The sequence below is a fragment of the Gekko japonicus genome, unplaced genomic scaffold (assembly GCF_001447785.1).
Source record: "Gekko japonicus isolate JY-2015 unplaced genomic scaffold, Gekko_japonicus_V1.1 scaffold306, whole genome shotgun sequence".
NCBI lineage: Eukaryota > Metazoa > Chordata > Lepidosauria > Squamata > Gekkonidae > Gekko > Gekko japonicus.
In genome coordinates this window covers 346,363-416,890 of record NW_015172013.1, presented here as the reverse complement: position 1 = coordinate 416,890, position 70,528 = coordinate 346,363, and the positions used below count along the sequence as shown (strand labels likewise).

Here is a 70,528-nt window from a genome sequence, read left to right as displayed (position 1 = left end):
AGGAAGGATGGCTCCAGAGCCAAATCGCTCGCTCACAACTTTAATGCCAGTAGCTCACAAAGTAGAATTTTTGCTCACCAGACTCCACAGCTTAGAGGGAGCATTGGTTGTGAGATGTTTTTACAAGGTATGCGTGCTCTGGAACGTTGCTAGTAGGTCAGACAAAAAGAATTGTAATGTACAGTCACATTGCTGTTGCCCTTTTGCCAGTGTTTGATCAGTGCGCATGCGTGCATTGATAATACAAACTGAAAGATGTGACGCACACATTTGCATGTCACTTTGTAGAAAATTCAGAAATAGCACATGGAGCATTCAAGTATACCTGATGCCTACTTTGGACTCAGGCCAGGTGTTTTGGAGCTCCAAAATGCAGGGAGAAAATCAGATGAGGACAATTTTGGAAGCATCCCTTGCTGTGGGCCTGTGCCTCCTCACACCTTCAGAAATTCCACAAAGGGGGCCATGAATTCAGACAACCCTCCCCTGCTGTTTCCCCCCATGTCTGGTATTCAGAGGTACACTGCCTCTAAACATGGAGGTTCCATTCAGCTGTCTCAGCTTACGGCCTTTGATCAGAAAACCCCTGAACACAGAGGAGTTTCTGCATGAGTTAAAGTTCTGAGTGGAAGCCAGCCCAGAGTGGCAACTTACCGTATGCAGAGGGCCGCTTCCGTGAACGGCAGGTAGCGCTACTTGCACTGGGATCCAGAACAGCCTAATGCAGGCATTGTGGCAGAAATAAAACATCTCCCCAGTTCAGAAGTCCTTCTGAGCTGCATGGAGGAATGTTGTTTTTTTTTTAAATTCAGAGGTGGAAAGACAAAAGAACATTTAGGCCGACTCCTCAAATGTTTCCCTCGATCACAGGAGACAGCGTGTTAATTATAGGAGATGGATCTTATCCAGGATACGTCCCTTTAAAAACGGCTGTCAAATCTGAAAGCCTGCATTTTAATCAAGCTACATTTCCTTCCCTGGGCCAGGCGATTAAGCCATTTAAGATTTTTTGGCCATGATCTAATTTTCTCTTCATCCTCCTTGCGTTTGTTTCCTGCTCGGAGGAACAGAAGAGGTTCACGTCCATTTCTGTCTCTTCTCTTCCCCCCCACCCCCCACCCGGGGCCTGGTTTCCTCATTGCCAGCCCCAACCTCAGCAGAGCTATACCCTTTGACTCGTGTGGGCTTAAAAAAGGGTGTGACTTTGCTTTAGTATACTGCTGTAAGTAGCATCGGGACAATGACAGGCTGTGGGTTGGGTGCTTGAAGTGAATATTCGAAGGGCTCTGCTGGATCAGGCCAAAAGTCCATTGGTCCAGCGTTCCAGCAGTCAGATCTCTCCCCAAATACTGGATCATCAATCGTATTTTTTCATAGAATAGAATCATAGAATCACATGGTTGGAAAGGGCCCTACAGGCCATCTAGTCCAACCCCCTGCTCAGTGCAGGATTGGCCTAGAGCATCCCTGACAAGTGTTTGTCCAGCCGCTGCTTCAAGACTGCCAGGGAGGGGGAGCTCACCACCTCCTCAGGCAGCCGATTCCACTCTTGCACAACTTGTAAACAAGTTCTTCCTAAGATCCAGCTGGTACCTTCCCACTCATTATTATGAATGTGAAGTTAAATGGGCCTTAGAAAGCATTACTAACAACAAAGCTAGTGGAGGTGATGGTATTCCAGCTGAGCTATTCAAAGTCTTAAAAGATGATGCTGTTGAAGTGCTGCACTCAATTTGCCAGCAAATTTGGAAAACGCAACAGTGGCCACAGGATTGGAAAAGGTCAGTATACCTTCCAATCCCAAAGAAGGGCAATGCCAAAGAATGTTCAAACTATCGCACAATTGTACACATATCACACGCTAGCAAGGTCATGCTCAAGATCCTACAAGCTAGGCTTCAACAGTACGTGGATAGAGAACTGCCAGAAGTACAAGCTGGGTTTCGAAGAGGTAGAGGAACTAGAGATCAAATTGCCAACATTCGCTGGATTATGGAGAAAGCAAGAAAGTACCAGAAAAACATCTACTTCTGCTTCATTGACTATGCTAAAGCTTTAGACTGTGTGGATCACAACAAACTATGGCAGGTCCTTAAAGAGATAGGAGTACCAGACCACCTCACATGTCTCTTGAGAAACCTGTATAAGGGTCAAGAAGCGACAGTTAGAACTGGATATGGAACAACTGATTGGTTTAGCATAGGAAAAGGAGTACGACAAGGATGTATATTGTCACCTTGCTTATTTAATATATATGCAGAGTACATCATGCGAAATGCTGGTGGCATCATGGCATCCGGCCCCATCACGGCAAATAGAAGGGGAAGTCGTGGAAGTAGTGACAGACTTCACGTTCCTGGGATCCCAGATCACCGCAGACTGTGACTGCAGCCATGAAATTAAGACGCCTGCTTCCTAGGAGGAAAGCGATGGCGAACCTAAACAGCATGATAAAAAGTAAAGACATTACCCTGCCAACAAAAGTCCGCATGGTCAAAGCAATGGTATTCCCAGTAGTCATGTATGACTGCGAGAGTTGGACTATAAGGAAGGCTGAGTGCCGAAGAATAGATTCTTTTGAACTATGGTGCTGGAGAAGACTCTTGAGACTGCAAGAAGAACAAATCAAATCAACCCTGTCTGTTCCCTGGAAGGCCAGATACTGAAACTGAAGCTCAAATACTTTGGCCACCAAATGAGAAGGGAGCACTCCCTGGAGAAGACCCTGATGCTGGGAAAGATTGAAGGTCAAAGAAGACGGGGACGGCAAAGGATGAGATGGTTAGACAGTGTCATAGATGCAACGAACATGAAATTGAGCAAACTTCAGAGGACGGCGGAAGACAGGAGGGCCTGGCGTGATCTGGTCCATGGGGTCGCGAAGAGTCGGACTCGACTGTGCGGCAACAAAACAACAGCAACATTACGAGTTCTATCCCCTGCTGCCAACAGGAACAGCTCCCTGCCTCCTCTAAGTGACAGCCCTTCAATTACTTCAAGAGAGCAATATTGTCCTCCCTCAACTTCCTCTTCTCCAGACTGAACATTCCCAAGTCCCTCAGCCTTTCCTCATTGGGCTTGGTCTCCAGGCCCCTGATCATCCTTGTCGCTCTCCTCTGCACCCGCTCCATTCTGTCCACACCCTTTTTGAAGTGAGGCCTCGAGAACTGCACACAATACTCCAGGTGTGGCCTGACCAATGCAGTGTACAGTGGGACTATACCGTCTTGCGATTTGGATGTTATGCCTCTGTTGATACACCCCCAAGATTGCATTGGCCTTTTTTTGCTGCCGCATCACACTGTCTGCTCATATTTAACTTTTGGTCCACCCATACCGCAAGCTCTTGTTCACACACACACTGCTACTCAGAAGTATATTCCTCATTTTTGTTACCCAGATGTAGAACTCTGGACTTATCCTTAAATTGCATATTTGTTATTTATACAGTGCTGCTTATGTCTTTCCCACCAACTCAGGAGACGCAAATCGGATCCTCCCCTCTTTCAGCCAAGATGAGGTTCTGAACTATGATACTTTCCTCCTGAGCCAAGACGGAGAGACCGTTTACGTGGGAGCCAGAGACACCATCCTTGCCCTCGATATCAGAAACGCTTCCTCCGTCAGACTGAAGGGTTTGGTGAGTGGGACTCGGTGGAATCTAGAGTAGCTGGGCACCGCAGAGACAGAGGGGTGTGCGTTAGAGGAAGTTCTGGAATCACATGATTTGAAGCCCTTTATGACCAGTGCAAAGGGACATACTTGAAGGACCGCCCCTCCCTGCATCTTCCGCAGTGCATCTCTGCTCTTCCCACAAAGGTCTGCTGTCAGGACCCTTTTTATTTAAGGCATGTTCTGCCGGCGTCCAGGTTTGCTTTTTCAGTGGCTGCCCCATGGTTCTGGAACAGCTTCCCTGAAGCGTTTGGGGGGGCTCCTGCCCTCTCGCACTTCCAGTGAGGATGCAAAAGAGCTGTGGGGGCAACCTGAGCACGGGCAAAGAGGGAATACCCTGCTGTTTGGGACATAAATGTAAAAGCAAAGGCAGCACAAAACCATGTAAAACCACATTTAAAAAAAAAATCAGACAGACCGAAAGCAGAAGAATATCATAAAAATCACACTGCTGGAACACAGAGCAACCAGCTACACAACGCAAACACACACATGCAGGGAAACCTTTGCCACCAGAAGCTCAGCACCTAAAAGATGACAGGGACAGCTCCCAGGTGAACATCCCCTAACCCCAGGCCACCCAGCTGAGCCACAAAAAAGACCCCCCCCCCCCCCCCCCCGGGCAGATGCCAGCCTGACTTCTGAAGGCCAGGGTATGGGGAGAACAGCCTCTGCTGCTGCTGATCTCACCAGATGGGTGGGTTTCTGTGGGGAGTAGCCTTAGACTTCCAAGCCCACCACCAGCGCTTTGAGGTGTGCCTAGAAAACAGTCTGGAAGCCTGTAAAGATCTCTAAGCAACGAGCTGGGGTAATCTAGCCTGGATGTTAAGTAAAGCATGAATAACTGTGCTTAAGAAGCGAGACCTATCATTCTAAGGAAAGAAAGAAAACTACGTAAGAGCTCTGCTGGATCAGATCCAACAGTCATGGGCCCCAGTCACACGGGAGGATTTGCCATGCGAGAGGGACGGATCGGGGGCGCATCAAGCGGGCACGATCACACCACAACATCTGGGAAGCGGAGCGCACCCGTCCCCGATCCGTCCCTTCCGGGCGAAACTGCGCATCAAAAAACCCCTAGAAAACACTACTACTTACCTGAAAATCCTCAGCAGGGGCGGCCGTGGATCGCCGGCGCGCCCGTCTCTGGCAGCATCCAAGGACCCCAGCCAAACTGCACAGGCACGCACATGCGCAGCGGGCTGCCTTGCTCACCGATCTGAGGCACCCCCCCCGGCATCTGATCATGCCGGGGAGCAACTGCACGGTGGCTCGGGGAATCTGTCTGATCCTGCCGCTGCGCGTCTCTTTTGATGCAGCTCAAAAAAGCCGCACTTCAGCCGCACCTTTCCCCCCAGTGTGGCCGGGACCATCCTTTCTCTTCCTCACAGTGGCTAACTGGATGCCCCAGAAAGGCCTACAACTAGGGCAGGGGGGAAGCCTCCCTGCTTTTGATGACCCCCAGCGACTGGCGTTGAGACGTAGACTGCCTCTGAATATGGAAGTTTTCCTTTTAGCCACCTTGGCTAACATTCACTGATTGACCTTGTCCTGCATGAATTTGTCCCATTCCATTTTACTGAGAGCACAGATATAAAGACAGAATGTAGAAATAAAGAAGTACCCCACCCTCCAAAACTGCCATTTGCTCCATGAGGGGAATAAATACAGGCATGGATGCAGGATATAATTTGGGGAGGGAAAGTGATAGAAATCAGAAGAACAGATTGGATTTATACCCTGCCCTTCACTACCTGAAGGAGTCTCAGAGCGGCTTACAATCTCCTTTCCCTTCCCCACCCCACAACAGACACACTGTGAGGTAGGTGGGGCTGAGAGAGCTCTTTCGAGAACTGCTCTTTCGAGAACTGCCCTTGAGAGAACAGCTCTGAGAGAACTTGTGACTGACCCAAAGTCACACCAGCAGCTGCATGTAGAGGAGTGGGGAATAAAATCCAGTTCTCCCAGATTAGAGTCCAAGCTCCTAACCACTACACCAGGCTGACTCTCAGGAGAACAGCACAGAGGAAAGGGTTGAACAATCAAACTCCCCATCCTGTTGTCACTGGTTAATTGGCTTCCTCCTGTTGCTACACTTGAGAAAGAGAAAAATTGTCTGATGAAGGGTATCTGACAAAGGAAGCTTTGACTCTCAAAAGCTTATTACAACCCCCCCCCCCCAATCTTGTTGGTCCCTAAGGTGCTACTTGGACTTAAATCTAATATTTGACTGGAGATCCAGTCACATTTCTTTATGTGCATCACCTGCAGCTTGGCCCTGAGACAGTTAATCCAATGTGCTTCCTCACCAGGCTGCAAAAATATGTCCCACGTGATGGCAACAGGGAGTGTGGTGGCAGCAAATGGGGACAACATCCACACCCCCACAACCATTGTCTTGAGCCATCCCTCTCCCCTCATATGCAATTAGTCCTGGTAGGTAAACAAAAACCAGGCAAAAATAGGGTTGATCTTCTTTCCTTACTAGGGCTAATTGCAGCTGGGGAGGAGAGGCTACTGAGAAAATGGACGAGGTAACTGAATGAAGTTAACCCCCCCCCACACACACTCCCAGTGCCCTGATCTATCCCCCTCCCCGCTGCTTTTTTAGAGTCAGCACATGTAAAGATCCAATCAATGACACAATGGGCTGTTCGGCCCACAGTTTACAAAGATATGAGCGGATTGGTCTTCCACAATTTTTTTCTCCACTGGCCATGGACAAGAACCCTTTAAAGGCATTCATTGTGGGGCTTTTAAAGGGAGTTTAAAGTGCAAAATCTTGCTAGTTTACAGGTATGACCACCGGGTTGCCAACAGCTGGAAGGAGTTGGGGTGTGTGTGCAAAAACAGAAGTGATGTCATCGTGTTGAGGTGACACTCTAGGATATGCTTAAAACTATGGTTAAACCATAGAATTTAAGGCAAATCATAGAGTGCCACCCTGATCTGATCATGTTACTTCTGGTTTTGTGCCAGAAGTGATGTTGTGTGCTGGCACAGACCCACATTTCCCCCCTGCCAGTCTGTGAAGTGGGGAGGGATTGCTAAGAGGTCTTTTGCTATAGGGCGACCAGTCCCCCACCAATGTAGGAGGAGCATCCCTGCTACCCCCCACCATTCCCCCAGCAGCAGCCAATTACTGATCCCATTGGAAAGGTAGATATTAGAATTTGGGGCCAGGTTCCAGGAAGTGTTTTACAGAACACCGTAGCTGTATCATGAGAGGCTGCCTCTGTTTGTCATGGTTTTGTGCATGTGTTCCTGAAGCCATTTCTCCTCATGACCTTCTCCCATTATTTTGCTGGCCCCAGACATCTAGGCAGCAACTTCTGCTGTGCTTTTCCATCTCTCCAAGAAGAAGATGGATTTCAGCTTCATCCGACAGCTCCTTTAGCTGAAGCCTGACCCAGCTGCTGCAAGCAGACAGGCTGCGGGAAGACCAGAGAACAGGGCCCCGGCCCAGCAAAGAGGAACAGGCTTGGCTCACATCCCCTTCCTAAATATAAACCGGAGGCCTGCTTAGGCCTGAGCAGTTTCACCCTTACCAAACCTCTTCTCTTTTTTAGCTTTCAGGAGGACCTTGCTGGATCAGGCCTGTGGTTTGTCTAGTCTAGCATCCTGTCTCACACAGTGGCCAACCAGTTGTCCTGAAGGGCCAACAGATAGGGCACAGAGGCCAAGGCCTTCCCCTGATGGTGCCTTCTCTAGTACTGATATTCAGAGGTTTGCAGCCTCTTAATATGGAGGTTCTCTTTAGTCACCATGGCAGCTGTTGATGGACCTGTTCTCCCTGAACGATAGTGTCTTCCAATACATCCACTGGTGGTGAATTCCATAATTTAACTACTGGTTGAGTAAAGAAATACTTCCTGTATTGTTCCTTTGGCTTTCTGCCATTGGTGGTGGGACGTGCCGTCAAGCTGCAGGAAACCTGTGGCGACCCCATAGGTTTTTCAAGGCAAAAGAGGGGTTCAGGGGTGTTTTGCCATTGCCTGCCTCTGCATTGTAACCCTGGGCTTCCTTGGTGGTCTCCCGTCCAAGTACTGACCAGGGCCGACCCTGCTTAGCTTCTGAGATCTGACGAAATGGGGTTAGCCTGGGCCATCCAGGTTAGGGTGTCTGTCATTACCTAACATGTATTTAATACAGATGCTTTCTGCTGTTGCTCTGCTGAACTTTTTATTTACTTTATTTATACCTTGCCTTTTCCCTCAGAGGACCCCAAAGTAGCTTACCTCATTCTCCTCTTCTCCGTGTTATCCCCACAACCATCCTGTGAAGGAGGTAGGCTGGCAGAGAGTGTGACTGGCTCATCGTTAGCCACCAAGCTTCCAGGGCAGAATGGGATTCGAATCTGGCTCTCGCAGATCCTAGTCCGACACTCTAACCACTGCACCCCAGTGGCTTTTTATGGCAGTGCCATTTATTGGATTGGATTGCCTCCAAGAATCCATTTGGTTTCTGATTGTTGAGCTGCAAATAAATAAATAATGGTAGTCATCTCCCAAGAGAGAGGCAGTATGTTATAGTGGTTAGAGTAGGACCAGGGAGATTCAGGCTCATGTTTCTTCCTTCCCCCCCCTCTCCTGCCCACCAGATGGCTCACTTTGGTGTTTAAGCCAGCCATGCTCTCAACCTGGCTTACCTTATAGGGTTGTGTGGTGCAAAGCCAGCATCGTGTAGTAGTTAAAAGCAGTGGACTGTAATCTGGGTTTGAGTTCTCCTCCACATGACTCCTGCTGGATGACCTTGGGCCAGTCACAGTTCTCTCAGAACTCTCTCTGCCCCACCTGCCTCACAAGGTGCCTGTTGTGGGGAGAGGAAGGGAAAGGTGATTGTAAACCGCTTGGCGACTCCTTAAGATATAGAAAAGCGGGATATAAAAACCAACTCTTTTTCTTCTAAAGTGGGGAGGGAAACATGCCCAAAGCTTACAGGAAGGAAGGATGGGATACAAGTGTAATATATACCTGTCTTCTCCATTTTCTGTAACAGATACCATGGAAGGCCACGCCTGAAAAAAAGCAAGAGTGTGTTTTTAAGCAGAAAAGCCTTGAGGTATGTTGGGGCAGAGGGGTGCAGGCAACAACAAAAAAAGTAGGTGGACCACCAAGATGTATAATAAATGATGTAAACTAATTGAAATGCACCCCATGTTGCTGGAGTTCTGCAGCTTTTTCTTCTGGCCTTGAACCTGCTGGACGCCCGTCCTTCATATTGGGCTGTTTCTCACGGAAGGGCCCGATTCACCATGATCACTCCACTTCCCTCACTGTTTTCTGAGTTCAAACAGAATTGCCCTTCCTTTAACCAGAGTGTTACCCAAAGTAGAACAATGCAAAGTAAAGGCTCCTCACCTTCTGAGTGGTTAAAGCCATAGCAGCATCACATGCACCTAGAGATGTAAAGGCCCAGGGAAAAAACGGAAAAATTCGAGAAAGAACGTTTTTTTCTGCTTTTTTCCCTGAAGCCTTTTTTTGTTTTTTTCTGAAAAATTGAAAAAAGGAGAAAAGGGGAAAAAACGATTATGGAACATTTTATTTTAACATGATGAATAAAATATTTTCCGACAAGGTGTTCAAATATTTTCCAAATCATTTCTAAAAAAATACGTATGTTATCAGATTGATCTAATTTCTGTGCACTGAGGACAAGCAAATCCTAGGTTACCAACTGAACTCTCCAATGCAAGAACAAGATGCATTTCTTCCTTTAGGAGGTGCTATTGTCACAAGAAAAGGAAAAGGTTTCAGTTTTGTTTTTGCATGTGGGTGGGTATTCTGTTTGTAATAATTGTTTGGATACACTATTTTTAATATGCTAGTTGTGATAATTTCATGCCAAGTAAAAATGTCCATAGTCATATTTTATGTTCCTAAAGTAACAGAATGACTTTCAATCTGGGGGAGGGGGAAGAAGTGCTAATGTAGCATTTTTTCCCATTTTTCCAAAAATGTCCGGTTTTCCCAGGAAAAAAAAAACGGGGGGAAACTGGAGGTTTTTCCGAGCTTCAAAATTTCCGGACATTTTACATCTCTACATGCACCTGAGGAACCGTGGTCCCCACCTGGCTTGCGGTGATTCAGGAAGTGCCACTTTCCTCTGCAAGGAGACGGAGCGGCAGGCTGGACTGTTCACGTTGGCTTTCTGCTTATAATGCAGCTCTCAAATGCCCTGGAAAAGTTTGCATGTTCCTCTTTAAATTTAATTTAAAAAATTAAAAATGCATTGAAAAAGGACGATGTAGCCCAACAAACAGAACACTGAAATCTTAGAAGCAGCCTGGGACCCAGGGATAGAATCACAGAGCTGGAAGGGGCCATATCTAGTCCATCTAGTCCCACCCCCTGCTCAATGCAGGATCAGCCTAGAGCATCCCTGACAAGTGTTTATTCAGCCGCTGCTTGAAGACTGCCAGTGAGGGGGAGCTCACCACCTCCCTAAGCAGCCAGTTCCACTGCTGAACTACTCTTACTGTAACAAACTCTAAGGAACTCTTCCCCCATATGAAACTGCCCCCTCTGTTGGAATGTATCTGTAACCTGGCCCACCAGCATGTTTTTTCTTCGTACAGCATCTGCAGGAGGCTCCAGTTTTGACTGGGGCCACAACATGCATAGAAGGGGGTTAATTCCTCTCCCCTTGTGGCATTTTTGTTGACCTTAAGCAGCCTCCAATGCTGATGTTTACCCATCGCGGGAAACCTCCAGCAGCCAATCTTCAGATTTTCCCCACTGAGGCATTTGAGGCCTCCTCCTCAAGGGAGTGTGTTTGAGTGCAGGAAAATGGATGAAGAGGGAGGATTAAACCTCCTCCCCCTCACACACGCTGTAGCTTCCTGCAGCTTTACAAAGGAAAAATGAGCCGGAGATCGGACCTAGCAAGGCTCTGAGATGCTGTTCCTGGTGCTCCATCTTCAAAGGTCAGTGGCAGCTGGTGGGCACAGGGCAGGGCCTTTTCTGTAGTGGCCCTGCAGTGATGGCTGACCTGTCCCTGAGACAACTGCCTGCCTGATGCTTATTTTATCCTTCAGACATCGTCTACCCCCACCCGTTATTGACAATTGGGACTATTACCTGGATTTTGTTCGCTGGCGCTGGTCCCTGTTTATGGGGTGTGGGTAGGGTTGCCAAACTCCAGGTAGGGCCTGGAGATTTCCAGAAATTACAACTGATCTCCAGATGACAGAGATCTTCAGTTCCCCAGTTTTGGAGGGTGGGCTCTATGGCATTATACCCTGCTGAGGTCCCTTCCCAAGCCCTCTCCTCCCCAAGTTCCACCCCCCAAAATCTCCAGGAATTTCCCAACCTGGAGGTGGCAGCCCTAGGTGTGGGATTTGTGTTAGATGGCTGTTTTTGATCTGCTTGTTGGGTTACACTGATGGATTTGTAACTAGAATATATACTGCCTTGAACACCTTAGAGTGGACAGAAGAAGAGAGCAAGAAAACGCCTTAAAACAAGTAGCATAAGGTTTTGCATCTGATACTGGGGGCCCAGAGAACATTGTGGGAGGGAGGAGGGATTAAAAACCATGGCTTCCTTGCTCTTACACTGCTGACTGGTGATGTTTGAGTGGGGCTGATGCGAGTAACACAGTGTGGGGAGGAGATCGAGAGATGCATCTGTTGTGATGTCTTGTTGACCTTCGCTGTTTATTCACACACATTGACGGCCTTGAGAGACCAGGTGCCTCCATTCCCTGCTTGGGTCTTAATGAGGCATTATGGGTGAAAGTGTGTGCGTGGTTCTCCTGAGGCATTTTTAATTGGGAGGCCAGCAGCCCTGGAGGAAAACGTCCTGTCCCTTTAATAGAGGCTTGATGTGTGGAATGGGCGGTGGAAGCTTTTCATGGCCTGGAGGTTGATAACATTACCTGATAAATTAAACCCACAACGGCTCTGCTAAAGGGGGAAAGGCTCCCCCCCCCCCCTTTCAGGCTCTTGGCAACTAGGGTTGCCAGCTCTGGGTTGGGAATTGTCTGGAGACTTTGGGGGTGGAACCTGGAGAAGGCAGGGTTTGGGGAGGGGAGAGACCCAGGGCTCTTTTTGTAGAAAAAGCCCAGCAGGAACTCATTAGCATAATAGGCCACACCCAACAGCAGGAACTCATTAGCATATTGGGCCACACCCCTGACAGCACAGCTCATTGGCACATTAGGCCGCACCCCCATGTTACCAGAAGTGTGCTCATCCAGCCACACCCACCTTTTGCTTGTTATTCTGTTTACCTTGTTTGTTGTCAAAACCCAGGGCTTTTTTTGAAGCAGGAACTCCTTTGCATGTTAGGCCACACACCCCTAATGTAGCCAATCCTAATGAGTTTCTGCTGTTGGGTGTGGCCTATTATGCTAATGAGTTCCTGCTGGGCGTGGCCAACTCGGGAGCCAGCCGGAACTCCGTTCCTGTGCGTTCCTGCCCCAAAATAGCCCTGAAGAGACCTCAGCATGACACAGTGCCACACAATCCACCCTCCAAAGCAGCCATTTTCTCCAGGAGAACTGATCTCTGTAGTCTGAAGATCAGTTGTAAAAGCGGGAGATCTCCAGGCCCCACCTGGATGGTGGCAACCATGATTTTTAATGTTTGAAAAGCACTGAAACTGAGTGTGTGGCACAGCACCCCCGATTCTTCTACTTGTGTGCATCAGCCGTGGGAACCCACAGGGTTCAGTCTTGAACTCCTTTACACCCAGGTTGCCGAGAAGGGATTTGGATTGGGGATGCATCACTGGGGAAAGGGAGATTTAAACCCTCCCACCTGATGCCATTTCCCCAATAGAAATAATTTCCCCTCAAATTGCTTTTTAGACCTGGTGGGACAGAAAACTGTCTTTTCCTCTCTACTGCTGCAGCCAGTAGCAGTTTGAGGGGGAACCTCTGTCTGGTAAATCGTGCAGGAGGGAAAGGTTAAACTCCCTTTTCCGCCTACGCTCTGGCAACATCTTTCTTCCTCTTCTGGAGGATGCTTTTTAAAGGGTAAAAAAACACCTCAGAAGATCAGAGATCTCCCTCATAACCTGTTGCTAAGCCGGTAGAATTTTAACTTTCAGAGACTCGGGAAGAAGCAGAACACTGAAGAATGCCAACCCCAACAATTAACTCCCTTAATCTCCTCAGAGGGACACACTTAGAGACTGTAGTTTCCTTTGGATATGAAACAGGAAATTGGGACTGCCCGTGGTAGATGGGGACAGTTGGAAAGCACGAAGTCACTTTATGATGTGAAGATGCTCTAAAGATGTCTATTCCAGATTTGTTTAGCAGGACTCCATTAATCCTATACAAATTTTACACATCTTGCATGGTGAAGGGGGAAAAACTTACTTTATGCATTATCGTGGAATAGATTTGCTCTTAAACAGCTCTTCAGTGGGAACCCTTTTCTCGAATACAAATGAAGAGGAAATTGAAATCTGGTTTTATCCTCCTCTTCCACAGACAGACTGTTTCAACTTTATTCGTGTCCTGGTACAGCTGAACAGCACACACCTCTACACCTGTGGGACGTATGCTTTCAGCCCCACCTGTGCTTACATTGTAAGTGTCTCGGGGGGAGAGAGGGGTGAAGTTTTGATGGGTCAAATGTCTACAGATGCAGTGCTTAATTCACTGAGCTGTTAAATTTGAGTAAAATGCATTCCCAGTTGTCTCACAGGAAAGAATGCCTCTTCTGAGAAGGTGCCTGCTGTGATTTATGTGGGCACTACCTAGGAAGAAATAATTCTCCCTTCTCACCCTCACAGCCTCTTCTGAGATGGTGTCTGCTGTAGTTACTGGGTCATTGTCTAAGGAGAGGCATTCTCCTTTCTCACTCTGAAGGGAATGCCTCTTTTGGGATGGTGCTTGCTGGGATTTGTGTGGCATTGTCTAAGAAGATGCATTCTCCCTTCTCACTCTGGAGGGGAATGCCTCTTCTGAGAAGGTCCCTGCAGTAGTTACTGGGTCATTGTCTAAGGAGAGGCATTCTCCTTTCTCACTCTGAAGGGAATGCCTCTTTTGGGATGGTGCTTGCTGGGATTTGTGTGGCATTGTCTAAGAAGATGCATTCTCCCTTCTCACTCTGGAGGGGAATGCCTATTCTGAGAAGGTCCCTGCAGTAGTTACTGGGTCATTGTCTAAGGAGAGGCATTCTCCTTTCTCACTCTGAAGGGAATGCCTCTTTTGGGATGGTGCTTGCTGGAATTGGTGTGGCATTGTCTAAGAAGATGCATTCTCCCTTCTCACCCTGGAGGGGAATGCCTCTTCTGAGATGGTGTCTGCTGTAGTTACTGGGTCATTGTCTAAGGAGAGGCATTCTCCTTTCTTACTCTGAAGGGAATGCCTCTTTTGGGATGGTGCTTGCTGGGATTTGTGTGGCATTGTCTAAGAAGATGCATTCTCCCTTCTCACTCTGGAGGGGAATGCCTCTTCTGAGATGGTGTCTGCTGTAGTTACTGGGTCATTGTCTAAGGAGAGGCATTCTCCTTTCTTACTCTGAAGGGAATGCCTCTTTTGGGATGGTGCTTGCTGGGATTTGTGTGGCATTGTCTAAGAAGATGCATTCGCCCTTCTCACTCTGGAGGGGAATGCCTCTTCTGAGATGGTGTCTGCTGTAGTTACTGGGTCATTGTCTAAGGAGAGGCATTCTCCTTTCTCACTCTGAAGGGAATGCCTCTTTTGGGATGGTGCTTGCTGGGATTTGTGTGGCATTGTCTAAGAAGATGCATTCTCCCTTCTCACTCTGGAGGGGAATGCCTCTTCTGAGAAGGTCCCTGCAGTAGTTTGTGTGGCATTGTCTAAGAAGAGCTCCTTGGAAGAAGGATGAGATGAAAAATGAAATGAATGAATGAATAAATTAAAAGACTTCTTAATAATGATAACTTGGTATTTGGGCTGAATTGTGTCAAGGATTTGGGACACTCCAGAGTTTGGAAGTGCTTAAGGACCAGTCTGGTGTAGTGGTTAACATCTTGGCCTTGGACCGGAGAGCCCCAGGTTCAAATCCCCAATCTGCTGTGGAAGCTTGCTGAGTGACCTTGGGCCAGTCACTTTCTCTTTGCCTCACCTATTTCACAGGGGTGGGGTGGTTGTGGAGATAAAATGGCAGAGGGAGGAACAATGTTGTAAGCAGCTTTAGCTTCCCATTAGGCAGGAAAGCGGGGTATAAATAAAGAAATAGCTTGGGTTTTGCAGGATAGGTGCCTATACACTCTGTTTCTCCTCGTTCTTTCTCTGTGTTTTTTTTTTTTTTTTAAGGAACTGGATAATTTCAGCTTGGCTACTGATGAATACAATCAGTCCCTCTTCCAGAAGGGGAAGGGCCTGTGCCCCTATGATCCTAACTATGACAATACAGCCATTGTTGTTGGTGAGTGTTCTCCCCCCCCCCCCCCCTTATTTTTAAAAAAGAACTTTTTTATTTCGGGGGGGGGTCCGCCCCCCCCCCCCCGCTTAATCTGAAAAGCGACTTTTGTACTTCCTCATGCTTCAGGGTAGCACAGTCGCAAAATGCTTAGAGCGATGCAGAATAAAATACCCAGGATGATATACCTGTAACATCCAGGTTCTTACTGCAAGGATCACTGATCAACCCCCCATATCCATCAGAGGTAGATCGGAAAGTTAAAACGGCCCCAGAGGAACCGGCTCGAGGCAGCTTACAAAGTAAAAAAAAAAGATGGAAACATAAAACACCATAAAATGGCTAAAATATTAACAAGCCCAGCATTGAAAATCCAGCCAAAGCATTTAAAAAGTATAAAACATTTATCTCGAGTTTCATAAAAACAGTTTTAAAAAATCAACCCCTCAGTTAAAAACCCTGGGTTGAAAGAAATGTTCTGGCCTGGCACCTCAATGAGAGCAGGGTACCCGCCGAGCCCTCAAGGGGGAGGGCAATGCACAGGGGAGAGGCCACCACTGAAAAAGCCCTGTCTCTGATTGCTACTCGCTTCATCATTGTTAGCTAGAGGTGAGCTGTGCAGCCCTATGGTGCAGCTCAGCTCAGCTCAGTTCAGCTCCCTCCTGGCTGCTAGTGGTCCTCCAGCAGAGCAGACCAGCGGCAATTCCCAGGTGAGTTAAAGAGCCGGTCATATTGCTGAAGGTCTGACTCTACCTGCTGTGTGCACCTGTTCTGCCATAGCCTGTTTTCTACTAATTGAAAAGCCCAGAAGGGTGTTGCCGCTTCTTGCAAAAGAGACGGCAGCAAAAAGAACCTAATTGCTCTGCGATCCTTATTAATTGTCCTGAGCACCTTGGAGGAAAGGCTGGATAAAACCGTACTACATAAAATAAATGAGAGTGTTCCATTCTGTAGCTGGAGGGTGTGAAATGACAGGCTGGTGCTGGGTGTGTGTTTGTGTTGTGTGCGGGTGCGTGTTGACACTTGGGGCCATAGATCCACTTACCGCTCCAAGATTAACTTCTAGATCAGGGGTGTCAAACATGTGGCCCAGGGGCCAGATCAGGCCCCCGGAGGGCTTCTATCAGGCCCGCAGTGAAACTGGCTGTCTTGTTCTTCTTCTTCCAGTTCTGCTGCTGCGTCATCGTAGGTTTGCAGCTTACAGATACACACCTGAACAGCATACTCAAGATTGCAACAGCACAGACATTTTGATGCAATAATTCAGAGCAAGAGTTGTCAGTTATCAGACACTGTTAAATAAACAAAGTATTGCAAGAGTGCTAATGTTTTAAGCATGTTTTATTTTAAGTTTTAAAAAATATTTAAATGTGTTTGTGTCCTTTGTATATTTCCACTACCTGGCATTACATTTTATGACACACATGGCTCGGCCCAACAAGGTCTCATTTATGTCAGATCCAGCCCTCATAACAAATGAGTTCGACACCCCTGTTCTAGATTGCCTAGCTGTGGAGCCGAAGCCCAGGAGGATAACAGCTTTCACAATTTGCACTAGAAATGTTAACGTTGCATCTTGGAGAGGGACTGGTGCCAAAATGTAGGGATTATCTCTGGGAATTAGAAACAGTTGGAGTTCATTAATTAACTGCCTTTGTAGGAGGCTGCCTCTGTCTCTGCATGAGTCACAATTCTGGGCACGGCATCCTGATTGGAAGGAGGCAAGGCCAGCGTAGTGGTTTGGGCTGAGTTGCAACAGGCAGGCTCTTTGGTATGTGGGACCGGCTGAACAATCGAGGAAAGGCACTTTCCCTGGTAAGTAAGGACAACTGGAGCACACAGAATAATCTTCTGTTTTCCCTCCATTCCACAGATGGCGAACTTTACACAGCTACTATGAACAACTTCCAAGGCAATGAGCCCATCATCACTCGCACCCTGGGCAACAGAGTGGTCCTGAAGTCTGATTTCTTCCTTACCTGGCTGAATGGTAAGGGCGCAGAGGGAACGGGGGCATTACGGGAAAAGGGAAGCCCCTCAGTCGCCCCAGACTAGCAGCCAGCAGCGTTCCACGGGCTGCTTTGGTCACCTAGGCAACCAGTGTGTCGGTACCCAGATAAGATAGATTGCCAAGGCAACCAGCAGTTCCCCTGAGGATCTGTGCCAAGTGGGTCGTGACCCGTGGGGCAAAGGGCATCCCGCGACACCTTCTGTTTTTTATGCGGCTCTCTCCTAGCTGACGCAGCTTTCGTGGCCTCTTTCAACATCCCAAGCCCCCCGGACGATGACAAGGTCTACTTCTTCTTTTCGGAAACGGGGGAGTATGACTTCTTTGACAAGATGAAGGTGTCCAGAGTGGCTCGTGTGTGCAAGGTGAGATGTGCCAGGAGGAAGGGCTCTGAGCGTTTTGCCAGGCCATGGCAGTGATCGTCATCCGAGGGAAGGGGCATTTGTGCTGCCTGTTTCGTTTCGGTTTGGGTGTGCTTCCGAGAGGGGAGTCTTTCTCATCCCTGGGCAGGGGTGTCCCATTGGTAGCCGCCCACATCTGAAAGGTGGAGGCGAGAGCAGCAAAGTAGCCTCTACAGTGTTCCCACCCACCATAATTTCCAGCAGCTTCCCAGCTTTCCGTCACGCCCTGACAAATGCTGGAGTGTCTGACAAATCTTTGTGGCTGCATCCCTGCGTCGCACGCACAAGCACACACACACACACTAAAATAAATATGCTTTAATTGCCATGGCGGCTTTAAGTAAACATTTTTAATTAGGTGGAGGTGGGGTAGCCTCTGACTCTGATTGGGTCCCTCCCCCCTCCTTCCAGAGAGGAGGAGGAGGAGAAGAGTGGCACATGACCAGTGTTCCCTCTAAGCTGAGTTAGTGTGAGCTAGCTCACAGTTTTTTAGCTTCCAGCTCACACATTATTGTCTTAACTCAGGAAGGATGGCTCCAGAGCAAACTAATTCATGCAGTAGCCAAATTGCTCGCTCACAACTTTAATGCCAGTTAGCTCACAAAGTGGAATTTTTGCTCACTCCACGGCTTAGAGGGAGCTCACAATTTTCTTTCTCCCAGCTGAGGCCAGGTGGGTGCAGTGAAGCAGATGTGGGGTACAGAAAATGTCTGGTGGATGAAGGAGCAGACTCAGGGCCTGATACCATCCCGTTTGGAGCTTTTTAGGTTGGGGGAAAAGGTGGAGGAAAGGGAGATGCAATTGTGTAAAATTTATTGAAGAAGAGACTGGATTTATACCCCACCCTTCACTCAAAGTCTCAAAGCAGCTTACAATCTCCTTATCTTCCTCTCCCCACAATGGACGCCCTATGAGGTAGGTGGGGCTGAGAGAGCTCTGAAAGAACTACTCTTGAGAGAACAGCTCTGAGAGAACTGTGACTGACCCAAGGTCACCCAGCAGCTGCATGTGGAGGAGTGGGGAATCAAACCCAGTTCTCCCAGGTTAGTGTCCTCTGCTCTTAACCACTACACCAAGCTGGAGCACAAGTGGACCCTCCCTCCCTCCCTCGGGTCAACCCAATGACGTAGATTCAGGAAAGACAACAGAAAGGACTTTTAAAAAATCCACTGCATAATTGACTTGGGGAACTCACTGCCGCAAGGTGATGGCCGCAGCTGGAACGGCTTTAAGAAAATAAGACTCAAATTCATGGAAGATAGGTTGAAGACCTGGTGATAAGTGGAACTTCTGGGTTTGGAGGCAGTCTGTCTCTGAATTCCAGAGCAACAGGAGAAGGCTGTGGTCCGCACCCATGTGTATAAGCAGCTGTCTTGAGTATTGGAGTGAGACTTTCTAGCCTTCCTTTTTAACGGGAGAGGCCCAAGACTGATCCAGGAGCCCGCAGCCACAGGGCGATTTGTAACAGATCCTTGCTTTATTGTCCTCTCCAGAACGATGTTGGAGGAGATAAAGTGCTTCAGAAGAAGTGGACCACCTTCCTGAAAGCTCAGCTCTCCTGCTCCCACAAGGGCGAGTTTCCATACAACGTCATCCAGCACATTGTTGCGGTCCCGCAGCAGGGAGGCGGTACCATGTTCTACGGCATCTTTGCTTCTCAGTGGTGAGCCAAGGGGGACCCATTGGGATGCAGGGCTTGACTTGGGTGGGCAGGGCTACTGAACGCGACTGTGCGGCCCCAGGCAAAGATTCCCTTTCAGTCTCCTCTTTGCGCTTCCCAGATCTGACCCAAACATCCTCTGAAAACAAGTTATACAACCCTATGAACAGGATAATCAGTTATTATGTTCATTGCACTGTTTTTTCTGTTCCATTCCTCAAACATTTTTGTGTGTGTCCTTCCTCTCTGGGGCTGGATGGGCAGCAACCCACAAGAGGGCTTCTTGGTGGTGGCTCCTAAATGATGGAACTCCCTTCCCAAGGGCATTTGTTTGCCCCCTCCTGCCAGAGGATGAAGGCTTCTTTGTCTTGTCTGGAATTCCTTCAACAATCTCTCCTCCCTTCCTTGTGTTTTAATTTGCTGCCCTCTGTTTTATGTATGCATTTTGGTTCTGTGTTTAATTTGTTTTATTAGTTGCCTAATAGTTGCCTTGGTGGCCCTGACTGGGCAGAAAGGTGGGATAAAAATTTTGTGAACAAATAATAATAGAACTATTTCTATCCCACCCTTCTTTCAGAGAGCTCAGGGCAATGCACGTGGTTCCCCCTCCGCCGCCTTTCCAACAGCCCTGTGAGGTGGGTCAGACAAAGTATGACTGGGCCAAAGATAATTTCTTTTTCTTTCCACCTTAAAGAATAACCCTTGAGTTTACTGCTGTACTCCGAAATAATAGTCCCTCTAAGCTGGGGATGTCAAAGATGTGGCCCGGGGGCTGGATCAGGCCCCCAGATGGCTGCTATCAGGTCCAAACTGGAACTGGCTGTCTTCTGCTTCTTCTTCCAGTTCTGCTGCTGCTGCTGTGTCATCGTAGGTTTGCAGCTTACAGATACACACCTGAACAGCGTACTCAAGAATGCAATAGCACAGACATTTTGATGAAATAATTCAGAGCAAGAGGTGTCAGTTATCAGACTCTGTTAAATAAACAAAATATTGCAAGAATGCTAATGTTTTAAGCATGTTTTTATTTTAAGTTAAAAAAAAACCCTTTTGTGTTCATGTCCTTTATAACGTTTATATCTCCGGCCCAACAAGGTCTCATTTATGTCAGATCCGGCCCTCATAACAAATGAGTTTGACACCCCTGCTCTAAGTTGTGGAGTCTTGGGAGCAAAAATTCTACTTTATGAGTTACTGGCATTAAAGTTGTGAGCAAGTGATTTGACTACTGCATAAATTAGTTTGCTCTGGAGCCCTCCTTCCTGAGCTAAGACACAAACATGTGAGCCGGAGGCTAAAGAACTGAGCTAGCTCACACTAACTCAGCTTAGAGAGAACACTGCTCCGAAGGAATCTTGCCCACCTCCCAGGGCAACCATCCAGGGCTCTACTGGTAGCAGGAGCTCCTTTGCATATTAGGCCACACACCCCTAGTGTAGCCAATCCTCCAAGAGCTTACAGTAGCCCCAGTAAGAAGAGCTCTGTAAGCTCTTGGAGGATTGGCTACACTAGGGGTGTGTGGCCTAATATGCAAAGGAGCTCCTGTTACCAGTAGAGCCGCAAACCTGTGTGCTGTGGAGGGGGGCTTCCCTGTGGCTGAGCTCCCAGAATCTGTTTTGGTGGTCTGGGTTGAAGTCCCAGAGGTTATGAAATATCTGGGCGCGTGCAGAGTTCCTTTCGGATCTAGCAATGCAGGTGCCCGTTGTACATCTGTTTGCAGGCGGAGGGGCAATCTGCGGAGCTCAGCGGTCTGTGTGTTCGACTTTGAGGCCATCAAGCAAGCCTTTGACGGGAAATTCAAGGAGTTCAACAAGGATTGTTCGCAGTGGATGACGTATAATGGGCCACCTGTTGATCCCCGCCCTGGCAGCGTGAGTACTCCTCCCAGTCCGAATGTCTGGGTAATACGAGAGAGTTGCCGCTTGAGTCCTTACCCAGAAAAAAAGTGCACAAGTTGTTTGTGTGCGTTCCTAGTGAGCTCAGGTTTCATTAAAAATAAAAGCGCAGTCATGAAGGCGAGTAACTAAAAGGAGGTTGGAGTCTGTGGCCACTCGTACCTTCTTCCCTTTTCCCAAGAAAAGGCAAGAAGTTGTTTTTCGAGATGTCACAGAGTTTGAACCAGGTCTTTCAAAGGCTCCACCCTGGCGCCTGTTACATGTATTTATTTTATTGAAGTATTTATATCCAACTGTGTCCCCATAGCTCAAGGTGACTTGTTTACCATCAAGTCCCAGCCATCGTCCGGCGACCCCGCAGGGTTTTCAAGGCAAGAGACGTTCAGAGGTGGTTTGCTATTGCCTGCCTCTGTGTAGTGACACTGGACTTCCTTGTTGGTCTCCCATCCAAATCCTGACCAAGGCCAACCCTGCTTAGCTTCCAAGATCTGACGAGACTGGACTAGCCTGGGCTATCCAGGTTAGGCCGAAGGTGACCTACTAGTCATCGTTAAAAGCATCGCAATTCATAACCCACAAAATAAAACCCTCAAATGATCCCAACCCCCAAAAGATACCTGCAAGCGGTGTATAACCCATTAAAAGACCTGGCAAAATGGTCTCCTGAAATGTTCCAGTTGGCCGTGCCTCCCTCTCTTCTTCAGAGTGGGAGCAGCAGGGGAGAAGACGTGGGCTCTGGTTAATGCCAGCCAGGCCATCTTCATTGGGGGAACAACCATACTGGTGGCAGCCTGAAGATCATAGTTGGCGCAGTTGGGATACATGGGAGGAGAATGCAGCCTCTAAGCTGTGGAGTCTTGTGAGCAAAAACTCTACTTTGTGAGCTCCCAGCATGAAAGTCGTGAGCGAGCAATTTGGCTGCTGCAAAAAGTAGTTTGCTCTGGAGCCATCCTTCCTGAGCTAAGGCAAAAAGGTGTGAGCTGGAGGCTAGAAAACTGTGAGCTAGCTCACACTAACTCAGCTTAGGGGCAACACTGAGTCGGTCCTATAGACATTTGGATCCTAAGCTGTGAAGGGTATAAAAACCAGGCCCTTGAATTGGACTTGGAAACAAACTGGTAGCCATTATAGCTGTTTTAAGATGGACAGGCTAGATTCCCACTAGTTATCCACTGACAATAATAGGGCTGTCACGCTGCAAACCAGCTGAAAGCTTAGCTGTGGACCATATGAACGTATGAAGCTGCCTTACACTGGATCAGACCATCTGTTCATCAAGATCAGTGGCTTTCCAGGGTCTCAGGAGAAGGTATTTCACATCACCTACTACCTGCTGGTCCTTTAACGGGAGATGCCAGCGATTGAACCTGGGACCTTCTGCATGCCAAGCAGACGCTCTGCCACTCCCTCTCCCATAGGAAATGGTAGCACAGTTACTTTACCTTCGCTTAAGGATTAAAATTTTGACTAAGGCGTGCTTGAAATGGTGTGGTTTTACAGTTGCAGTTACTGATTCTGATGAGACGGGATATTTAACGTTTGATTTAAACTGTTGTGTATGGCTGGTGTTTTAACTCCAGCTAGGTTGAATCTTATTTTTAAAAAATCAGCTGTCAGAACGGCTTTGCAAATCAATGATGCTCTCCCGCTTCCTCTACGTTCTCTATGGAAGTAATTATATTCCAAAATATGGGTTTTGAATTTTAGGGGGGGGGGGGGTCCATCTCTTAAATAATTCACGAGGCCCTGTCCGTTAAAACCATAAATCCGGCAGTGCGTAACGAGATGTCTTGCTTAGTCACTTAGAATAGCCGCCGAAGCATTAGAAGGCAGCTGCTGCTGAGGAATTAAGTTTTAGAGATGGCTGAAAGGGACAAACTCAGGAGGTAATGCATCTTAGAGAAATAGATGTCGGCCCACAAAGTGCACATTACACGGGGGCGGGGGGCTGGAGGCTCAGACGTGCCAGTGTGGGCTTTCACGTTGGGTTGGCCCCCGCAGCAGTGGGACCCCAGGAGGTGATACCCGCCACTCCCTTGCAGCTGGTGGCTGGGAGTCCCAGAGGTGCTTTGGTGCTGCCTTCATTTGTGCCTCCCTTGGTGGTTGTTTGGATGGTCTGGCTGGAATGAATGGGAGCCATGGAAGCTTTCTGGGTGACCTTGGGTCAGTCACACCCTCTTAGCCTAGGCCCTACCTCACAGGGTTGTTGTGAGGATAAAATGAAGGAGAAGAGAAAGATGTAAACCGCTGTGGGCCCCCATTGGGGAGAAAGGCGGGATAGGAATGAAGTGAGTAAATAAAAAATAAAGTCTTTTGCCACGCACTTGAGGATTGCTGCTGGGGCAGAAGCAGGGGCAGCGGGTGCTTCTTCTCATCAGGAGCACTGATTCGCTCCACTAAGCATCGTTTTGGGGAAAAACAGATATTTTTATTTTTTTTTGCCCCCCCCCCCCCAAGTGGCCACCCTCTAAACACGAATAGTCTCCTGGGTGGACTTTTAAAGATCACTGTTACCCTTCCTTAAATAATTCCAGTTTGGTGTAATGGTTAGGAGTGCAAACTCTAATCTGGGAGAACCGGGTTTGATTCCTCACTCCTCCACGTGCAGCTGCTGGTGTGACCTTGGGTCACCTACAAGTTCTTTTGGGGCTCTTCTCTCATGAGCATTTCTCAAAAGAGCTCTCACCCCCACCTACCTCACAGGGTGTCTGTTGTGGGGAGGGGAAGGGAAAGGAGGTTGTAAGCCGCTCTGAGACTCCTTTGGGTAGACAAGGGCGAGGTATAAATGCAGTCTCTTCCTCTCTTTACCAACTGTGACTGTGATGGATGAAAGGATTAAGGGGCATTTGAAGGAAGTTATTACTTGAGGGAAAAGCTTCCTTGAATATGGGGTAAAAAACTTCCAAATCTCAAAGTAGAGATGGGCCAAGACTGGAGGGATATGCTCTCTACCCATTTATACTGGCTCCCATTTTCTTTCTGAGCCCAGTTCCAGGCACTGGTGTTTAAAGCTTGATACGGATTGGCATACCTGGAGGTATACCTGAAGAACCACCTACTCCCACTCTAACCTACCTCACGGCTAAGGTCAACTTCCAAGGCCCTACTTCAGGTGTCCCTGCCTTCTGAGATTAGGTGGGCAGCAACCCAAGGGAGGGCCTTTTCGAGCGTGGCACTAAAACTATGGACTTCTCTCCACAGAGACATTCATCTGTCCCCTACTGTTACTGTCTTCCGCCAGAAGGTGAAGACTTTTTCTGTTTTGACTGACACTCCCTCGATGAGGCACTGTTTTAATTACTGCTTTATGTGTTTTTTATGTGCATTTTTAGCTTTGATTTTAACTGGACTTTATGATAGGTTTTTGTTCGCCACCTTGGCGATCCTGGTTGGCCAGAAAGGTGGCACACAAATTTTGTAAATAAATAAACAAAAACGGTTTTGCTCATTCGGGTCATTTGCTTCGGCAACTAACATTTCATGGACACTATAATGCACACAGATACTTGGGCCTGCGGAAGAGATTCTAGAAGTTTCTGTTGTTGAGGAAATTCCACTGTCATTCCATCCAGGTTTCTGAAACCCCAGATCAGTCTGTGGCAACCCCTCCTAAGCAAGGATGACTGACTACAATAATTCCACCTTGTCAACGAAGTACTTCTGCAGGTTTCCCGGTCATAAAATTTGGGTTACCTTTGCGTGGGAGTTGGACAGCTTTTTCAAGTGCGGACACAACACAATACCCTTGTCTTTTTGCTCCTGATCGCAGCATGGGCATCTTTTACAACATTATGTCTCTCCTTCCTGCAGTGTTCGGTTGGCCCATCCGCAGACAGAGCCCTGACGTTCATTAAAGAACACTTCCTGATGGATGAGAAGATTTTGCCCGACGGAAATCAACCTCTCTTGGTGAAGCAGAACGTCCAATACACTCGGATTACGGTCCACCAGACTTCAAATATTGTGGGGGATCTGTACAGTGTGATGTTCTTGGGGACAGGTACGACTTTTACTGTCATGCTAGAACTGTCTGTTTAATATTTCAATGTTTGCCTCAGTGGGTAGGAATCCAGAGATCCATCCTTTCACAGACGGTGCCTTCTGCAGTCACCAGGAGCCTTCCTCTGACACAAGAGGCTGTTTGAAGGAAGGCTCCTGGTGCCTGTGGGGGGGGCACTCTCGTTAGCAGGGTGGAGTTACTTACTCCAGTCTTATACTAGCAAGTAGCAAGAAGGAGGGCTGTAACATTTGGTTGGTTAATTTTCCAGATTCTTCCGTTTCAGACCCATGTGTTCAATGAAAAAGTACGGCTTCCAGCCAGCAGGAGAAATCTGGAGACCTAACTCCAGATGAGATACAGGGAAAAGCCATGACTGGATGTTTCTAGTGTGTCTTAAAGCAAACAGCAGCTGCATGGGGCTTTGATTCAGACCAGGGCATCTGATGCTGAGGTCGGAGCCTTCCACCCCCAACACAGTTTGGCCAGTTGGAACTGACTCCCGTGCACCCTGACCTGGATAGCCCAGCCAAGCCCGGTCTCGTCAGATCTCGGAAGTTAAGCGGGGCCGACCCTGGAAAGTACTTGGAAGGGAAACTTCCAAGGAATACCAGGGCTTGGGACGCAGAGGCAGGCTATCAAGCCACCTCTCTGAAAAATGTCCAGACCCCAGTAGGGGTCACCAGAAGTCAAACCACACGTACACACAAAAAAACCCCCAAAGTTTTAAAAAATGGACTCCCATGCATGCACAGATAACTCCTCTTTTGCCGAGTCAGACCTTTGGTCTTTTGAGGTCGGTCTTGTCTGCACTGGCCGGCAGCAGCTCTCCAGGGCTGTAGGGCAAAGTCTTCCACGTCACCTGCTGCCTGTGATCCTCTAGCTCTTCCACTGAGCTGCAGCCCTTTCCGGAGGCTCTGTCCGTTCTTCCCCATACCTGTACTGGTAAGAGCGCAGCCGTTTGCCGTTTCAGTTGGTGAAACTGTACGGAGCTTGGAAGGATTAACGCTCTACTTGCCTTGCAGCTGGCCTCGGTCTGAGCTGCTGTGTATCTTGAAAAATAAAATGCCAGTGAAACTCAGGGATCTCCCAGCATCGTCTCTAATCACAGTGTTAAGTTACAGAACTTTTTCTTGTTGTCAGGTCGCAGCTGACGTATGGCAGGCCTGTGGGGTTTTCAAGGCAAGAGACATTCCGAGGTGGTTTGCCATTGCCTGCCTCTGCGTAGTGACCTTGGACTTCTGTGGTGTTCTCCCAACCAAGTACATACCAGAGCCAAGTCTGCTTACCCTCTGAAATCTCACAGAATCAGGCCAGTCTGGGCTATCCGGGTCAGGGCTTGTTGCAAGTGCGAGGGGTCACGGGGCTTGCCTAAGATGGGCATCCCGTCCCAGGAGCTCTCTAGCCTCACGCACACCCCTCCTTGCTTTTCTCCCCCCCCCCTTAAACTTCTATTTATAACTTTTAACTTTAAAACATATAAACAGTGATACACTTTACATGGGTGAAACAGTTGCAATATACTTAACAAAAAACAAGTATTGAATCAAATCAGGATAGACGGATTAAACCATTAGCTGTAGTAATTATTAATAACCTTAATATATAGTGACCCTATTATTTTTGCACTTATGAAGTTAAAAGTTAGGGAGGTAGGCGAGTTCCAAGCCCTCCTTGCTTCCTGAGCCCTTCAGCCCTGGAGCAGGCAAGGGCCTCGCCGAGGTGCCGCCACTCTAGTCCGGGGTTCAAACCAGGGAGGGCTCAGAGTGCCTCCCCTCCCTTCACCCTCCCAAACAGTGCCCCTCCCACTGGTGAGGGTGTCACTAGGTGAACGGTTGAGCTTGAGGCCTGAGGTCCCAGCCAGGGGTCGTTTCGTAGAAAAAGAGCTAGGGGAACTCATTAGCATAACTCATTAGCATATGCCACACCCCCTGACATCACCGGACGTGTGTCATAAGGCCATACACCCCGCCCCCAACGGTCTCGGCCGCCGCCGGCCTTGCGGCTCCACTGCCGAGCCCCATGAGGGGCCCGGCGGTGGACCTGCAAGGCTGGCGGGAGTGCAAGGAAGCCCCGCGAAGGCCCTCCCTGGCCCCAGGCAGGCAGGGGTGGGGAGGGGCAGGGAGGAAGCAACTTACCCTCCCTCTTCTCCTGACTCCTCCTGGCTGAATGAGGGCCGGAAGCGGGGCGGCCGGAAGCAGGGGCGGGGCTTCGTCATGTGCCCCGCCCCCGTACCTCACCTGGGGGGACTGCGATCCCCCCCGAAATGACCTCTGGTCCCAGCACCTACTGGTGGTTCCCGGCCCCAAGCTGGCTGCAACCAGGGCCAGGGCTTTCTCGGCAGCTGCTCCTGTCTGGTGGAATGAGCTCCCAGAGCAGGCTCGGGCCCTGCGGGACCTGGCGCAGTTCCGCAGGGCCTGCAAGACGGAGCTCTTCTGCCAGGCCTTTGCATAGGAGCCGCCGCCGTCACTGTACCACCACCGAGTTGCCATCTTCGACGGTGGATTAGATCTGGAGGTGAGCTGGCCCTGGGCAGACGCCTAGTCAACCGAAGAATGTTTGTTGTCAGGTTAAGTTGATGAATGGAACTCATCTTGGATTGGAAAACTTTAACATCAAGAGCACCGCACTTTATTTAATGATGGTTTTATACTGTTTAATGATTGCTTTTATGTTGTTTTAACTGTTGTTATGGCAATTGCCTCTGTTGTAGCCGCCCTGAGCACGTTGGGGAGGGCGGGGTACAAATCTAATAAATAAATAATAAAATCAAAATCAACTGTTTGATTAAACAAAATGGGTCGTAACCAACAGATTGGGGGGGGGGACGACACTTGGGAGGAACAGCTTTAACAAGGATACATTTTCAGCCGGCAGGGCAAAATAAACACGTAAAGGAGCTGGCAAGAAAATAATGGCGCTTCCTAACGTGGCTTCCTCAGTGGTCCTTACCATACCTGGCCCTTCGCGGGTCCAACCCACCCTCCCTGAGTGAGGGATCCTCTCCTGCAGGCAGCAGCCTCACTGCCACTCAGCTCCAGGGAGCACACCTTCCTTCCTTCTTTGTGGCGGTGGGCGGGTTATAGTATCTGTCTCAAGGCCCAGCCTCCTTGGTGGTGACTGGCTTTCCCTTTCCCTCCAATTTCACCCCAGTCCAATCACAAGCCTCAGAGGGGTGGCCTGGGAAACGTAGGCCTGTTGCAAACTTTACATGAGGCTTCGGAGGCTTCCTTGAGGCCTTTAGGCCAGTTGTTCTTTAGCCTAATGCCTAGGATCATGACAGGGCTGCCAAGAAGAACATGCCATCAAGTCACAACTGACTCACTGGAAACCCCTTCTGGGTCCGTGTCACTCTTCCCCGGCCACTGTCCCGCAGATTTCCTTTTCCCTTCCAGCCAGGCTCAGATACTGGGAGCCGGATGGGGAGAAAAGTGTTGAAGAGTGTTGGGTTGGGGCCGCTGCCAGGGCCCAGGGCTTCTGCCCCCATGTGCCTTCCCTTGCCCATTTGCTTGCAAACCCCCCACCCCAGCTTCCCGCTTCCCAGAATGGATGGGGAAGTGAATTTGGGTGGTGTGCAGCACAGTCAGGGAAGGACATGTGGGAACCTGTGAGTACGGGCAGTGGAGGGGGGGGCGGCAATGATGCACAGACGGGTCAGGTAGGGGGGGCTGTGGGTGGGTGGAAGGAAAGGGAGGCATGAGGGGGGACTGGTGGTGGGCAGAAAGAGGGCCCACCGAAACCTGGAACCAGCACTGGGTTGGGAGAGGCTCCGTGTCTAAAACGGGGGGGGGGGGGGGTTTCAGCTTCCATGACTTTTCTGAGCTAGGGACTGTGAAGGAGGGACTGTGGCTCAGTGGTAGAGCAGCCACCTGGCATGCAAAAGTTCCCAGGTTCCATCCCCAGCATCTCCATTTGAGAAGCCCAGGTCATAGGTGATGTGAAATTTTTCCACCTGAGACCATGGTGAGCCTCTGCCCATCCTAGCAGATAATACTTAACCTTGATGGATCGATGGTGTGATTCAGTATGACAGCTTCATGTGTACACACACACCTTGGCTTTGCACAGGATTGGGTTTAAACATTTTTAAATGTCTCTCTGTCTTTTGTTTCCCTCAGATGATGGTTTCCTTCACAAAGCAGTGGTTACTGCCAGGGGAGCTCACATCATCGAAGCAATCCAGTTGTTCAGGGAGCCAGAACCTGTTTTGAACTTGCTGCTCTCCCCAGAAAAGGTAGGTTACCTGTTTCTGTCTATCAGACAAGGTCCCCCAAAGCCTGTGGGCACGTGTGGATTTCGACAACAGGAAGGTGGGTGCCACTGTGAAATGGCTGCCAAGGTGGGGTGGAAAAAGGTCTTCCTTTTGCCCAGACTGAACCAACTGCAAATCATCTTCATTAGAGGACCCAAGTAATAATAATTTCCTTTTTTTGCCCCATCCTATCATAGGGCATCCTCTATGTGGGCTATTCTAAAGGTGTCCTGCAAGTACCGCTGGCCAACTGCAGCATGTACAGAAGCTGTGCGGAGTGTGTGCTGGCGCGAGACCCCTACTGCGCCTGGGACCGACATCGCCACAAATGTACTGGATTCCTGAATGTGGAGGATCTGTGAGTATTTGCAGGACTGAGCCAACTCTGGGGGGCCTAGTCGACACATGCAGCAGAATGAGAGGGGGTAGAGTCCTGTCATAGCAGAACACATAGCAGATCACATTTTTAGTCCCCCCCCCCCAAAAAAAACCCCACAATTTAAAAAAGTTGTCTGAAAGCAGAAAACTAATGCACCAGGGAGTGGACTGGGATAGAACCTTGCTCCCCAGTGAACTGGAAGTTTTTATTTTGCAAAGGACTTTTGTTTGTTTTTATTCAGGGAGCATATAAATCATATCTTCCCCCCCCCCCCCCGGCAGCCTGAAGTGGTACAGTCCATCTAATGCTTCATGTGTGGTGGTGGAAAGTGCCATCGAGTCGTAGCTGACTTATGGCGACCCTGCAGAGTTTTCAAGGCAAGAGATGAACAGAGGTGGTTTGCTATTCCCTGCCTCTTGTGTAGCGATGCTGCGCTTCCTTGGTGGTCTCCCATCCAAGGACTAACCAGACCGGACCCTGCTTAGCTTCCAAGGTCCGACAAGCCTGGGCCAGCCTGAGTCATCCAGGTCAGGGTGCTTCATGCGTAGGCCAGGGAAATTACACCCGGAGTAGAAATAACAGCCAGCCTGTTTCAGTTTCCCACTCTGATCATTGTAACAGCCACTAGGGAAACCCCCAAAGGGAATAATTGTAGGAGATGAGACCGCTTGGTAGAATATGGGTCTGTCGAAGGGTGTTAGCCACAGTTTCCAGAATTGTAGCCACGTGAGTCTGTTGGCAGCAGAAACAGCAACAAGTAGCACCTAACAGATTTACCATGGCGTCCACTTTTGTGGACTAGCAGCCACTTGTCCTCTGTTGGCAGAGACACACAAGAACAGAGGAAAACAGGTTTTTAAGCGGCGGCGTTAACACAATAGGCCTGCTGAGCCCAAAAGTATTAGGGAGGGGCTGCGGCTTAGTGGGTAGAGCATGTGTTTTGTATAGAGAAGGCCTCTGCTTCAATCCCTGACAGGTCCCCAGTAAGACGATCCTTTAACAGAGAGGTGCTTCCAATAGGGCTAAATGGGGATAAATGGTCTGACTCAGAATAAGTCAGCATCGTATGTCCATATAGGTGATTAGAACAGCGTCTGATTCACAACATCAATTATGTGCCAACAGTACTGCCTTATTGGTTGCGCCGTGCTAATAATAGGGCAGAAGAAAGCCATCAGCCCTGATAGCTTAAATGGAACCGCCATAGAACCATAGAGGTGGAGGCGACGCCCAGGATCATCCAGTCCGGCCCCCTGCACAATGCAGGGAATTCACAACTACCTCCCTCTCCCTGTGACTCCTGCTCTGTGCCCAGAGGAAGGCAAAAAAAACCCCATCCAGGATCCCTGGGCCATTCTGGCTTGGAGGAAAATTCCTTCCTGATCCCAAAGTGGTGAACGGGATAACCCCATGTTCAGAGCTAGTCTACCGCTTCCTGGACGTATGGAGCTGCCTTATATTGAATCAGACCATTGGTCCATCAAGGTCAGCCGTTTTCACCGAGACTGGCAGCAGCTCTCCAGGGTCTAATGGGCAGCAATTTCATACCATCCTTTTAAAAATACCTGGAATTGCTGGGGATTAAACGGGGGGCTTCATGGATGCAAAACAGCTGCTCTGCCACTGAGCCACGGACCTACCACTTCCAGGCCACATTTCCTGGAGTTTTCCTGGAGAGGCCTGCCATTGGAAACAGAACGCAATATATCTGCTGCGATCCTGCAAGTCAATTCTTATGTCCTCTCCACTTCCAGGAGTAACTGGCTGCAGGACGTTGAGTACGGGAACCCCAGCCTTGGATGCCAAGACAAAAGCAAACGCCCCAGAATTTTGCTGAGGTCTTCAAATGATGCCAACGACGGAGTCGTAAAAAGTTCAGTGCAAGTCTTTCAGGATTTCGTCGCTTGTCAAAAGGGTCCCCTCCCCTTTGAAATGGTTGGGCTGGATCCATTTTGTTATCGACAGTCACTTTCCTCCCTTCTCTCCCCCCACCCCCTACTTAAAATAAGTCCTTCACTCCCTAAAGCCATGCTTAAGATTTCTTGGGAAGTGGATTTAGGAAAATGGTGACGGGGGGCCTACAAGACTCGGTGGAACCCACAAAGAGGAGAACTGAATGTGTGACCACCTTCCGGATCCTCCTGGTCACTCCCTCAGGCTTCCTGAGAACTCCTAAAATCTCCTTTGAGCAAGGGCAGGATATTTATTTATTTTGTTTTATTTACGTTATTCATAGCCTGCCTTTCTCACAGGGATTGGGGGTGGATTACACAGAGTGGGTCAGTACAGTCAACAAAATGGGACATTCGATAACCAATGCCTTAGGATTTTAGAAGTCTGGAACCAGCCAGAAAGAACTGAAGCGTAGCACAAGTATTCACATGACACATTTACAGAAGTTACAGAATAGGATCCTACTTACAATACAATGCCAACCTAGCAGTTCAAAAGCAAGAAATTGCAAGTAGATAAATAGGTACCACCTTGGTGGGAAGGTAACAGCGCTCCGTGCGCCTTGGTGTTTAGTCATGCCGGCCACATGACCACGGAAACGTCTTCGGACAGTGCTGGCTCTTCAGCTTTGAAACGGAGATGAGCACCGCAGCCCTAGAGTCGGACCCGACTGGCTTTCAAGCAAGGGAACCTTTACCTTTTTTACAATACACTACATATAGCAGTAAAGGCCACAAGTACCAACAGTTAATCCAAGTCAGTTTGTGAACCGTTTTGTACTGTGCAGCCTTATTACCTGCACAGAAAAGCCCCCTTGAATCCCTCAGTAAAAAAATTCTACTGTGAAAAATGACAGTTCTGGCAAACTGGACTTTGGAAACTGTGACGAAACTGACAATTGAAAAGAAAGCAGAGCAGCAATAGGATTCGGTTGCTTCCACATGGGACGATTCCCTGCTCGGCTCTGACTGCGGCTGCAAATGCAGAGAGGCTTCCACATGGGGGTATTCTACCCCTGCGGTGTCTCAATGTACCGGCCATTGGTGAGCTTTTTGCCTTTTTTTTTTTTTTTACAAAAATCAGTCAGAGGTCATTGCTCTTGGTATTGGAACACTGCAGTGATCTATCAGCTACTGATTTTTTTTTAAAGCTACTAAAAAGGCAGTGAAATGGTGCAGCACGCCAGGTTTGCCTGCGTATGCAGAAATCTACCCCTTCCTGCCCAAACTTGGATATGATCTTTCAAGAAAGATAGTACTAAAGTAGGTTTGAGCAGACTTGCAGTGGATCCAGGGTGAACCTGGAAGGTGGAGGATACACGTGACAATGTTGTGCAGAAGAGCCCCCAAAGAACCAGTTCAGATAGAAATGCAAAGCAAGAGCTCTGTGTGGCAGCTCTTGTGCCCAGCTCCCACTTCAGAAGGTAGTCCAGGTCATTAGCAGTGTCATAATAATTAATTAATAATTATCTTATGGCATTGTGTGTAGTATAGCTAGCAGATTCTAAGATTGTCTGGCCGCCTGAAGTTCTAGCTCTCTTTTAGTGTTACGCATCACTAGGTGGCAAGCAAGACTTGTATTTTTTTGGTCCGAGAGAGCTCTGAAAGAGCTGTGGCTGACCCAAGGTCACCCAGCTGGCTTCATGTGGAGGAGTAGGGAATCGAACCTGGCTCTCCAGATTAGAGTTTGTCACTCTTAACCACTACTAATGTATACAAAAACAAATATGGTCACAGTTCATAGGTAAAGTAAAGGTAAAGGTTCCCTTGCTCGAAAGCCAGTCGAGTCCAACTCTAGGGTTGCGGTGCTCATATCCGTTTCAAAGCCGAAGAGCCAGCGCTGTCCGAAGACGTCTCCGTGGTCATGTGGCCGGCATGACTAAACACCAAGGCGCACGGAACGCTGTTACTTTCCCACCGAAGTGGTCCCTATTTATCTACTTGCAATTTCTTGTTTTCGAACTGCTAGGTTGGCCATAGACATGCAAAAATAGAACCACAAAAACTGTACACAGTGCGCTCAATATTTCTTTAACGAAAACCGTAAAGTTATAAATATGAAATGTATAAAAGTGATAATAATACATTCAAATGTGTAAGTTTCGACAAACGTCTTCTTCTAACCAAGAGTCTATAAGTTGAGGATGTATAAAAAATTGCACTTCAATGGAAAAGCTGCCCAATTCACATGGAGTTCAATAGTTTCACCTATTTCATTGCATAAGTAATGGAGAAGTGCACATAAGCTTTATTCTGTTTGAGAGACGTTTGTCGAAACGGCATCGCATTCCGGAGACCAGCGTCCCGTCGTTGTCATCTTCTATCTTTATGTATCTGAACTTACACATTTGAATGTATTATTATCACTTTTGTACATTTCATATTTATAACTTTACGGTTTTCGTTAAAGAAATATTGAACGCACTGTGTACAGTTCTTGTGGTTCTATTTTTGCTCTTAACCACTACACCACGCTGGCTCTCAGCAGTGCCGTAATCCAGGGGGAGATCTGATGGAGACTTTGGCATGTCGCTCCCTCCGTGAAATTACAGCTCTTTGCGATTCCTTTCAGCTTTGACCTCTTCGTTGAACTCCATGGTACGGCTGACCTGCCCTCGCGCTTCCGCCCTGGCCAACTACACGTGGAAGTATCCGATGGAGAAGGCGGAAGGGCTGGTCATAGAAGACGAGAAAGCCCTGGTCGTCATTGTCCAGAAGGCCTCCCTGGGCACGTACGAGTGCTTGTCCAACGAGAACGGGTACCAGCAGGTGGTGGCCAGCTACCGCGTCCTCACCCCGAAGTACCCCGACATCCTGGGCAGCAGCGACAAAGACGGCATTGCCGAGGAGGGCCTGCCGCACCAGGCCATGCCGGCGGGCAAGCGGCGTTCTTACTGGGTCCAGTTCGTGACCGTGACTGTGCTGCTGTCCATGACCTTAGCGGTCGCGGTGGCTTTCGCGTTCTTCACTTACCACGACCGGCTGAAAACCAAGAACAAAGTTCAGGGGTCCAGCGCCCCCGAAGGCGGCAGAGCGCCCGGGCAGCAGAAGGGCCCCTCGAACAGCAACCCGAGCGGCCCACAAAGCAACGAATACCAGATGCAGGGCCCTCAGCCAGAAGCGGCCACCGGCGGCTCCAAACCGTGCTGCGTGCAGCCGGAGGGGGCTTTCCAGGTGATTGACCTCGACAACAACCGCTTGAACTCTGCCTTGGCGAACGGGGACGACTCCAAAGGGGCTGTGGCAGTGGGCGGGAGCCTGGCTTGATCTAGCGTTGCCCCCCTGGCTGGCTGTTGCTGGGAGCGACCCGTCAAGATACCATCTCGGGCTCACGGGCAACCTGAAAAAGAATCCTTGGCCTAGCCATTTCTGTGGCAGCATTCAAAAGATACCACCAGAAAACAAGACGTTACCTCTGAATTCAGTTTTTCTGGTCTCGTCTGTATGATGCCACGCGGACCTGGAAAACTGGCGCCAAGGGGCTGGCAGAATCCCTTCATATCCACGGGTCTTTGGGGTCCCTCCCTGCATCTACACTCCCTCCATAAATACGGTACCGGAGCCCAGCATTTTCGCCGCGACGTCTCCACGCAGTCGCTCGTAGCCGAATTAATAAATCTCCACATGAAATGTTTACGGAGATCAGGGACAGACTGACCCCATCCCCGCCTCTTAGTCTCCTGGGCCCCATCGGGTTTGGAGGGGCTTGGGAATCGGGGGGGTCAAGGCCTGGCTGCTTCGTTGGCTCTGCCGATGCCTTTTGAGGTTTTGTGACAAACAAGGCCGGGGCGTTCTGCTGCCAAAAAAAAAACAAGGAAAGGGGGGAAGTCACAAAGCCATGGGTTCAAAGGAGGAGGTGGTAACAGGAAGAGACAAGTACAGCCTTCCTGTATAAGAGATCAGTGTAGGCAGGGGTGGGTGTGTCAGAGGCAGTTCTGTCCCGAGGCACTGGCAGAGTGGGAAACAGGCCAACAACTGACCCAGGGAGTGTACTCAGATGGTACGCCATGGATGACAGTGTCCTCGGTGGATCCAGGTCCAGGAGGGAGCCTGGAGCTCGGCAAATATGATCTTGGGCCCTCTTTTTTTGTGGTATTGGGGTATTGTGAATGGGTGAGGTTCCAGACAGCAGTACGGTATTATGAATGGTTGAGGTTCCAGACAGCAGTACGGCATAATGAATGGGTGAGGTTCCAGACAGCAGTGTCTGTACTTATTGGCCCTGCTGTAAAGGAAAATGGGGAGGGAAGATCGAGACGTGTCCACAAGCCTCTGTGAGCATCTGACTTCCTCGTTTAAGAACACCCTGAAGGTCTGTCTGACCCAAAGACTGGTTTTACAACTGGTTTGTGTGTATTTCATGCAAAAAAATGAAAAACTTCTGTAGTCCAAATTCAGCGCCAAGGAACAAAAAGTGGATTCTTCTACAGTAGCCTATTTTTTTCTGTTTATTTTTGCACAATTTATTCTGACGTTTTTACTATTTTTGCATAAATTATTGTGACTTTGCTACTTTCAGAGCGGGGTGGGAAGGAGCGAAGCAGGGTCCAGAAAGCTCTCACTGCCCCCGAACCACTGGAAATCTTGTTCGGCCACCTTCCTTTTGGCTTCTGGGATTTGACATCCCATCACTGCCGTAAGGACTAGAAAGCAGAGTTGTGCTTTGAAACAACAGTTAAGATTGTCGGGAAGGAAGTGCTGTAATCTACGCCTTTCTTTCCCCTGCACTGTGAATCGTTCTTTTAAAAGAAGAAGTCTGTGCTGCCTCTCTGGAAACATGCTTGTGGGCGACGTTCAGTATTATCTTTCCTGTGTAGATATACAGGGCGCTCAGATGGGATTTGGACCAAAGCTGCGGTGACCATGACATAAATTGGATTTGGACCCATCTCTGCAGAGCAGAATGTTCTGTTTGTTCGGTTTGCTCACCCCTGCCCCCTTACATGGGACCAAAGAAGTGTGTGGGAAGGAATTTGTACCGCCAGAGAGTGAAGGACATTCTGAGTGTCTGATAACAGCTGAGACGGCAGCCTTATCTTTTTACCCAGCATGCCCTTCTCCTGGCTCGTCTGCACTTTCTGTACAAACACTGGACCTGCTCAGAGGGGATGTTGTTCCACCTGGCTGGGGGCTACCCCCTTCTCATCTCGCTCCGAGTCAGGAGACAGCTGAGAGTTTGGAAATTGTTTCTTCCGTCCCACCCCCTTCTCCCAACGAACAGACGCATTTCTTCAAGGCGGAAAGCTATTCTGTTCCCGTGTAGCACGGCTGACCTCTAGTGAGGGAAACGGCAAACCGCAACTTTTGACAACTTCATTAAGCGCTCCAGTTTGTTCCTCTTGGCACTTTCCCCCGATTTGGGGACCTTGACTGTTAGAAAAAAACAACCACCACAAGTTTGACTTCTTTGGGCTTGCTCTGGCCATGGAAACTGCTTGGGAGGTGGTGACGTCAAGACAGTATTTATTCTTAAAACTGCTTATTTTTTTAATGGGTTCTAAGGACATGTTGATTTGGATCCAAGACTCTGAAAGCCCAGAAAAGTCATCAAGCACGCAAATGCTCTGGACTCAATAACCTGGGTGTGGCTCAGTAGCAGAGCTTGAGCCCGTTTCATGAGGCACTGAATTGGGGGGGGGGGGGATTCAAGTTTGCGTTTGTGTGTCTTGCCTGACAGACAGGGCTAGCCTCAGGGACTGGCATCACTGGGCCCAGAGCCTACCACACGGCGGGGGGTGGGGGATGGGACAGGGTCCACTGAAGAGCATCTTCCCAAGGTCCCCGGAAGGAGCTGCAGCAGCTGATTCTGGGTCCTTGACTAGCAAAGCCTACTGCTACCATTGAAAGCACATTTGTCACGTCTGTATGTTAACCTTTGTAGGTGTGTACTCAAAACAACGTTGCACCCGGGATTTTGTGTGAAAACAAACGTAAGGGTGAGGAAAAAAAACCCCACTGCTGGGTCAAAGGAAGCAGCAGCCATCGGTATCTGTTGCCGTCCGTGTGGCTTTGTGTGCATGCATGTTTGTTCGTATGAGAGAAATGTTCTTAAACTGTGATTTAAGATTGCTGAGTTGGTGTGTCTGTTGTTGGCGGGGGGGGGCGGGGGGGGGGGGGGACCAACCATCCCAGTTGGGTTATCGTTTGTGTCAACTGATTCTATCACGGATTCAGTGAGTTGCAAAAAAGAAAAAGAAAGAATACAAATCCTAGGAAAATGGTTTCACTGGAATCAAACAGGCAATGATCCATGACGTTACTTAGGTTCATGGCTTTGTTTTGGGAAGGCGGGATGGGAGTAAACCGTGTTCCAGGGGGAACAGCTCGATTCAAGACCAGTCGCACCTTAAGAGACCAACAAGGTTTTTGGGAGTATGAGCTCAACACTATCTTTGTCAGATACTTTGAAGCTCTTCTTTGTCTAAGCTGTACTATGAAAATCTAATCTGGCTGTTGTACTGTAGATCATTGGGAAATCTTCTGTACTGTACTTTTCACCCACATGTTCTCCCATGCCACTATTGGGGGGGGGGGAGACACTCCCCTCTTACCCAGAAGGCGCATTGTCTCCCTACTGAAATAGGTACGGATGTTTGGGTAATCCAGTTTAAGCTTTAGTATTTGGCAAACCCTTATCAAATGGCCATTTCCCTTGAGTTGATAAAAGGTTTCAGGCACCTCCCTGTTTGCAGATTTCAGGGGGAGGGGGGTGTCATGGGATTTCTGTCTGCAGTCAAGCTGATTTGAAACAAAATGGTTGTCCCCAACAGGAGACAAGGAATAGTTTGAGCAAGTTGACAGTTACTTGGGAGAGGTTTTATTTCCTATAGCGTATCCACGCCCACACTTATACAAAAGAAATCTGCCCCGTCTTGGACTAGAGACAGCAACAAAACCACCTTCAGCTCGCTTGGGAGGTGGAATGTCTCCAGCTTCATTTCCCCCTTATCAGAGGTAGATACTTTAAACCAGTTGGGTGTTTTGACCTTTTCACTTCACGTTGTGTTTATAGGGTTTTTTTATTAAAAAAAAGATGTAAATCTTTGTGTTGCATTTATACATGCTATTTTTATTAAAAAACTATGATGTCATTACAATAATCTGATTATTGCACTTGACTTTGAGCAGGTGACTCTTGAGTTAGGGGTTTTTCAACTTTCCCTTCCTTCCGTTCCATAAGGGGTAGGAAACAGTTGGGAGGCCGTTCCCATAATCCATCTTTTCCACAAGCCAGGTGTGTATACCTGTTTCAAGCTTCCAGGTCTCAGGATGTGGTGTGAAGATTCAGAGTCAGCCATCTTCCCAGTGAAGGGCTATAACCAGAGTTGGGCCAGTCAGCAAATCACCTAGGTTTTTTTTTTCAAAAAGAGATCTATGACCACACCTTCCATTAAAAAAAAATTAGAGCTTGTTTTTAGAATGTGAAATTAAACAATAGTGGTTGCACGTGCCCTTCTTTCCCACGGGATTAGGGCCCCACTCCCCCAGCTCTGCTTCCCCTTGGATTTCCCCCGTAGCTCAGAGCGGATACTTGACAAGATTACTGCCACACAGGGTGTGTCAGGTGCTCTGCATAACATATGCTAGAACAGGGCCTGGATATACTCGCACCAAATAGCAGAAATAATGGTCAGTGCTTCCATATACCACTGGGAACCGTGTCACATCATCTCAGTGTGTGCAATGCAAATTCAATCATCTGACAAAATGAACTATTCAGTTTGGTGTAGTGGTTAAGAGCACGGACTCTAATCTGGGAGAACCGGGTTTGATTCCCTACTCCACATGCAACTGCTGGTGTAACCTTAGGTAAATTAGGAATTCTTTCAGAGCTGTTCTCTCAGGAGCAGTTCTAGAAAAAGCTCATCTCCACCTACCTCACAGGATGTCTGTTGTGGGGAGGGGAGGGGAAGGGAAAGGAGATTGTAAGCCCCTCTGAGACTCTCTGGTAGTGAAGGGCGGGGTATAAATCCAATTTCTTCTTCCTCTTCTTCTTGACTTATAACTGTATAAACTATATCTGAGCTGTCCTGTAGATACGATGGTCCCAGACCATTTAGGGCTTTAAAGAGAAGAGATTGGATGTTATACCCCACCCTTCACTCAGAGTGGCTTAAAATCCCTTTCCCCTCCCCACAACAGACACCCTGTGAAGTAGCTGGGGCTGAGACAGCTCTTTCGAGAACTGCTCTGAAAGTACCAGAATATTCCCTGAAAGTACCGGAACAACTCCTTTGAACATACCCACACCTCTCCCCCCCATCAAGTCACACCTGACTTATGGTGTCCCTGTGTAGTTTTCAAGGCAAGAGGCACAGAGGTGGTTTGCCATTGCCTGCCTCAGTGTTACTTGGTATTTCTGACCTAGCTTAGCTTCCAAGCTCTGACAAGATCAGGGCACAGCTCATCTTAGAAGTGGTTTAATCATCACTCCCTGGCGGCGAGGTGCTGTAGTTTTGAGACAAGGTGGGGCTTGGGATCTTTAACAGAGACTTCTTAGCAGCCTCACCAAGCTGCAGTTCCCAAGGCTGCGGGGGTGGGGGGCAGTGTTCCCTCTAAGCTGAGTTAGGGTGAGCTAGCTCAGTTTTTTAGACTTTAGCTCACACATTTTTGCCTTAGCTCAGGAAAGATGGCTCCAGAGCAAACTAATTTATACAGCAGCAGACAAATCGCTCGCTCACAACTTTAATGCCAGTAGCTCACAAAAGTAGGATTTTTGCTCACAAGATTGCACAGCTTAGAGGGAGCATTGGTGGGGGCGGGGCTATAACAGTTAAGGGGATCTAAAACTGCAGTGCCAGGATCTCCTGAGCCTCAGTGGGCAGAGTTAGAACTAGGGTAGGACGGGGATGAAGCTTGGTGGCCGTGGAGTGGCGAGAAAGAGTTTATTCATCGGGATTCTGACCCTTCACCCCAAGTCCTTCCAGTGAAGACCCTAAAAAGGAGGCTAAAACCCTCCAACTGCAGACCCAGCAGCCTGTCCTCTGTGTGAACTTTTTCAAAGTGACCCCCCCCGGGTCTAATTGAAGCACCATCCACCTCCTGTAACCTTCAGGTCCTGTAGCCATTCCCTTCTGCACTGATTTCTTTGTATCTTAGACCACACATCTAACATTTTGAACTTTTATGTTTAAAAGAAAATAATGAGCCAAAACCTGAATCAGATTCTGCAAAACACCTGTACTTTAAACCTTTGTTTCCATTTCACATAAAGGAAAGAAGTATGTGCATTTCCTACTCTCCCACCCACATTGTATCTATTGAGGGTAAACTGGATGATCTCTAAGTACCCCTTGACAACCTTGCTATTCTTGGACTGCCCAATTAAGAAAAGGAACTTTCCACTGGAGCGAAGGACAGGCTTGCAGCTGCCTCAACTGGGCTGCGGAGTCAAATTGGGGTCACATTAGAGCTTCACTCCATAAATACTTAAGATTACTGTGGGGATTCACGATTTTGTTGAACCTGTAGGCATTTTTGAAATTTTGAGACAGGGTCCTAGGTGCCACTGCAAAATGGCTGCCATGGGTGGGGAAGCAGGGCCAATCCAAACTACATGTGAAACCATTCCACAAAACCAAACGCACCTCACCAAACTGGTGTGATGCTCGACGCAGCTCATTATCTACAACGGGAACCCAACCTTCTCGAGCCTGTGGGCGCCTTTGGAATTCTCACAGGATGATGGGCGCGCAACCACAAAATGGCTGCCACAAGAGGCGGACCCGAGTGTCAGGGAGTGGGGTTACGTGTAACTCTAACAGTAACTTCAACCTTTCAGGCAGAAGCTCAGCTTAACAAGCATAAGAACATAAGAACATAAGAGACGCCAATGTTGGATCAGGCCAAAGACCCATCCAGTCCAACACTCTGTGTCACACAGTGGCCAGAAATACCAGTGCCATCAGGAGGTCCAGCAGTGGGGCCAGGACATTAGAAGCCCTCCCACTGTTGACCCCCCCGAGCACCAAGAAGACAGAGCATCACTTGCCCCAGAGCCCCTAGCTATACCTTGTGGCTAATAGCCACTGATGGACCTCTGCTCCATATGCTTATCTAATTCCCTTTTGAAGCCGTCCATGCTTGTAGCCCCCACCACTTCCTGTGGCAGTGAATTCCATGTGCTAATCACTCTTTGGGTGAAGAAGTACTTCCTTTTATCCGTTCTAACCCGACCGCTCTGCAGTTTCATGGAGTGCCCACGAGTTCTTGTATTGTGAGAAAGGGAGAAAAGTACCTCTTTCTTTACCTGCTCTTTCCCATGCATAATCTTATAAACCTCGATCATGTCACCCCTCAGTCGTCTTTTCTCCAAGCTAAAGAGCCCTAAGCGCTTTAACCTTTCCTCATAGGGAAAGTGTTCCAACCCTTTTATCATTCGAGTTGCCCTTTTCTGCACTTTTTCCAAAGCTATAATATCCTTTTTAAGGTGTGGTGCCCAGAACTGCACACAGTATTCCAAATGAGGTCTCACCATTGATTTATATAGGGGCATTATTATATTGGCTGATCTGTTTTCAATACCCTTCCTAATAATCCCCAGCATAGCATTGGCCTTCTTTATTGCAGTCACACACTGTCTCGACATTTTCAGTGAGTTATCCACTACAACTCCAAGATCTCTCTCTTGCTCAGTCTCTGCCAGTTCAGACCCCATCAATGTGTATTTATATTTAGGATTTTTGGCTCCAATGTGCATCACCTTGCACTTGGCCACATTGAACCCCATTTGCCATGTTGACGCCCACTCGCCCATCCTTGACAGATCCCCTTGGAGTGCCTCACAATCCTCACTGGTTTTCACCGCCCTGAACAACTTTGTATCATCCGCAAATTTAGCCACTTCACTGCTTACTCCCATCTCCAAATCATTTATGAACAAGTTAAAAAGCAGTGGACCAAGTACTGATCCCTGCGGGACCCCACTGCTTACCACCCTCCACTGAGAAAATTGCCCACCTACACTCACTCTCTGTTTTCTATGAACTAGCCAGTTTTTGATCCATAAAAGGACTTGTCCTTCTATCCCATGATTTTTGAGCTTACTTAGGAGCCTTTGATGAGGAACTTTATCAAAAGCTTTCTGGAAGTCAAGGTAAATAATATCTATTGGATCCCCCTTGTCCACATGTTTGTTCACCCCCTCAAAGAGCACTAACAGGTTAGTGAGACAAGATCTTCCCTTACGGAAACCGTGCTGAGTCTGCCTCAATAGGTTTTGTTCATCTATGTGCCTACTAATATATTTCCTTGTGCATACACACAGCTTGCTTTTATTCGCTCAGGGAAGGTCCTCGTGCTGTGGTGTCAGCTGCTCCCAAAGCAACGTTTAAAAAAAATCTGCTCAGCCAGTCAGAAGCTGGCCCCACCTGCTTTCTAAAAACCTTGATGGGTGCCAGGAAAAGGGTCAGCAGGCACCACAAGCACCCACGGCCACCACCTCGGGGACCTGTGCTCTACAAACCTGCCGAGATCGAGGGTGTGCAATGAAACCACAACTTTCGCTTTTAAACCCGAGTCGTTCTGGAGGCTTCTGATCTCCCTACTTTAGCTCTTCTGCTCTCACCGGAGACGCTGCCTCAGTGGACAGTGTCCTTAATGACACATCAAGTGGGGCTAAATGACCTGTGGGGAAAGGATGCAGCTGGTTCAGTGCAATGCTCTAAGCCAGTGATGGCGAACCTTTTAGAGACCCAGTGCCCAAACTGCGACCCAAAACCCCCTTATTTATCACAAAGTGCCAACACGGCAATTTAACCTGAATACTGAGGTTTTACTTTAGAAAAAACAACTCGCACATTAACTTAAGATGATCCAAACAAAGTAAAGAAAGCAATCCCAAATGCTTTCATTTACTTAAAATTATTTGGCAGAGAATTCGACACTTTAATGATGGTCTGGGGCGATGGCACGTGTGCCCACAGAGAGGGCTCTGAGTGCCACCTCTGGCACCCGTGCCATAGGTTCGCCACCACTGCTCTAAGCTGTGGAGCCTTGTGAGCTCCTGGCATTAAAGTTGTGAGGGAGTGATTTGGCTGCTGCATAAATTAGTTTGCTCCGAGCCATCCTTCCTGAGCGAAGACAAAAATGTGTGAGCCGGAGGCTAAAAAATTGTGAGCTAGCTCACACTCACTCAGCTTAGAGGGAACACTGGTTCAGTGTCTGTTAACTGTGGGGAATCTGGCACGGCATTGTTCCTCCAGAGTCTGGAGGTGGCCAGCAAATAGTTTCAGGTCGCCCTCGCCCTCCCCAACAACTTTCTTCACCGAAGGGAAACAAATGAGGGCACTCCTTACAATCTGAAATTCCCATATCTGCAGCTTGCATTTGAAAGTGTTCACCGCAGAGATCATCTCATCAATGTGTCTATCCTTCCCCTGAAGCTCAGCATTCAAGCCGCTTACTTCCTCCCCTAGGCCAGCAATGAACCCCAAATCCAGCAACCAAATGGGGGGGGGGGGTCATGGAGCTGCTCAGCTTCCTGATCTCGAGTCTTCAAGAATTCCTTTGTTTCTTCAATCAGGCTGAAAAACCAGAGTGGAAGTTTCCCTTCTTGACAGAAACTTGGCTTCAGTTTTTAAGAGGACATCGCTGTACCGTGCTCCATCACTGTCATCCAAAGGAGCCTGTGTTGGCAGGAGACAGCCCGTATGAACTGATTATTCTGGTGACAATATAAAGGATGGCTTTAAATGCGAGTATTTCCACACACAAAGCTTCCAGATGAATTGCACAGTGGTAAGAAACAGAATCCGGGAAAGATCCATCCTTGCAGGGAGCGGCGAACCTGTTGATGTGGTCTGCCATCACCAGTACCCAACTGTGGTAACAGAGGACCGTTTGTGAAGTAGCAGATTAGTTTGTACAATATAACTTTTGAAAGTCTGAAATGTATCCTCCCCTGTTGTTTGTTGTTGCAGAGGTAGTATTTGGAGTAGCTCTTCTTTCATAGAAAGATTACAGATAACCGTCCTCACGAGGACTGCCAGCTGGGGAGTAACTGCTACACCTACAGACTCAACAGACTGAAGCGAAAACCAAACACATTCCTGTAAATCGCACTGCAGCTGTTGCTCCAAGTTGCTCAAGATGGCCTCAATTCTCCTTGCAACCACATCTCTAGGCAGATGCAACGTCTGACCGGCTGACACAATTTCCTGCTGTTTGGGAAACCCCTCAAAAATATAGCCAGCAGCTAAGAATACTTCTTTGACCTGCTCCCCATGCTCATAAGATGTTCTGCTTTTAGCAACCTACGTTTGCATTGACAAAAGTTGCTGTTGTATCAGTCTTGCATTCCACAAGTGGCCTTGTGACCGTTGTGACACACAGTCAGATTTCAGTCTGCTGATCTTCCATGTCCAAGCCTCGGGATCAAGTTGAAATTTCTCAGCAAAAGCACCATGACACATCTGGAAGTCTCTCTCAATACTGAGTTTCTTCCAGTTTACAACAGCTGACCGCAGTAAACGCAAGTATTTCCCTTTCCAGTCCACAATGCAGTACTTCCCATTCGGCACTATAAACGTCAGTCCTTTTCCCCGAATGCCCACTCATTTTTGGCAACTGTAGAAAACATAAAAGATGGGATTGGAAAATGTACCGGACCTGGACGACACACAAAACGGGGTGGGTGGGGGGTGGGCTATGCTCCTGCAGAGTGCAGGGGGTTGGACTAGATGACCTGCAAGGTCCCTTGTAACGCTAACATTCTATGATTCTGTGATGGGTACAGCACACTATGTGGATTTCAGTCCACTCCTTGTCCTCATTGTGGCTGAACTTTGGGACAGAAAGTCTGGGGTGCCACCTCCAGCAACTCCGCATTGTGCCAGGGGTCTCCACCTTTTGGGAAAGTATCACATGTGCTCCAGCCACTTTTGAAGGGCTGCTTCCTTTGAGGTATGTTCCAGACATGTCCCTTCCTTCTAAAGGCCCTTCATCAAGAAGATAAGTACTGCCTCAACCACACCTGGTCTGAACAAGCACATGGGATACTCACTCATGTTTCACCCTGCCCATTTCCTACACTAGATTTGCCTGTCTCTCTGCAGTTGAGAGTGGTCCTCACCCACCCTGAGTGGATCAAATACTCTTCTGCCTGGATCATCTTTTCAACAGGCTTCTGTAACGCTTCTCCTCTCCTGCCTTTCTGTTTGCAGCTTTTAGTAAATCATGTATATGCCTAATGGAAAAACACCACACACATCTGATGAAGTAAGCTCTGACTGACAATAATGAATGCCTAAACATTAGGAAGAACTTCCTAACAGAGCGGTTCCTCAGCGGAACAGGTTTCCTCGAGAGGTAATGGGCTCCCCTTTGGATGTTTTTAAACAGAGGCTAGATGGCCATCTGACAGCAATGCTGATTGTGTGAACTTAGGCAGATCATGAGGGAGGACAGGAAGGGTTGTATCAGTGCTTAGTTCTTGTGGCCCTTTCTTACACGCCCAGGGAAATGCTGATTGCCAATTTGGGGGCAGGAAGCATTTTTTCTCCAGGCCAGTTTGGCCAGGGATCCTGGAGCTGGCCAGTGGTGGGCAAAAGCCTGAAAAATTGGAGGAAGCCCCACCCAGACCAGGCATCTGGCAACCCTATTGGCCAAGAATCATGGAGGGTTTTGAGTTTTTTTGCCATCTTCTAGGCATGGAGCAGGGGTCACTGGGTGTGTGTGTGGGGAGGAGCTGTTTGTGAATTTCCTGCACTGTGCAGGAGGTCGGACTAGATGACTCTGGAGGTCCCTTCCAACTCTATGATTCTATGTTATCTTTTCAGAATTACCCCCAAAGTTTCTTTCACATGCTGCATGAAGTTGCCTTATAATGAACCATAGCATCAGTCCCTCAAGGTCAGTGTTCTCTCCTCTGACTGGCAGTGGCTCTCTAGCATCCCAGTCAGAGGTCTCTGACATCATCTGTATCTTATCCTTTTAAACTGGAGATGCCAGGGAGTGAATTGGGGACTTTCTGCATGCTAAGCAACCACTTTACCACTGATCCACAGCCTCTCTAAAAGTTGAGTCCTTCCCAGTAGTCATATTCTCTCATACCTTAGTTTATCCAAGAAGTCTCACTTCACAGAAGTTTTACAAAATTGCAAAGGCAGATAATCAGTCAGTGATCTCACTACAGGCAGAAAACTCCTGCCACAGTCAAAAAAATGACCTTTTCTTCCCAACTGCAAGCGGCAAAGTTTATCATGAACCCTCCCTTTCCAGCTGACTTTCCTCATTTTGCCCACCTTGCTTTCCTTCTGACCAAGGGACCTTTGGCTCTTGAAAGTTTATGCCCTCAAAGTCTTGTCGGCCTCTAAAGTGCTACTGGACTTGAATCTAGTTCTACTGCTGTTCAAGGCAGAGCCAGTTTGGTGTAGTGGTTAAGTGCGCGAACTCTAATCTGGGAGAACCGGGTTTGATTCCCCACTCCTCCACTTGCACCTGCTGATGTGACCTTGGGTCAGTCACAAGCTCTGGCACAGCTGTCCTTGAAAAAGAGCGTTTGTGTCAGAGCTCTCTCAGCCCCACCCACCTCACAGGGTGTCTGTTGTGGGGAGGGGAAGGGAAAGGAGTTTGTAAGCCGCTCTGAGACACCTTTGGGTAGTGAGGGGCGGGATATAAATCCAATCTCTTCTTCTTCTACCCTCTGAAACCTGCTTTCCTGTATTTGGCCTCCCTCAGTTGTTACCCCTCCCAACTGGCTTATTGCCCAGACCCGTTCATCTGCCAAATCTTCTGGAAGTCTTCAAGCCTCCAAGAACGCTACACTCTTCTTAGAAATGGAGAAACAAATGGTAGCAAGACAAGACAAGTCAAACAAGCAAGCTTGATTCTGGCATTTCTGTCCAAACTATCCACTCTCTTTCCTTTACTACAGACTTTGATTTCTAATTTCAACTTTTATTTTTTCGACTTCTCATATGACAAGCATCAAAACACAGATGCTAAGCTAGCAGAGGGTATGGATGTTTAAAGTCCACTCTTAAATGCTGGGTATAATGAGACTTTTGCTTCTAGAAAACGAACCTTACGTCTTGATGCTGGGTTAGCAAACAAAGAAGTTGCGGCCAACAGTAAAATTTCCAAAGCCCTTTGCTGGAACGCTGTGATTTAATTTTGGTAGCATTTAAAGTACCACAAGATTCCTGCTTTAGTTAACACTTATTCGTGTCCCCCCGCCCCCCCCCCCCCGAATTAAGGCAGATAACATAATGGAACCTCCCTATCCAGATGCAATGCACCTTAATAGCAAACAGTAGGAGGGGACCCCCCACACACACACATACCGGAGGACCGGGTGGGGGTGGGGTCATGGAAAGGACGAGACCCCCGATGGCAAAAAAAGAGCACGTCTTACACGTCTTTTCCAAGCGGACCCACTTGGCGCCGGGGGGGTGGGGGTGGCTCTGAATGTAAGCGAAGGCCCAGGCCGCAGCGAGAGAGAAAAAACATTCACACAGCCGGCCCTCAAACGACAAGCAAAACCGTCAATAAACGGGAGTACAGCGCCGCAGAAACTGGAACTTAACTTTTTAAAAATTGAGAGACACCCTAGGCGGCGGTTCTCTATGGGTACAAACTGGGGGCCCTCTAGGCCCGTACTATCTCTATGATGCACCCGCTCTCTAACTTTCCATTGGTAGCGACAGAGGGGAAACCCGGATGTCAGACCGGAAAAGGGGTTGCGTGGGCATCTTAATTCCGCCTCTAGTTCCCAAAGCTCGCCTCCCCCCCCCCCACTGTGCGCACGCAGCTTTGCCCGTTCCACCCCCTTTCGCTCCTTCCCCCGCCGGCCTCCATCTTAGCTCTTGTCCAGGAAGCGCGCGCAGTGAATCGAATAGAAGCCGATGTGGGCCTGCGTTGCCAGCACGTAAGATGGAGACGCTGAATTGCGGGCGGCGATTGGCTCGGGCAGGTGGCCAAAAGGCTCCGCCCCTTGGCCGTGGTCTCCGGTCGGACCGTGTGAGAGGACGCGGGAGAGAGGAGGAGAGCCGGGCCTGGCTGGGGGCGCCCTGGGGCAGAGGCCCCCGCCTGGGGCCAGAAGGAGAGAGCGGAGCCGCAGGGAGGGAAGAAAAGGGGAGGCGCCCAACGGCCACTTGCAGGTCAGTGAGGGGGAGGGGGGGATTTGAAAAGGGGCGGAGGCTCCATGCTGGGGAGGGAATACCCCAAGTAGTTGAGCAAGGGGGGCTGTTCTGGGGAATGGCGGGTTAATGGAGGGGGGTTTCACTTAAAATTGGGGAAGAACCCACTGAAAAGGGAGTTGTCAGCTTTTTAAGAGAGGGGGCGTGCTGTGAAAGCGGGATAGAGTCCAAGGGTAAAATGTGGGTTAGGGGAAAGTTCACACTACAAACCCCACTGTAGGGAGAGGTTATGGGTGGAGGACTGAAATAGGGAGCATATGAGAAGCTTAATATAGGGTAAGGTTGAGTGTGTAGACGGTTTGGGGCTGCCTAGGGCAAAGCAGGGATGGATAGTCAGTGGCAGGTAAATGTGGAAAGGTTTGTATGACTACCCCACGTTAATAAAATCCCAAAGACTGGAGCCTGTTGAGTGGAGGAACTTGTATTGGGAGAAGATGAGTTTGCTTTTAAAAAAAATGAGAGGAGGAAGAGGAGTGGTGTTAGGGTGCACAGTATGGGGAGCTGACATAAATTGGTTTCTTCACCTTGGGGATTGGAGAGAAGAGAGATTTGGTGAGTTTATCAGAGGGTGGGAGTGGAATTGGCAGGAGGCAGGTATCAGGGAACCTTACTGGGGATTGCTAGGATGATAGGCAGGTTAAAGAGATTTTCTGGGGAACAGTGTGGTGGTGGTGGTTTCAGCTTTGAGGGAGGCAATGTGTAGTTTGAAATTACACTTTTGAGAGTTGATTTCTAATGAAGGTTTATTAGAAAGGTCATTAGGGGCTAGACTTTGGGGCAAAATGTCTATTGCTATGTTAGCTGCCAGTAGCAAACTTTTATGTGTCTTTTAGCCATGAACTTTCCACTGTTCTTTTTTTGAACTCTGCAGTTTAAACTTGTTACTCATTTGCACTTCATGCAACCATGTGCCTGGCCTCTAGTTTACTGCATGATTACATATCCTGGTGTTTGTCCTCGTAGGACTCCAAATTTTGTTGAAGAGACAGGCCTTCTGGTTAATGGAAAGACGAAGATGTTGTCTCTTCAAAACAGGGCCAGGTCTGTCTGCCTAACTTGTCGCCCGTCAGAAGCACAGTCTGGGATTGCAAAAATGGGTTTCTATAAAGTTCACTTGGCAGGCCACTTAAAAACATTTATGGGCTGCATAGATTCTGGGCAGGAGGTGACATGTTGGACAGGCCTGCATAAGTGAATCTGGGGTGAAGAACTTCTTGTGTTGTGTTGCTGTAGATCGTCTTTGATATGGTTCAGGTTGTTGCTCACGGGGTGCCTTTGCTTAAGTTTTTGACTCTCAGCCTCCCCTCCCCCTTTATTTATTTTATTTATTTATTTTTGGATTTATATCCCGCCCTCCCCAAAGTCTCAGGGCAGCTAACAACAAGGCATGAATGCCAAAGTTAAAACAGTAAAAACAGAATAAAACAATGCAATACGATACACTAAAGTGTCGGTGCTCTAAATGTTACAATGGCCCCTGCCACATGTGTGTGGGGGGGGGAGAGCACGGCCAAAGTGCAGCTTTTTAAAGCTGCACCAAAAGAGACAGGCGGCGGCGGGATCACATAGATCCCCTGAGCCGCCGCACAATTCCTCCCCAGCACGATCAGATGCGGGGGAGGGGGGAGCTACTGAAGGGAGAGCGAGGCTGCCGAACTGCGCATGTGTGCGCGTGCGCAATTCGGCCGGGAGCTTGGATTGCTCCGGACGACGGGCGCAGCGGCGATCCCACAGCCACGCTTGCTGCTGTGCTTCAGGTAAGTCCTCCTCTGTAGGAGGTTCTTTTTCGCAGCGGCTTTTCCGGGTTTAGGGACGGATCGGGGATGGGTGCGCGCTGCTTCCCAGATGTTGCGATGAGATCGCGCCCGTTTGCTGCGCCCCCGATCCGTCCCTTTCCCGGGCCAAAGTCTTCCGTGTGACCGGGGCCATAGATCATTAATTGCAAGATGGGGTTCTGGAGTTATTAATACCATACCAACAACATACATCCCAGCAGCACTGTCATCCCATCTTCATCCAGGAACGTCTCGCACCCCAATGATGCCCACACAAGTAGTGGTAGAGGTGGGGTGATGGAAGATAACAGTGATGGAATAGTGGTGGTGGTGGCTCCTACTCAAAAGCCTGGTGGAAGAGCTCCGTCTTACAGGCCCTTGAGATGGTCCATGTGATCAAAAAGTCAGAATCCCCTGTACAGTGTCAACAGGTGTAGAATCTGTTTCCTGCCTCTCTTGAGTTTAAACAGTATGTGGCAGCTTCTTGCTTCTTCCTGTTTCCTTCTTTCTCGGTGGGGCTGTTGAAGAAACGGATTAAATTTTGTGTTATGCAAGGGCATGCTTCTGCTTGAGGATTCTTGTCCTGGGGACCTTTTTGCAAAGTGCTCCGCTGATCGTCCTTGTGGAGTTTTTGGTTTGTGATCTGACAGTAATCCAGTGTCCTCGACTGTACGATCCTACAGCTAAGTTGGGAGTAGAATTGCACTGGCTTTGTTTTCCTTCCGATTTTCCCCACGTGATAATTATGTTTTGCACCTTTCAGGTTATGACCTTGTTATTTGATGGTACTCTGCTTTCCCTGTTGCAAACTAGGGGAGTACAGTGTATGACCACACAGCAGATGGCCTGCACTTATGCATAACACTGGATTTATGTTGGCAGTTGGGCAAAAACTTTTGAAAGTCCAGCTAACTTGGCTACCCTGATCCCCTGTGAGCAGCCCAGAGATGAGTTCAGAATTATAATTAGAAGCGGGGGGGGTTGTGTTCCAGCTTGTTTAACCTCCTCTCCCTTTTGAGATCTGGGCAGAGTGGGGTAAGACCCTTGCTGTTCCCCGCTCTGGATGCGACCCAACCCCTCATTCTTGGACTTTTTCATCCAGAGCACAAAAGGCACAGCTTCATTAGCCAAAGAAGCACGTTCAGCCAGAGCTGCAACTCCTTGTAAACACAAGCTTCGTGAATGTGCTAAATGGGGACGAAACACGTCTATCTTTCTGCATTTCTTTGACTGTTTTTTTTAATACACAGAATGCCGTATAGTAAATAAACTATCCTAAACCATTGCAAACAAAAGTTCAAAATATATGAAACAGAACTGAAAATCAACAGATGCTAAGTGATATAAACGAGTAAAAGTGACAGTGGATACAGGGAAACTTTTATTCCTTAGACGAGCAAGCTTCGAGTCCAGTAGCACCTTAAAGGCGAGCAGGACTTCCAGGGTATACGTTTTCAGGGGTCAAAAGCTCCCTCTGTCAGGTGTGACGAAGGGCTCTTTGACTCTAGAAATCTTGTTGGTCTTTAAAGCGCTTGCTCTTCTTCCGCAAACCAACACAGCTTAACCACATAAAACATTTATTCCTTAGGATAGTAGAACTTTGGCCAGCCGATTAAACTGGTGAAGAATGATTCAGAGCAGACTAAATGGTATATTAATTAATTAATTAATTTTCACTTCATTTACACCCCACTTTTCTCTGCAACGGGGACTCAGAGTGGCTTACAACCTCTTCCTCTCTTTCATTTTATCCTCACAACAACCCTGTAAGGTAGTTTAGGCTGAAGAGTGTATGACCAGCCTACACTGTTGAGAATGCTTTTTGTTTGCTTGCTTGTTGGATGTCTTAGGTGACTAATGACCCAGGATGTGTATAATGGCAGCGGTCAAGCCAGTAAAACTGGTTGTGTGCCTAATCGCTTTTACACCCTTACTTGCAGGCCCATCACAAAGCAGTTTTGTGTTACTCTCAAATCGAACAAATCTGTAGCATAAAGGTTTTACTACTTCAGGAGCGCAAAGCGCCTTTCCAGTTGACAGAAGGATATACATAGATAGAGCAGAAGAAGAGAAGGCCAAAAAACCCAGCGGTCCAGGAGCTGAAATGTTACTGTGCAGAGAACACATGGAGCCAAGGCAAAGTCAGTGGAGTAAACAATCCTATCAAATGCAAGATAAGTAGCTTGCGTTGATCTAGCCACTCCCAGTTTCTGGAGTTCCAGTCTGATAGTGTGCAATCTGCAAATGCATTCCAGCTTTAGAGGCTTCACATTGGAGTTCCTTTTTGAAACTTCTTTCCTGGGGTATGGCAGCTTGAATTTTTTTCCAGGGAGGCTGCACTGCTGCCCCTTGTTGCCATTTGTACTGTACATCTGATTTGGATTCCTCATTTCTCTTGTGTATGATCCGGTGCTTTGGCCCTGGAAGGCCAGATAATGAAACTGAAGCTCAAATACTTTGGCCACCAAATGAGAAGGGAGCACTCACTGGAGAAGGTCAAAGAAGACGGGGACGGCAAAGGATGAGATGGTTAGACAGTTTCATAGATGCAACGAACATGAAATTGAGCCAACTTCAGAGGATGGCGGAAGACAGGAGGGCCTGGCGTGATCTGGTCCATGGGGTCGCAAAGAGTCGGACTCGACTGTGCGACTGAACAACAACAAAAATGGCACCAGGGTTAGTTACAGCAGCCAGATCCAGTCTTGTTGGCATGTGGGAGCAGATTTTTATTTATTCATTCATTTATTTACATTCATTGATCTGAGCAAGGTCTTCTGCAGGTGCCAACCTGCAAATGGGCAAAATCGACAACTTCCTGTACGTGTGCCTTCACAGTTGTCGTCCCTGCCTTATGGAAAGGCCTGCCAGAGGAAGTCAGGAAGGCTCCCACTCTCTTGGCTTTCCTCAACCTTCGCAAAACTGAATGACGCAAGAAGGCTTTCCTATGCAGGCAGTAGAGTTGCACTGTGCTAAACACTAATTCACAGAGTTACTTGGCTAAATCATTAGGGACTGTGGTCTATACTGCTGTGTTCAGCTTGTTGGAACTAGGAGCCTACTAGGTAATTTTTGCATCATTTAATTTGTCATATTAATACTAATGCTTTGCTTCAGTTCTGTTTTTAGGTTTCTGATAGGTTCTGCAACCATAATCCTATTGTACTGTTTATTGAATGTCCCATCCTGTTGATTGTATTGACTCACTCTGTATAATCCACCTTGAGTCCAACTGAGAAAGGTGAACTTTAAGTCCACCTTTCTCACTGAGACGCAAGGCAGACTCCATAATGTAAGTCAGTGCAATCAATAAGATGAGGAGCCATCTAGTAAACAATGTAATAGGACTGGGATTGCAGAAATCTGGAAGAAGGCATAGATGTTAAACATGATACATTAAACGGTGCAAGAAATGGTATTACATAAGTAGAAATATAATGCAGTGAAAGCAAGATAAGAACATAACAACATAAGAGACGCCAATGTTGGATCAGGCCAAAGGCCCATCCACTCCAACACACTGTCACACAGTGGCCAGAGATACCAGGTGCCATCAGGAGGTCCAGCTGTGGGGCCAGGCCACTAAAAGCCCTCCCACTGTTGCCCCCTCTAAGCACCAAGAATACAGACCGTCACTTGCCCCAGACTGAGAGTTCCTCTCTATACCTTGTGGCTAATAGCCACAGCTGGACCTCTGCTCCATAGGTTTATTCAATTCTCTTTTGAAGTTGTCCATACTTGTAGCCGCCGCCACCTCCTGTGGCAGTGAATTCCATGTTAATCACTCTTTGGGTGACGAAGTACTTCCTTTTATCCATTCTAACCCGACTGCTCAGCAATTTCATGGGGTGTCCACGAGTTCTTGTGTTGTGAGTAAGGGAGAAAAGTACTTCTTTCTCGACCTGCTGTATCCCATGCATAATCTTATAAACCTCGATCATGTCACCCCTCAGCCGTCATTTCTCCAAGCTAAAGAGCCCCAAGCGCTTTAAAATCGTACAGCAACAGGTAATGCATTTTAGTAGTATCATCCACAGTTCTATCTACCGAAACATCTTCCTAGATCATTCTGACATAATTCAGCCCTATGTGCTTTATAAAAATATCGTCCTGAACCATGCATTGTTTGCGGAAAGCTAAAAGAGCTCCTCAGGCAGTCCGTTCCACACATCATATCAGAGGAACTGCAAGGCTTCACAGCATGGCTGCAGGTGCTGGGTCTTATTATTTACTTATTTATTAAATTTAATTTATCAACCACCTTCCCTGGTGAAACCAGGCTCAGGGCAGTGTATAGTACAGTTGTATAAAACATCAATAAAACAAATTGAAATTTGCATAAGGCAATAAAAACATAATCTGATTAATTGCTTACAGATGATGCTAAAATCCTAGCCGTGCTATCTTGTGGGAAATGGGGGGGATGGAAAGTGGGTGTGCAAAGACTAAACCGCTGGCCGTCCTCCACTAAACGCCTGCCAGAACATTTCTGCCTTGCACACCCTGCGGAACTGTAAAATGTCCCACACGGCCCGGATGTTATTCGACAGAGAGTTCCACTGGGTTGGAGCCAGGGCAGAGAAGGCCCTGGCTCTGGTCAAGGACAGCCAGATGTCTGTCAGGCTGGGGACCACCAATAAGTTCAGATTTTCTGAGTGTAACGCTCTTCTGGAGTTACTTAGGTCCCTGACCGTTAAGGACCTTAAAGGTCAACACCATAACCTTGAATCTGATCCGGTACTCCACCAGAAGCCAGTGCAGCTCACGCAGCACCGGGACTTACTGTGCCAATGTCATTCAAATAGCTCTGGGAACAGAGTAGAACTGGCACACTCTGTTTTGTTGCAGAGGTTAGTTCTGGCAAACACACCACGGCCGCTGCCAGTCCCCTCCATAATCTTCAAATTTCTTTCTCTCAGTCTCTCCCCCATTTCCCAACAAATCGCTAGTAATTTCTCATACGCTTGTTAGTCTTTCTCCAGGGCTGGAGGCCTGAGTGACTGTCAGTCCCTGTCTAATCATTCTTAGCCCCCTACCCGTGCCCGAGGTGTCATAGAGAGCTGCTGTCAGTCAGAACAGATAATTTAAAAAGACAGAAGTGCCTCAAAGTGGACTGATAACCTGACTCTGTAAGGAAGCTTCATATGTTGTTGTGGTGCAGTGCATGCTTGCATGCGGGAGGGTCCCAGGTTCAGTCTCCGGCCGAGGCCTTGGAGAACAGCTGCCAATCAGAATAAACAATAGTGCCAATGGGCTGCTTCTGATGTTAATGGCTCAGGTGTGGCACACATTCTCCCTTTGAGGAGAAGCGCAGCATGCAGTGGAGCCAAGAGCTGGGTGTGGTGATGGCCATGTGGGATGCAGGGGGATCAAGGAGTATGGCTCGAGGAATTTGCCCATCCTCCAGAAGCTGTGTCTGCTGGGCAGGTGTGTGCGTGGGTGGGGCTGACCTTCTCACTGAAAGAGCACTGGGAATTCTGGGACGTGGCACTGAATGGGAAGGACTGCCTTCCCTTGTGCGTATTTGCCCAGTAATTAAGGTAACACAGCAGTCTGAACAGCCCAGACTGGCCTGGCTCATAAGAGCTTGGAAGCTAAGCAAAATTGGCCCTGGTTAGTACTTGGGTGGGAGACCACCAAGGAAGACTTGGGGTTGCCCTGCAGAGGCAGGCAATGGTAAACCACCTCTATAACATCTCTTGTCCTGAAAACTCCAAAAGTCGGTTGTGACTTGACAGCACTTAATTATTATATGATAATTTCCTTTTAAAAAACATGCATATTTTTATTAAAATGTTGCATCTTTTAAAATACCTAACCAAGCAAAGAAACAGCTGATAACAGACATTTTCTACCCCATTCACATCAATTTGGCAGCTAATGTATCAAGACACCAGTAGTTCCATAGGAAGGATTCGACCAAAGGCTAAAATCCCACTGAACGCCCGGGGGCTGAAATTTAGCTTCCTTTTGCTTTGAAGCCCTAATGCAGATTAGTCACTCCTTGATTTTTATTAACTTTTTAATGTATTAAAATGTTAATTATCTATTAAAATGTTTATGTTCTGCCAACCACTGAGGCTCAAGATGTCATATACAGAGGTCCATGCGTGGCTCTTAGCCACAAGGTCTAGATGGAACACTCTCTCTGGGGCAGTGATACTCTGTCTTCTTGGTGCTGGGGGGGGGGGGGGGCAAAGTATATGATGATTTATGGAAGCTCCTGCTTTGTTGGGAGGTGGCTTGTGACCAGAGCTGAGGACCTGTCTCTGATGGTGCTCTACTAATAGTGCGCTCTCTGTCTCTCTCTCTCTCTGTCTCTCTCTCTCTCTCCACATGTAATTCATTCACCTGCTGCCTTGTTTGTTGGCTTTTGGGATTCTAAGTGAAGTCGACCTGAGCTTTCTGGTTTGTTTTTGTGGTGCTGTTGGTGGTGGTGGGGATTGTACGCAGTTGCTTTTTAAATTCATTAATCCAGTAATTAGCAACACCGATTTTTGTATTAATATCACTTTCTCTGTTAGCCGCCTTGGAAGTTCCGTGAACTGAAAAACTCGTGGAATGCAAATATTTGGAATAAATGTCAGCACGTGTAGGTTTCTGAGAATTTTGTCTCAGTTGAATCCAGGCTAAATTTCCAAATGGCAGAATGGAACTTTCCTGCCTCCACCCCACACACTGCAGCCTGCTGATCTCCTTGCAGTGCTGCCCTTGAGGGGCACAGGGGTCACTGAGGAATTGCCATGAAGGAGGTTTGCAATGGGAAGGAGAAATTGATGGAAATTGCCAGTTTAGGCTGGATCTAGCCCAAAGTTTCAGCCCTCAGGACTGAGAAATAAAACCTTGAATCCAGTGTAGAGGTGGTGGTGTTGCTTTTTGCCAACATTTAGAAGCTAGAGAATCTGTGGTGGGGTGAGATTCTAGGAATCAGGATATTTGGGGGGTGGGGATACAGTAAGAGTAGTTCACCAGTGGAATGGGCTGCCTGGGGAGGTGGTGAGCTCCCCCTCACTGGCAGTCTTCAAGCACCAGCTGGACGAACACTTGCCAGGGATGCGCTAGGCTTTTCCTGTATTAAGCAGGGGGTTGGACTAGACTCTGTGATTCTGTGAATTATGGTAGCTGCCATCTTCTCCCTCCCCTCTTCCAAATGGCCCCTGTATCATTCCAGTCTTGGTTCTTCTACAGTGGCTCCCTATTTGTTTTGGTGCACAAGTCAAGGTGTTGGTGTTGACCTTTAAAGCTCTACATAGTTTGGGACCAGCATACCTGACGGACTGCCTACTCCCTTTTGAACCTACCCAACCACTACAGTGATCTACCAGTGCCCTGCTTCGGGTTCCCCCACCTTCAGTTAGGCAGCTGGATACTCAGGAAGAGGGCCTTCTTGGTCGTGGCCCCAGAACTCTGCAACTCTCTCCTCAGGGACATTATTTTGTCCCTTTCTGCCAGCGGATGAGGAGTTTTTTGTTTTGTTTGACGTTCCCTTGCAATCCCACCATCCTGACCAGTGTTTTAATAATGTTTATGACTTTGTATGTATTTTAGCTCTGTTAATTTTTTAGATGATGGGAGGGTGGGTTGGTTTTAATAGTTCTAAAATGTGTTTTTTATGATGTATGTTTTAATTTTTTAGCCACCTTGGTAACACTTGTGAGGGCAGAAAGGTGAAAGACAAATTTTGTAAGAATAAAAAATAAAATCTGTCAAATATATTCTCATGTCTTGCAGAAAGTTTGGGATTCTGAAGAAAGGAAAAACGGGAGACTTTGCAGTCACTTGGTACTCCGAATGAGCGTTGCAATGATTCCTCGGCTGAGTGCAAATTCTTTTGTGCTACATGAACACTGAAAGGTACCCTTCGGCCTTTGCCAAATTCTGTCTTCATCCGGGTTTTGGCTGTTTGATGCTGGTTCATTTCCAGCATCACACCAGCCCACAGTTCGTGCTACCCACCGTTTAGAGTACCGAGCATCGTCTGAGCTTCAGAACATACCCCAAGCAATGGAACATAGTCTAGAACCGCTTGTCTGCTCCCTCTCCCCATTTGCTTTGTGCTCCAGACTTCTGGAAGCAGAGCATGGGCTTGTTAATTTGATCATCATGCTGCATTGTAGTTACCCTGCTTCAGCCCCGTTTTGGTGCCCTGTCTGAACAGAGGCAGTGTAATCCCTTCCTAGAAATTCAGAAACCTGTGGGATTTCTATCAGGAGAATCCCATCGACATTTAATTTATAGCAAGACTCTGGAGAACAAGAATTTGGGTTCAGGTTAAGTTGGCATTTGCCATCTTCCTGCTGCAGGCTGCTCCCCCCCCCCCCCCCCGGGGGGGGGTGTGTGTTGGCGCCCCCCCCCCCCCCCCCCCGGGTGTCATTCTTCGTGGTCCCCTGTCCCCCAAGAGCAACATTTCATGGAGATCAATCAGAGCAGGGAGGCAGGAACGTTCCGTTCTGCCACTGGAAAAATTTAATTTGACTCCAATCCAGTATTCCTTAACAACAGTTTACTTTTAAGGATAGAACTAATACAGTCTGTGTGCAGGATAAGAAACCTAAGGCAAAGAAAGCCATAGCAGTTCAGTAATTCCAAAGAACACAGATTCAGGTGGGGTAGCCATGTTGGTCTGAGGCAGCAGGACAGAGTTTGAGTCCAGTGGCACCTATAAGACCAACAATGTTTTATTCAAGGTGTGAGCTTTCGTGTGCAAGGCACACTGAAGAAGTATCTGAAGACATGTGCTTGCACACGAAAGTTAGTCTTTGTTAGTCTTAAAGGTGCCCCTGGACTCAAACTTTGTTCAAAAGAACACAGGTATTGAATTTAGTGGGAATATGTCTTATTCCAGGTTCCTTACCATCAGCTGGTTAATGTTGGAACAAGGAAGAGCCAGCAGTGAGGGATATATTTTTGGTGGTCAACTTCTGCATCAGGCTTACATAGATGCATTATTGTCCAAAGCTATGCAGGTCAATGTTAATACCAAGACAACTGGGGGAAAACTTTTGATCTGTTTTTGAACTTAAGACATAGCATAATGTTCCAGAACTCTCTTACTGGTGACTCCTGTGTAGTGGAACTGTCATCTTCCACAAGTCAAGGAGGCCCCCATATTATTAGCATTTCAACGGCTGTGCAAGACCAGACTTATTTTGGTAGGCCTTCCAGGAGATAATCCTCTGAAATCATGGATGGTGGGTACCATTTTAAAAGTGGCATTATTCCCTCTTGTGTGGGAGAAAACACCTCTTCTGTGATCAGGTTTGTTGGAACATGTGTGTCCAAGTTTGTACAGATTTATTTTAATTTAGAACCGGGGGGAAACCCTAATCGACTGTGACTTCTTTAGTTGGATAACGGGCCCGTTAGAAGCCATGAAAGAGTCTGCCGCTGCATGGCAGAATGCTGGCCTTCGATGCAGAAGAACCCAGTTTGCATCCCTAGCAACCCCAGTTAAAGGTAACAAGAGGTACCCTTGAAGAGTCAGAGTAGGCAGAACATCAATGTATGGCTTGCACAAATGGTGGTTTGGCGTTTGACCTGACTTCCATGGTTATGGCTGGTGCTCCAGAGGCTGGCCAAGGAGACTAAAATAAATTTATGACCTGAAAGAGGGACAGCAGAAGCAAAAACAGACAAGCATGCTTAGATTACAGTTTGGAAACTCGAGCTACAGTGTGAAAGATTAAGACTTGGCTAATAGATTTAATGCAGCAGGCAGGTATGATCAAGTAGGTCTGAATCTTCAAAGAGCGAGGATCTCACTTCCTTCTGCCTCGTTTCCAGGGGGCCTCAGCCATGGAGGACAAGCGTAACATCCAGATCATCGAGTGGGAGCACCTGGACAAGAAGAAGTTCTACGTCTTCGGCGTCTGCATGACCATGATGATCCGGGTCAGTGTGTACCCCTTCACGCTCATCCGGACGCGGCTGCAGGTCCAGAAGGGGAAGAGCCTTTACAACGGGACCTTCGATGCCTTTGTCAAGATCCTGCAGACAGAAGGCGCGACGGGGCTCTATCGGGGCTTCTTGGTGAACACCTTCACCCTGATCTCGGGCCAGTGCTACGTGACGACCTACGAGCTGACCCGCAAATACGTTTCCAGGTACAACAACAATAACACCGTCAAGTCTGTGGTGGCTGGTGGCTCAGCTTCCCTGGTGGCCCAGAGCATCACGGTGCCCATAGACGTCGTCTCTCAGCACCTGATGATGCAGCGGAAAGGTGAGACCATGGGCCGGTTCAAGGTGCATACCTCTGAAGGCAGGTGCTTCCCAGTTTTTGGGCAGACGCGGGACATAATTTCTCAGATCTTCAAGGCTGACGGGCTGAAGGGCTTCTACAGGGGCTACGTGGCATCCCTCCTCACCTACATTCCCAACAGCGCCGCCTGGTGGCCCTTCTACCACTTTTATGCAGGTAGGTGGAACCAGAACGTCAAAAGCTCAGAACCCAGTACATGTAGTCCCTTTATAAGGACCAACCTAATGACACATGGCAGTGTGTGTAAGCTTTCACATTCCGTAGAGCTCTGCATCTGGCCAGATGTGGAGAAATATTAAAAGAGGGGAAAGGCAGATTTTTTTTTCAGGTCATGGTATTAAGAAGACCTCTTCAGGCCAATGTCTGGTGGGGTTTGCTGACAGGCAAAGGGGAATCAGGTTTCAGGTTGCTGCAAGCCAGGGGCCCTAAAAGCAAGAATTAATAAAACATTTAAACTCCATAGCAGCAATTCCCCTAGTCTCTAACCTCTCTGCAGGGTTACCAAGTTTGAGTTGGAAAATTCCTGGAGATTTGGGGGTGGTGCCTGGGGAGGAGAAAGACCTCAGAGGAGTATAGAACCCACCCTCCAAAGCAGCCATTTCTTCCAGGGGAAGCCATCTCTGTTGACTAGGAATCACTTGTAATTCTGGGAGATCTCCAGGCCCCACCTTAGAAGGAAGGGGAAACCAAAGCCAGCCTCACCCTCTGTGGGAAGACAGTGGCCTGTTTGTTGTCTTCTGTACCTTGGGGACCTCCAGGTTAGTCTGTAGTAATGTGTTCTTTGTGGGGCTGCTCATCCAGAGGCCTCATTGGTCACAGAATGCTGCTTCCTGACTTGACACCCACAACTGAAACAGCTGCATCAGCTGCCAGTGTGTTCCTGAGTTCAGTCCGAGGTGTGGCTTTTATCCTGTAGAGCAGAGGTTCCCACACTTATTTGGCCTACCACACCCCCTTTCCAGAGGAAAAAAAATTACTCAGCGCCCCCCTGTAAATCTACCTTCAAGAAGTGGACAAAAAGATGCAGTGACAATTTTGCACATAGTAAAGAAAGATGTTGTTGTAAATAAGACACTTTGAAGCTCGAAATCATGAAAGTATTTTATAAAATCAACCATAGTAGCATTTGCATACAGAAAATTAAGATAATGAAGGATAATATTAAAATAAAAATCACAAATAACATTAAAAATAATCCTAATGAGAAGGTGCGCAGCTATCAATTTATTAATGTTTGGCTCTATTTTTGTCAGCAGCAATATCTTAAATCACCACGATTAGCTTTTTACAGTCGGTTTCTTTTTTTAGTTGATTTGTGACTGCACTGAACCCACGTTCCACTAAATATGTTGAAGGAAATGCAATTAAAAACTTTTGTCCTATAGTCCATAATCCAGGATAAAGTGTAGTTATCTGCTTTTGCAGCCAGAACTGTTGGTAGCCATCTTTGAATTTAAATTTCAGTGTCTTACTTAGACAGATATATGGAGACAGGAATGAGAGGATTATTCCAAAGGTATTTCCTGACATATAGGTGAAACAGGAGAGGGTGGATAGAAACATGCAACATGTTTCATTCATAACAATAGCACAGACCGGAGGCTCTTTGCCCCTGCCTGCCTGTACATTTGACAGACAAAAGGACTGGCCATTTGGTCAGTAGAAGATGCCTGAGGCAAGAGCAGAGACTTGCCCATTCTAGCCCTTTTTGGACTCAGCTGACAGGATAGATTGGGCGGGGGGGGGGGTTGCTTGCATGGAGGATGCTGGGCAGTGAGAGCCAGTTTGGTGTAGTGGTTAAGTGCGCGGACTCTAATCTGGGAGAACCGGGTTTGATTCCCCACTCCTCCACTTGCACCTGCTGATGTGACCTTGGGTCAGTCACAAGCTCTGGCACAGCTGTCCTTGAAAAAGAGCAGTTTGTGTCATTCTCTCAGCCCCACCTACCTCACAGGGTGTCTGTTGTGGGGAGGGGAAGGGAAAGGAGTTTGTAAGCCGCTCTGAGACTCTTAAGTGAAGAGCAGGGTATAAATCCAATCTCTTCTTCTTCTTCTCTTCTTCAGTGCAGCCAGCCTAGAGAATCTTCTCTTTGGCCTGAGTTTTCCCAGCCAAGATGCGGTTCTCCTAGCCTCCCAGCAAAAACCACTGCTTTAAGCCAAGCCTGGCTTCATAGGGCACTGCTTGTGAAGGTTCAGAGGTCGTTTTGGGGTATCTCTCTCAGGGAAAGACCACCCCGGGTTCAGGGCTGAGGATGCTGGCAGCAACACTCACACACCCACCGCCAGTACCCTCCCAAGCAACCAAAAGGAATAAAGCAGAACTTTTAAAAACCTTCACAAATCACAATGGAAAACCACAACAGAACAACACCTGAGCACTATCAGGGACAACAAACGCACAATATTTATTTATTTATTTATTACATTTGTATCCCGCCCTTCCAACATGGGCTCAGGGTGGCGAACATAGAGGCAAACGCCATGCATAAAACAATAAAACAATCATTACCTATAAAACAGTTTAAAGTCGGTGCTCAACAGACCATATCAATTCCATAATAAAATGCCAATAACAGTAACACACTCGGAGTAAACACAATTGTCTCTGCTCAATTGATGTTACACTATAACTGTCATCCCCATACCAGGGCCAGTGCGCCTCATGATCTTAATATGGTGGTGGTACAATGGTGGTGGCAGCCCCTACTTGAAAGCCTGGCGGAAGAGCTCCGTCTTACAGGCCCTGCGGAACTGCATGAGGTCCCGCAGGGTCCTGATCTCCTCCGGGAGCTCCTTCTACCAGGTAGGTGGAACACTGAACCCACAAACAGCAGCTGACACACACACACACATCGCTAACCAAAATACACAACGGAAACAGCAGTACAGTCTCAAGAAATATATTTAAAAACCAACCAGATAATTACAATATTTAAACAACCAATAACAAAAGTTGAATCACAAAGTTTAAAACATTGAGCAAAAACCCTCACAAAACCAGCAAGCAACTACTACAGTTAATTAAAAAAACAATCCAACAGAAATACTTATAAAGGCAAACCAAACTTTTAAAACTGTCACCAAAATTTTCTAACTTTAAAAGACTACTAAGCCAAACCCCCACCCCACCCCCAACAAGCAACTACAATTAAGTTAAAAACAATCCTACAGTAATGCTTTTAAATGCAAAACAAACTTCTAAAACTTTCCCCTGAAATTATTAACTGTTAGAGAGTAAGGCTTAGCCAGCCTTCACCCCACACCCAACAGAACCCTAACCCAAAGCCACCCCAGGCAGCCGCCCAGTTTAAAAGGTCCTTTTACTAATATCCTCCTTTTTAAAAAATATGTATTTTCCCCAAATCTTGCCTTTTAGATTTCTTCTTCAGTCCAGGTAGAGTCAACCACGATCCATGCAGGCAGGCAGGCACAGAGCAGCAGCAGCTGAAGGCCTGAAGCCAGAGGCCAGCAGCAGCCACCACACAATAGCCCAGCAGCAACACCACCCTTACAAAGGGTGCACATGCTTTTGCAGTTTGAAAATGTATGGCTGTGATTGGCTGTGGGGACCCCTCTCCACCTCCCTCTCTGATCCCAGGGAAGACCAGGCAGGAAAAGGCTGCTTTAGATAGGTTCTGGACTCTTCTTTCTTTATGCTTCCACCGCCCCCTTTTTTTCCTTCAACACCCCCCAATTGCACCCAAGGCTCCTGCCTACCACCTGGATCATTCCAGCACCCCCACTCCCACCCCCCAGGGGACGGTATTGCCCACTTTGGGAACCAGTGCTGTAGAGCCTTAAACAGCCTAGGCTGGGCATGTCTAAGGGAACACCTCCTCCCCTAAATGTGCTATGTGCCAATGGAGCCCTGCTTCAGATTCCATCTGATGCGGACTCCAGACTGGTCTTTTCATGGAGCAGGGCTGTTTGGCTTGGTGCCCTCTCTTGCAGATCAGCCCCCCCCCCCCCCCTTCCATGCAAGGGCTCTTTAAACATGCTTTATGAGTTCCCCTCAAATCACAAGATGATCTAGCGGCACACTTCTTAGGCAAGACCAGAATGACAACTTAATGTAGCACTAAATTGTCATTTGTCCTGCTCATTCTAGCAGTAAAATAGTACCCTCTGGTGGCCGGCTGTATTATTTCAGGATGTCTACTGAGACCTAGTTCTGTACAGAGATAGTTAAAGCCATGCAAAATCAACTGTCAAGTTGTGTGCAAGCTGTTGGGTTTTCCAGAATGTTTCTTCAGGCGGGGTGTTAAGCAGGAAAAGGACATAGTGGAGGCCCCAGTCCATTTTATCAGGTCTCCAAATGTGGAAGAGGCTCTTAGCAGATTTACAAACGAGGTGGTTATGTGGGGGTAACAGTACGGTGTGATGGGTCCGTGGCTGAGAATTGCTGTGGGTAGATGTTTATTCCCCGAGATGCTAATATCCCCTTCCCAAATCAGATCAAGGTCCATCTAAGCTGTCAGCTGGAGGCTTCTGGGAAGTGAAGCCAACAGCCCTTCCCTGGTCTTTATCCCCAGCATCTGCTGCTGCCTGGTGTTTCATGCTGGTGTCCATAACCTGGCATTCTCTCCTGTCCCCAGAACAGCTTTCTAGCCTCACGCCCACAGACTGCCCGCACCTGCTCCTCCAAGCCGTCTCCGGGCCATTGGCAGCTGCCACGGCTTCCACCCTCACCAACCCCATGGACGTCATCCGGGCTCGCGTGCAGGTAAGAGTTGCTACAGCTTGATGGCTCCACTGCCTGAGGCCCAAAATTAATTTTGACATCTTGCATTTGCACATAATTAACTTGACTTGTACCTTTTTCACAGATGTGGGAGATAGCAAAACAGGCACTCCTACAGGTCACCACACTGGTTTCCCATCTCCTTCTGTGCCCTTTTCTTTACAATTCATGTTCTTCATAGCCTGGTCCTGTTTTTTTCGTAGAGAAGGCCTTTGCCCTCAATAATAAAGTGCTTTCTATGTATGCTGGTCTCAGAGATTCAGGCTCTGATTAAAAGCATGTCAGCAGGGCTTGGAATGACCTAAACTGAAAGCGGCTTCATCTGTTATTGGGTAAGGAGCCACAGTTTAGTGGCAGAGCATATGTGCCTGCTGAAGGAAGTCCTTGATTTCATTCCTGGTATCCTTAGCTCAAATACCCAGGAGTAGCGAGGCTGGGGACAAACCAGAGAGCCACTGTGGAAGCTGGCTAGTGGGCTAATTGGATCAACAGGATAGTTCAAGCGGCAACTTTGGATGATATGTATAGTCATTCTATTCCCTTAGCCTGGTATATTTCTCTGTATAATTTTCACTCCTGTTTTTGCCACTGTCTCCTTTCCCCTTAAATCGCTCTGCCTCACCTTTCTCACTGCTGCTTTTGTCTTGCAGAACAGTTCCATCTCTCTTTTCAAACCCAGTGATTCTCTGTTGTTAAGTTCTGCACATAATATGCCATTAAATCAGACTTGTGCAGTTCTAATGATTTAATTTGTGCTATTCTGAACCAGTAGTCAAACGTTCTGGGCCCAAATGTGTTGCAGCGCCTATTTCTTTTTGTCCCCATGCTTCTGTCACCCTCCCAAGTGCCTTGGCCTGTCCCTTGGGGCTTCCTTCTGGCTATTGAGTTGTGCGTTAAGTGCTTTCTGCATAGATTGTTCAGATAAGCACTTTTCTGCCTGAAAAGGTACAGAGAATGTTAATGCAGCTCTGATTTCATAAAAGGGATGGTGGTAGTGGTTGTTATTCTTCTCCAGAACAAGGAAGAGAGGTCTGACATTAAACTGGCAGAATGCTCAGATGTGTAGCATTGGCACACTGTGTGCCCAAATAAGGATGCACCTCGACTACAGCCTTACCAACCAGTTGTGTCGGACAGTTGTACCCCCTCCTATTCCAAATGCCAGCTTTAAACCCACCAGTTGTGTGTAGTCTCAGTCTTAACCCTTCACCGTTCCCAAGTGAAACGTATCTTAAGTATAGATCAAGGTGGGCAGCCGTGTTAGTCTGAAGCAACAGAACAGAGTTAGAGTCCAGTGGCACCTTTAAGACCAACAAAGTTTTATTCAAGGTGTGAGCTTTCGTGTGCACGCACACTTCGTCAGACAATTGTCTTGAATAAAACTTTGTTGGTCTTAAAGGTGGCACTGGACTCTTAACCAATGTTCCCTCTAAGCTCTGGAGTCTTGTGAGCAAAAATTCTACTTTGTGAGCTACCGGCATTAAAGTTGTGAGCAAACAATTTGGCTACCGCATAAATTAGTTTGCTCTGGAGCCCTCCTTCCTGAGCTATGACAAAAATGTGTGAGCTGGAGGCTAAAAAACAGTGAGTCAGCTTAGAGGGAACACTGCTCTTAACTATATCCTAAGTATGCATTTGCTGGGTTGGTGAAACAGTATCTGAGCAGTATCTGTAGAGTGCAGGTAGGCGCTCGCAGGACTGAATGCCATTCCAGAAGCAAAACATACAAACAAGTCCATCAGGGAGTCTAGCCTAACCTCTTTCCTGACATTCTGGCTTTCTCTAGCCGGGTATTTTTTTTATGGAGTAGCTTTCTTTAGTGCAGTCCCACCCACCCCCAGTCTCAAGCGGTGCAGCCCCCCCATGTAGGTCTGCCACCTCCATACTGACGCCTGTGTTTGCTTGCATTCATTCCTCTCTGTCTTCTCTTTCCAATGCTGTCCCACAGTGCCCTAGTCTACACTTAAACGGTAATCACCTTGGGACAGGGTGCTAGATGCTGGTTTTTGGTTTAAGCAGCTGTCAGGCACCGTGTCCAATGCTCACTGTGTTCTTAATGTGAAGAGTCATCTCTTTGCAGGACCTTAATGCTGCGCAAGGACACAGGCAGTCTCTCACGCCTACTGGGCCCAGACCAGGAGTTCAGTAATTGGCCTAGGCTCCCTCTGCCGTAGTCAGCACACACCAGGTCTGCCTAAGCTGGTGAGGAAGAACAGGATTGTCTCTGCAGCTGAGCTGCAAGGTCTTCCAGGCACCTCCACCCCCAGCTCAGGAGAATGCCCGTGGCTCCTTCATGCTGTGCTGTGTTTCTGAAGCACTCCAGGCATCTCAGATGCTCTACGGAACATCGAAGAGCTGCAGCTGTTATTCTGGGCTCGGGGCTTTGAGGGACTCCCGAGTCCTTGTAATGTCAGACACAAGAATCTGCCTCTCTCAGAGGCAGGGCCAGGGTCTTTCTGACTACAGGTTCTGTCGGCTGTCAAGGCTCGTCGAGTGCTTTATAGGTCAGAATCTTGAGTGAGCCCCAAGTGCAATTGCTTTTGGCTGTTCAGTTCCAGGAAGGAACACAGCCTTAAAACTGGGTAAAATAAGGAATTCAGGCATATCTTTGGAACATGGCATAATTGGTTACCTTGTAGAATTAATGTGCATTGGGGTCTTGATAGCGGAATGCTCCCAGCTCTACTGAAACTTCAAACCAAACCTCTCTGACTGTGTGGTTTTCTTTCCTCCCAAGGTGGAAGGCAAAAACTCCATCATTTTCACTTTCAAGCAGCTGATAGCGGAGGAAGGGCCCTGGGGCCTCATGAAAGGCCTCTCAGCTCGCATCATCTCGGCCACCCCTTCCACCATCGTCATTGTGGTGGGGTATGAGACGCTGAAGAAACTGAGCCTCCGTCCGGAGCTGGTGGACTCCAGGCATTGGTAGCAGCCGGCCCCCCCCCCCCCCCCCAGAATCTCTTGGACCATTGTCAAGGTTGGCAATTCACCAAAAATATGAGAGTCTGGTGACTGGAGAGCTCTCTCGTCGTGGGACTGTGGGGCATTCAGTGCAAGTGGTTGTATCAAGCCATCTGTTTCCCCTACTCCAGTATTGCTCCACTGCGTCCCTCTGGGATGGTCCCAGCATTCTGCAAAGGAAGAGCCTGCTGTGAAACTCTCTGACCGCCAATTCTCGTGCAAGCGAAACACAGCACTTCTCCTGGTGATGGGTTCTGAAATTCAACGACCTAACAGTTGAAGCAGAGCCCCAGTGTCTTCTCAGAATGGGTTTTGATCCTTTTGCCAAATTCCCGCAACCGGGAGCCCAGCTGGGAAGTCTACCGGTGGCAACAGTGTCTGCCGGTAGACAGAAAATATTTAATTGATAAAAGTCCCATCCCCCCCCTACCCCCAAATCTTCTAATATTTGAAGTTTTGAGATGGAGGGGAAAGCACCAAGTGTTATTTTTTTAAGACGCTGCTTTGATACCTGGACAAGATTTGTACATATTAATTTTTTTCTCCTTTTGTATATTCTTGAAAACTTTCTTGCCAATCTTCCATGATCGAAGCAGTTGCTCTCTTTTTTCTTTTGATGTGTCAAAGGTGATTTTTAAAGGAAGTTCCCTTTTTGATCCATGGTAGCTGTGATGTAAAATCGTTCCGTGTGTGCGTGTACCTTCCGAGAGGAGGTTCTCTCTAGAGAGAGTGCTCCAGTTCTGTGGCCTTTGCAATGGGAGTGTAAGGGGGGGGGTCTACATTCTAAAACATTTCCCCCTCTATTCCCCCCCCCCCCCAAAGCACGAAAAATTCTGATGATTCTCTCCTCTTGGTGGGCATCATCCGAAAGGCAGAGTGTAGTTTTGCTGAAACGATTTGTAAGATACTGGGTGTTTTTTTAATGTTCCTTATATAAGGTATGTCTGCCTTGATTATTGAACGAACGTTTTGTTTAACATATAGAAATGTGGTGGGGGGAGAGGAAATATTCCCTCCTCCCTCGGAGGTCGACAGGCCCTTTGGCACCCTGGCTTGTCCAGCTTTTGTGGCCCTTCTCTGGCTTGGACGGGGTCAAACAGCCGTCGGGTCAGTGAGAGAGGATGTGTGAGATCAGGTGGTTTGACCCAGTCCTTTCCAGCGTTCACTCTACCCTGTCCTCTCCCATCTGGATACTGTCCCCATCTCTGGTGCTTTTTCAACCCAGCTCCCTCTTTTGTCTGCAGTGGGTCGTTTTGCTCCCCCCTCCCCCCACCAGCCTCAGCCATTCGTGTAGTTATCCTTGCAAGGTGTGTGGGGGTGGGGTGGGGAACGGAGGTCGTTGTCACATGACGGAAGTAATTTTACTCCCTTTATCGTGCGGTGTGGGGTGGGCGTCCTTGAAAGCGGCGCCTGATTTCGGTGATACTCTCTGCACTTTGGTGGTTCTTGCTGCTGTGAGGATTAACAAATTAACTTATGCCGGTTTACACGAGTGCCATGACTGAGAGGTAAGAGAAAGGGATTCTTGAACATTGTTCTCTAAGTAGGCCCCGCGCAGAAACATAGAGCATGCAAAGACCCCGTTTGATTTCGGTGCGCAGTAGGCCACCGGTGAAACCTAGCCGTGTGCCCCCACCTCTTGCAGAGGTCTCTCCTTTAGTCCTCTGCCTTGACGCACAGAGAGGGAGAGCACGGACCCAAGCGTGCCGGGTCCTGAGCACGGCACTCACGCAGGTATGCTCCCTCTCCCTGATTGGGAAGGTTGCTTTCCAGCATTGCCAGTCACGGGGAGGGAGCACCGTTACAGACACTTCCTCTGCGGACGGGGGACGGGCTGATGAGCCGACGGTCACACAGAGACAGGTGGGTGGTGCCCGTGCTCCCTGTCAGTGCATCAAGGGAGGTCCCCCTCTGCCTTTCCCTCTTCCGTTGCTAGCTGAATCAGAAAGCCCCTTGAGGTTGGGGGGAGGTTGTTCCAGCGGAGAGCCAGGGGTAGAACGAGTCAAATGCCCTTGTCCCTGTACTAATTCCAGATGGCGGGCTCTTCTGTGTGACTTCCGCACCATCTAAAGCTGCGGCGGCCAGTTATGCAT

General features: G+C 48.1%; 2 protein-coding genes across 3 annotated transcripts in view; both read left to right on the top strand.

Annotated features, from left to right (window-relative positions):
* The window catches only part of SEMA4A (semaphorin 4A), a 106,107-nt gene extending 69,957 nt beyond the window's left edge, over positions 1-36,150 (top strand). Inside the window, exons 4-16 of the mRNA XM_015420285.1 lie at positions 3,480-3,640; positions 8,671-8,733; positions 13,114-13,212; positions 14,911-15,022; positions 16,890-17,006; positions 17,253-17,389; positions 18,919-19,088; positions 20,806-20,956; positions 24,791-24,980; positions 29,096-29,211; positions 29,427-29,587; positions 31,363-31,481; positions 34,133-36,150. Coding sequence (XP_015275771.1) covers positions 3,480-3,640; positions 8,671-8,733; positions 13,114-13,212; positions 14,911-15,022; positions 16,890-17,006; positions 17,253-17,389; positions 18,919-19,088; positions 20,806-20,956; positions 24,791-24,980; positions 29,096-29,211; positions 29,427-29,587; positions 31,363-31,481; positions 34,133-34,827 — 2,291 coding nt within the window. The 3' untranslated portion in view covers positions 34,828-36,150. The remainder of the gene's footprint in view (positions 1-3,479; positions 3,641-8,670; positions 8,734-13,113; positions 13,213-14,910; positions 15,023-16,889; positions 17,007-17,252; positions 17,390-18,918; positions 19,089-20,805; positions 20,957-24,790; positions 24,981-29,095; positions 29,212-29,426; positions 29,588-31,362; positions 31,482-34,132) is intronic.
* Positions 36,151-48,515: 12,365 nt separating this feature from the next.
* Positions 48,516-68,403, top strand: SLC25A44 (solute carrier family 25 member 44). Of its 2 annotated transcripts, none has more exons than XM_015420289.1 (5): positions 48,516-48,659; positions 58,205-58,327; positions 60,257-60,695; positions 65,329-65,456; positions 68,212-68,403. In XM_015420289.1, exons 3-5 carry the CDS (start codon positions 60,269-60,271, stop codon positions 68,401-68,403), a joined length of 747 nt encoding a protein of 248 aa, XP_015275775.1. In that variant the 5' UTR covers positions 48,516-48,659; positions 58,205-58,327; positions 60,257-60,268. The 2 variants fall into 2 exon arrangements, with proteins under 2 accessions (XP_015275775.1, XP_015275774.1); XM_015420288.1 differs by having other exon boundaries at positions 60,257-60,890.
* The last annotated feature ends 2,125 nt before the right edge of the window (positions 68,404-70,528 follow it).

Excerpts from the sequence above, each read along its gene's own strand:
- SLC25A44 (XM_015420288.1), top strand. The coding sequence starts at position 60,269 with ATGGAGGACAAGCGTAACATCCAGATCATCGAGTGGGAGCACCTGGAC. Across the intron at positions 60,891-65,328 it reads CTTCTACCACTTTTATGCAG|AACAGCTTTCTAGCCTCACG; the intron begins GTAGGTGGAACC and ends TCCTGTCCCCAG. Across the intron at positions 65,457-68,211 it reads TCATCCGGGCTCGCGTGCAG|GTGGAAGGCAAAAACTCCAT; the intron begins GTAAGAGTTGCT and ends TTTCCTCCCAAG.